The 60,500-nt window shown below is 41.7% G+C and overlaps 2 protein-coding genes and 1 long non-coding RNA gene across 4 annotated transcripts; 2 read left to right on the top strand and 1 right to left on the bottom strand.

The window, feature by feature from the left end:
* Positions 1-8,499: 8,499 nt before the first annotated feature.
* HIF1A (hypoxia inducible factor 1 subunit alpha) lies at positions 8,500-43,070 on the top strand. 2 transcript variants are annotated; one of them, XM_063333574.1, is made up of 15 exons: positions 8,501-8,811; positions 23,756-23,946; positions 24,918-25,063; positions 25,165-25,249; positions 28,063-28,175; positions 29,266-29,468; positions 30,911-31,017; positions 31,179-31,326; positions 32,267-32,487; positions 32,673-32,953; positions 33,484-33,606; positions 33,851-34,245; positions 35,096-35,204; positions 38,052-38,178; positions 38,344-43,070. In XM_063333574.1, exons 1-15 carry the CDS (start codon positions 8,777-8,779, stop codon positions 38,493-38,495), a joined length of 2,436 nt encoding a protein of 811 aa, XP_063189644.1. In that variant the 5' UTR covers positions 8,501-8,776; the 3' UTR covers positions 38,496-43,070. The 2 variants fall into 2 exon arrangements, 1 of the variants encoding a protein (XP_063189644.1); XR_010070859.1 differs by lacking the exon at positions 35,096-35,204 and having other exon boundaries at positions 8,500-8,811; positions 38,344-38,483.
* Positions 15,280-46,515, bottom strand: LOC134515040 (uncharacterized). Its single transcript, XR_010070860.1, has 3 exons — positions 45,833-46,515; positions 21,562-21,757; positions 15,280-18,396 (listed from the first exon to the last, which is right to left on the bottom strand). It is a non-coding gene; the product is annotated as an uncharacterized LOC134515040 (long non-coding RNA).
* Positions 46,516-46,830: 315 nt separating this feature from the next.
* On the top strand, positions 46,831-60,233 carry SNAPC1 (small nuclear RNA activating complex polypeptide 1). Its single transcript, XM_063333572.1, has 10 exons — positions 46,831-47,006; positions 47,634-47,793; positions 49,021-49,161; positions 49,609-49,713; positions 50,732-50,890; positions 52,406-52,480; positions 53,154-53,216; positions 54,179-54,320; positions 57,777-57,860; positions 59,729-60,233. Exons 1-10 carry the CDS (start codon positions 46,879-46,881, stop codon positions 59,761-59,763), a joined length of 1,092 nt encoding a protein of 363 aa, XP_063189642.1. The 5' UTR covers positions 46,831-46,878; the 3' UTR covers positions 59,764-60,233.
* The last annotated feature ends 267 nt before the right edge of the window (positions 60,234-60,500 follow it).

Genomic DNA, 60,500 nt, shown 5'->3' with positions numbered 1-60,500 from the left:
AAAGCTTGCAGTGAGCAAAAGCTGGCAGCATCAACAAATTTTCATTTGGTTCTGAAAATGGTGAGGTCTGTGGTCATTCTTATCTGGATCTAGTTCCTACAAGATCTTTGTTTCCCACGCTCATGAGTTGCCTCTTATTGATAAACAGTTTCATTACTTAACATGTGATCTCAGATAGCAAAGAGAGGTTTGATGCACCAACTTTGTCATTATGGTTCTGAATTTTGCTTACTCAGTTCTTTGGCAAACTCCTTCCATCCTGTGTTGACATCTTTTGACATATGAACCCAGGGTTTTCTTGGTCTCTGAAATGCACTGCTTATTAACTCCTACCATCACCTGCCAGGATTGCCAAATTCTTCATCAACAATATAGGAATGGTCCCAACCCATTCTACACCTTACCTAGTTTTTCTTTACTTTTCCCACCTGCCAAAGTGCCCTGATAACCTGCTTTCAATGCCCCACATTTCACCCTTCCTGCACTCCACAGTGTCTCCAGCTAACGTCCTCGGGAATTAAAAGTTCGAACCAAGAAACAGCTGAAAGTGATCAACGGGGACATTGGTCTCTGTTACTGCTGACCAAGGTGGGTAGCACTAAGAAGACACTGGGCAGAGTTCTCAGATGCTGCTTCGTGGTCAAATACTGGAGGTGTTCAGTCATTGTCTTTTCTTGGCTCTTACTTGGCCTTTGCCTTCCGTGACAGGACTTGTTGCAGTTCTGCTGGAAAGTACCTATTATCCTATTCTAGATGGAGCACTCAGTCTCCCTTCCAAAGGACGAGATCCACAAACTATGTATCTAAGTCCAACTGATTTTTATTTCAGTTGCCTGAATACCTTTGCATATCTGGACCCAAGTGTTTTTTCTGTGGTCATGCAGGAAGCCTACGGTAAGCAGATATGTGAAAACACAACCCAAGCTAAAGCTATGACTATTTGTGCCATTCTTCCCTTCACTGGGATTTTCTGGGGGCAGGAGAGGATCTCAATTCGCTGTGAGTAACAGCAGTATTTTGCCTCTGCATTTTGATATTTGGCTTTAAAATAAAAACCTGTATCACTGCTGCAAATGATGTCTGTTGATTAGCCTCTCATAAACTGGAGAGCTGATTTCAGCTGGCATTGCCATGGCTGAAAGCCAATACTGCAATTGATCATTTAATTAACTGGAAGAAAATTAAAGGAACTGTAATCTGTGTCTCAGCTCTGTTGTTATCAAGCTGGCAAAGTGCTTATTTCTGCCTAGAGCAATGATTGGTTCCTTGACCCTGCAATTTAGAAACACTGGTCTAGGCATCCCCCCTCACCTACCCACCTGGCTTTCTGCAAGACAGGAAGCAACATGACCTGATCCTTCCTTCATCCGCTTGTGGATCCCAGACTCCGGGGTACCTGACACCTCTCACAGCTGGCTGGATCAGCTAAACTCACATCTTCTCACCACAGCTGTGAAGTCTGTGGTTCTAGCTTAATAGGTGGAAAAACTGAGTCTGGAAGAGAAATGGATGTACTATAAAAGTCATTTTTTAGAGCCTGAAATTAGAACAGGGGAGCTCTTGAGTTTACTTGAATACCAACATCTCCTTAAAGGGACTGAGATATTGATTTTTATTTTGCTACTTCACATAAGAGAGAATAATGCCTTTGAGGGAGAAATGACTGGTCCTGAAAATAAGGTGAGCTCTTAAAGCTTTGACTTCACTGAGCAACATGAGCGGTCTGTGAACACAGAGAGGAAAAAAAAGATATAAGAAGACATTGTTTTAATGATTGTGTTGCCATATCAAGAGAAGACAGGCGGCTGTTTCTAACTTGTTTTTGCATGCCTAAGTAATATATTAATTACCTCATTCCCCCATAAATGCCTACAGTCCTCCAAAAGGCATGTTAAAACAGACACAGTCATTAAAGCTTGCACTGCATTTTCTAATGTGTTGTGGGAAAACAAACAAACAAACAAATAAAACCTCAAGACCTTTGTATTTTAGTTAGATCCAAGTTGGGGAAATGTTAAGTACGAACACTTAAGAAACAGTATCGTTGGAAAGAATGTGTGTTTTAATGCCACAACAAGAAAAAACCCCAGAATTTTAAACAGTTCTCCATTTTGGATCAGGTAAAATAATTTGGTCTCCTTTACATTCTAATTACAAGTGAAGCCCATTTAATTTCATCTTTTGATTTATTTAGGACTTTTTCTTTCTTCATGTGAGAAACTTGCGGTCCAGGCTGTGAAATAACAAAGGGCTTGGTAGAAGGGACGAAAAGGATCAAAAAAAGGAAAAAGGAACCTCTTTCAGAACATCCCTGCGGATCATACTTAGCTGTAGGAGTCAGAAATCTGTATGAAATTGAAACCACGTCTCCTTCTGAGAAACGCATTTTCCCTCTGCTTTAGGTTATAAGTTATGCAAAGACTGTCGCGCAGTTCACGCTGCATCTGCTGACTGCTCATCTGGTTTCCCTTACGTGTCCTCAAAGCATTTCACTTGTGTTTATAGTACCTTCAAAAGGGAAGCTGGGCAAAGAAGAAAGTAAAACTAGCCTGGTAGGTATGAGGTGTTACAGGCTGACTGGCATATGGGGAGTGTCTTGCTGGCTTCAGAGATGTAGGTTAAAAACATTTTATTGGTCACGAGTAAAACCAGCCAGTGGCCTGCTTACCAGCGTGACGACAGACTGTGCTGCACTGGTGACTGCAGCCTCACGAGAAAGTCGTGGTCAGAGTAGGTGAGCAGAGGGGAGGGGGGGAAAGGAAGTGTTTGTGTCTCCATCTTAGTCAGTAAGACAGATGGCCATGAAAACAGTGCTTGGTACTCAGGACCCAGCTGGGGAGCACCAAACCTGCTGTTTAAGCACCCTTGCACCCTCCAAATGCCGAGTAGGCAAACTTGTGGCCAAATCTCTGTTTTCCCTAATTTGGGGTGAGGATTTAAACCCAGCTTCCCCATGTCCCCAAGTGCCTCTCTGTAAACAGCAGTTTGGGGGCTAAAGTGAAATAGTTCCCAGAGGAGAGACGAAGCGAGGCTTTGCCCATGTGCCTACCAAACCCTGGTCTGAGCTGGACAGGACAGAAATCGAACAATCATCTCGACCTCCAAGAGAGTTCTTTACCCCCCAGACTTTGGCTCGTCTTTCCAAGTCCCATTGCTGTGCCTAGCTGCAGGGCAGAGTTACCAGCTGAGGATCCTGAGCATGGAGAAGTATCTTGAAGGCCAAAAACTAGACCTGGCCTTGGCAAGGCCGTGGGTCCAAGCAGCGCTCCTTTTTTCAATGTTCCCGTTGTGGTTATCTCAGTCGCTCCCTCCTCAGCTGGTTTCTGAGGCTCCTGCTCAGGGCCCAGATCTCCTGGCGCAATGCATGGGCAGCCGGACTCCACGCCCAGCACGCAGTGAACTCCTCTGCTCGGCGCTGTGGCAAAGGATTGCAGCACTGAAATCCAAAAGCCTTTCTCTAAGTGATTTGTGTAACAGCCCACAGGAAGCTTGGAACCAAACGTCGGCTCCCTTGTCTCCATTCAGGGCTTCAACCACAAACCCGTCTTTGCTGTAAGGGCAATTTTAAAATTCCATCCTGCTTTTTGTCCACATCACGAAAACCAACATACAATTGGCAATATCTGCTCAGGAGTGGCCTGGGGTTGGCAGGACGCAGCCTACTGGTGAAACTGTGTGGCATAGCCTGCTGAGCGCCTGCTTGCCTTATACTTTCATCTGGTAAATTCCTTTCATGGGCAGAAAATCCTTCCCCCAAATCTAATTACACTGAATTGGACATAGTGCTTTTATTATACTGCAGAATTTGTCACCCACATCGGTGTACGTCTCTGTGCAGAAATCACCGTCAAGAGAGCATTTCCAAATGTCTAAATGTGCACTGAGTCAAGCACACTTTAAGAGATGGTCATAGTTTAAAAAATGTGGATTGTGCAAATGCAAAAAAGAAAAATAAATGAGATCCTGACACAAGAAGAGAGGTGCTAATGTTAGAAAAGACCAGAGAAAAGAACAGTTGCCAAAGAGAGATTGTGTCTCCTATCACGTACTCTGTTTCAGACAATATTTCATATTTGAGAAACGACAGCATTAGGCTTTCACTACGAATGTTTTAGTTTGAATTCGATTCAAATTTCAATTCGCCTTTCTATTGTGAAATGAGTTGAATACCAGACATCTCAGGTTCTTGCATTATTAAGCATAGTTAGTCATAGTAACAAGCATTAGATGGTTGACAGTCTGTGGAGCAGAGCCACGGGTCTGCACAGCGTTAGTGACCTTGTGGCACTTCTCTTTCAAGTAAACGCTCCGACAGGGGTGCTGTGGGTAAGGCAAGTTTCGTGGTCAAATATTGATAGACTAGTATGTGCCCTTCATTATAGCACCATGCTTATTTATTAAATCAATGAATATTAATTCCCTAAACGTAAGGGGTTGTACTACGAAGGAAAAGCTCAGGAAAGCCAGTGCTGTGGGTGGGTTGTGCAGTGACATCCCATGTGATGTGAGCCGCCAACTCAGCTGAGATAAATGGAGGGAGTTCCTTACTTCCCTCTAACACTCTCCACCTGGTAAGTCCACACTCAGAAATGGTAAGTGTTCTTTGGAGGGAAGATGCTTGAGAAAATTAAGCCCACTGAGGTCAGCAGAAGTTTTGCCAGTTGTTATGGATGGGGATGTGTTTGGGTCCTGAGAGTTAATGCATACAGAGCCCACCATGGCGAGATTTGACCCATCAGCAGACAGATCTGAAGCCACGGGCAGGAGCATATCTCACATCTTCCTGTCGATTTGTTCTGCTGCTGAATTCCTGCCACTGTCCTCACCGAGCCGTTTGCTGACTCATCAGCTTGTGCATTTGCCCTAATTAGTCATATGCAAACACTATTTCAGGAAGTTCTCTTAACGTAAGTTGGAGTATGAACTTAGCACAGCAATAAAGGTCAAGAAAAGTGACTAAGGCATTATGTACTGTAATAAGCTTCTGTTACCAGCCACTTGCAAAGTGGTAAAGATAATGTACATACAGAATTTTCATGGAGTGATGCAAAACTAGATGATCTTTAAGGTCCCTTCCAACCCAAACCATTCTATGAAAAGTTTAGTAAGGGGGAGGATGTGTGTGGGGGAGAGCGTTTGCTTAACATCTCTCTAGAGCTGCTATAGTATGAAAGGCTTAATTGCAGAACAAGTTTCTACTAACAACCTCCTGAAACACAGTTGGGTTTTGAAGCAGTATTCTTTATTATGAGCTTAGGGTAAGCATGTTTGGCATGAAAGAAATGCGTCCAGTAAGGAGACCACAAAACTTACTCACAGCTCCTCAGCCAGTTCACGCTGGGAAGTCTGACATCTTTGAACAATTAACTTGAGCAATGTTAGTAATTTGTATACTGAGATTTTTCTGCAGTGTCTTTTACTCAGGGATTGCTAACACATCTCCAGCCTTTGTGCCTGAATGATTTAAAAGGGTCAGAACCTAGGGTGAGAATACTCAACAAGGAACTCTTTCGATGTATTGCACAGTATTGGAATTTGGATAATGGTAATAAAGGTGCACAAGTGGATCCTAAGATGTCGATGCTTTTGGGCACCAAAATTGCCATTCCAAGGAGTGACAGCTGTAGGATTGAAAATAAGAGCCTACTGGATAGGATAAGCCGGGTTCTGTAGCATTACTGCTAGGCAGTCCTCAGTTTGGATTGCATCAGTGCTACTTGGTCTTTGAAAGGAGTGTGAGCACCGAGATTGCAGTCGAAGTGCAAAAGAGGCTTTCACTTCTGAGTCTGGCCGGCTCACCAGGAACCACTTCATAATCAAATTAGGTAAGCTGCAATGGCTGCTCTGAGTTGCACCAGGCTCTAAGGCATGGGAAATACCTCTAGTAGCGCCACTTCACTTCCAAAACTCCCCCGATGCTGTTCCCCAGGGCAGGGACTCTGATGGGGAAGGTGGCACTGAGCTGGGTATGTAATTTCTGCACTTGCCAGGAGATCCCCCTGTTTCACCAGGGAAATTCCTTAGGGGCTGTTGTGGTGACTCTGAGACTGGACTAAAATAATACATGGTTGCCATGCATGAGTGCATTTGTCCCTATGTTTAAACTGCCTGTACCTCATTTTGAAAAATGAAATTTTCCATGAGCTCTTCTGTGGGGCTTCTGGGTACTTATGCAAGAGACCTAAGCTTGAGTCTTGCTTTGGTTCTCTTCTTGAGGCTCCAGAGAGCACAGAACCACAGAAATATCATTAGTCCACAGCCACACTGCCATGGGCTATCGTGTTGTCACATCTCATAAGCTAAGTAAAGCTGGGCTTTGTCAGCGTTTGGATGAGAAACCTTAAAGGAATAAAATGAGTCTATAGCACCTGTGCCTCTTCTGTGTATCAAGATTGCTGCCGGCAGAAGCAATTCATTTCATACAGAAACTCCTTGTGATTTCTAAATGTCACGGTCACTGCTTTTTCTTCAAAAGAAATTAAAAAAAAACCCAAACCACAAAACACCCATGGTTGTATGCAAAAACCTGGACGTTCGGAACCCGCCGCAGAAGTGTTAGGAAGGTGCAGTACTGAGCCACCATCACTTTGCCCTGCAGGTGTTTCTTACAACATCACATGTGCATACGGCAGCGCAAAGATGTTACTTATGCCTGTCAAAGCTGCTTTTTTTAAAGGTATCATTACCTCCAAGCTGCAAATAGAGTAGTCTGGCAAGATTCGGCTCCATATGATCGCTTAAAGTTCTTGCTGGAGGAAGCCTACAAGGACATGGCCCTGTTGGAATGGGTCCAGTGGAGGGCCACAAAGATGATCAGAGGGCTGGAGCACCTCTGCTATGAGGACAGGCTGGGAGAGTTGGGGCTGTTCAGCCTGGGAAGAGAAGGCTCTGGGGAAACCTTATAGCAGCCTTCCAGTACCTAAAGGGGGCCTACAGGAAGGATGGGGAGGGACTCTTTATCAGGGAGTGTAATGATAGGACACGGGGTAACAGCCTCAAACTGAAAGAGGGTAGATTTAGATTGGATATCAGGAAGAAATTCTTTACTGTGAGGGTGGTGAGGCACTGGAACAGGTTGCCCAGGGAAGTTGTCAGTGCACCAGCCCTGGATGTGTCCAAGGCCAGGTTGGATGGGGCTTTGAACAGCCTGGTCTAGTGGGAGGTGTCCCTGCCCAGGGCAGGGGGATCGAAACCAGATGATCTTTAAGGTCCCCTCCAACCCGAACCATTCTGTGATGTAAGGGAACCTCTGAGCTCTGTGGAGTCCCTCCACCTGGAGCTGTACCTTTCCTGCCTCCCCAGACGCATATCACTCAGGGTACATAGCTCAGACCACTGTGGCGGTTTTAATTTTAAATCTGTGGGGCTCTGCCTGCAATTTTTCCCTCTCTGGCCCCAAGGCTGTGGCCTGGCTCCCGATCTGAGGGGCCACTCCTGAGCATCTGCACGGCCGTGCCTAGGCCAGGCCTGCCGCTTAGGCCTGGGCCGGCACAGGCCCTGTCCCCTGCACAGCCGCTGGTGACGAGCCTCCAGGGCCGGCCAAGCTTTGCAGGAGGCGCCGGAGCCCTCAGGTGAGCGGTGCCCCACACCGCCCTCGCAGGGGCAGTACGGGTCTGCCGCCGGCCTCTCCGCCCCGGGCCGCGCCGTGAGGGGAGCGGGCTTGCCGACCCCTGCCCTGCCGGGCGGCCGCTCTCTGACGCCCCCTAGCGGCCGCGGCTGGCGCAGGGGCAGCGCGGGGCAACGCCGCCGCGGGGCCGCGCTGGTCCTAGCGCCGCCCGCCTGCCCCGGGGACCGGCAAGGGCCCGGGACGTTCCCCCCAGCTCCCCGGCGGAGGCTGCGGTGCCACGGGCGGAGAGCCCGCACCCGTGCTGGGCCGGCGGGGCTCGGGCCTGCCGGGGCGGGAGGAAAGGCAGCGGGAACGAGGGCCTCCGCGCAGCCCCCGTCCAGCCTCCCGGCGCTGCCTGTAGGTATTTTGGAAGTTGTAAAACTTGCTCGAAATGTGCTTAATTATCTGTGTGTTACCCTTCTGGCCCGCCCGCCGATGCAGTCGCCTATTCCCTTTAATTAATATGGGGTTTTGAACTCTTTAACTGGAAATGTCCGGGTTTTAGGACTAGGAAACCTTTCGGGGAAAGAAAGAGGAGCTATGAAAAGAGTTCCTCACAAAGAACGTAAAATAATTAAAACACGCGATAGCCCATACACGTGCAGCCGCGCCGTCGGGCTCTTGCCGGCGGCGGGCTCATTTTTTGGGGCGATTTCTTTCACGATCTGCACCGGCGGCGGCGCTGGGCGTGAAACCAGGGGACCCTGCCTTGGGGGCGAGTCGTGTTCCCCCATCCCCCGCCGTTCCCCGCGCCGCTACCCGCTGCCGGGATGCGGGGGCCGGGCCGGGTGTCGGCAGTGCGGTGCGGCCCGGCCCGGCCCGGCCCGGTCCCGCCCCGCACACAGCGCCGCACGTGAGGCGCCGGCCTCCGCCCAGCTGAGCGCTCAGCTGACCCCGCCGGCCGAGGGGCTGGGCCGCGCCACCGCTCCTCACTGGCGCAGCGCGGGGACCGGGCCCGTCCGCGCCCGCCCCCGCCTCCTCCTCCTCCGCGCCCAGCCTACCGTCGCCGCCGCTGCGCCCTTCGCCGCCCGCACCTCCCCGCAGCCTGCCCCGATGCTCTGAGCCCGCGCGGCCCCAGACCCGGCCCCTTTCCCGGCCGCGCCGCCATCTCCCCCCGCGCCGGCCGTTGGAGCCGCCCGCCTCGCAGCCAAGAGGAGCCAGCCCGCCGCCATGGAGAGCCCCGGCGGCGTCACCGACAAGAAGAGGTACCGCCGGCCGACACCGTGGCTTCTCGAAATCGCTCGCTCGCTCGCCCGCCCGCGGTACCGGGGCTCGGCCGGCAGCGCGATGCCCGCTTGCCGCCCCGCAGCGGGGGGCCGCTCCCCCCTTCCCCCCCCGAGGGGCTGCCGGCGCCGTCCCCCGGGCACCCCCCGCTTTGTTACCGCCGCCCCTTCCCCTCCCCGTCCTCCGTCCCCTCCTGCCCTCCCCACGCTCCCCCAACCCGCGGAGCGCTTCGCTCTTTCATTCCTCCTCCTCCCCGCCGTCCACGTCGCCATTTTGTCGGCGGGGGGAGCGGGCCGGGGCCCCGCCGCCGGGGGAGGTGGGGGGGAGTTCCGTGTGGTGCGACGCCTCTCCCGCGGCGGGAGCTGTCCCGCCGGCCCGGCCTGCCTTGGCGCTCGGGTCCGCGGGTGGGAGAACCTGGCGTGTTTTCTCCCCCGTGGGGCGTGCGTGGGCCCCGCGCTCTCAGCCCGTCGCGCCCGGGCGGCCTGCGCGCCGAAAGCGAGAGAAGCGGGCCCGGTGGAGGGGCCGCGGGGTGTCGGCGGCCGTCCTGAGGGGAGCCGGGAGGGGGAAGAGCCTGGCTTCGGCCGGGGTGCGGGCCGCGTTCCCCCTTGAAAATGAGAGGGTAGGAATTGACCGCGCTTTATTCCAGGCGGTCGCCGAGCCTGTGGTGTTCGGTTTTGTGCAGGAAAAGGGGCCGTTCTGGCATCTGGAAATGCTAAGCTTAAAAAACCCCCAAAACCGGGGGATGGGGGTGGTGGACGATGGCGGCTGGACAATGTGATTGAGGAGTATGAATAATTCACCAAGGATTGTTAGCTCAAATTAGGAGGGGGAAATAAAACCCTTAAAAGCCTTTGTTACACGGTGAAGTTAGGGAGTTTGAGTATTTGGGTGACCAGATTTGTGCGCCGGTGCTCCACCAGCGCGCTTTGTGAAGGGATTAATTGCCGTAATCGCCATCTGCGGAAGACGCCGTTTGTTTATATTAATATCGATACCTTTCTGGTTTTATTTAATTTTTTTTTTCCTGCTCTCCTATCAAAGGGTCATCTAAGTAGGTTAAACGCAATAAGTATTAAAGCGCGTAAGTCGCGTTGGAAGAGGAGGCTGGCTGGCTTTTAAAATGGATGGTGAGCTTTGTGCTGAGCTGGGAGCGCTTCACCCCTAGGACAGTATACTCTCGGTGACAATTTGGAGTTGTTACGGCGGTGCGGGGAGAGGGGGGGGGGAGAAGCAGCTTTCAGTCTAATAAAATCCGTACAGTGAGGCACCTGGGGAGGGATGGCACCGATTCGGTAACCTTTGTTTTTTCTCCTCCAAGCTAATAGCTATTGAGAAGTCTGGGAGACAACGTTGCAACAGAAACGATTATTCTGAGCTTTGGTCTGCCGCCCTAATTTTAGTGGCAGGTCTAGAAAGGAGGTTTGAGACTTGAGTTGTTCTCTGTTGCTGGTTTTTGTTTTGGTGTTTGTGGTTTTTTGTGGTGGTGGTTTTTTTTTTTTTTTTTTTGCCCTTGAGCATTTGTTATTTTTTTTACTTACCATTCTGGGTACTTGGGTACTTTTTTTGCAATTTCCTTATCCTGGATATAATCTGCTTTTTTCAGAATATAAGAATCAGTATGCAAAGCTTATCCTTCCTTCCTAAAGGCAGGGCTTAAGAAAGAGAAATTGTTGTTTTCTGTTTCCTGTAGACTGAGTTCAAAGTTGGGAATGTTTCTTATAAAGCAGTAAGGAATATTAAGATTACTTCTGTTGTAGGGTATGTTTTAATAGAAAACATAAAGCTGTATTTGTGCTACGCTCATCCTGTGGGCTCTGAATGTGCAGTTGAGCAAAGATGGCTAAGCAAAAAAGGAAGGATGTGAGCTTACCAGAGAACTTCTTGAGAAATGCTTGAGATTTTCAATAACCTGTATTGTTTTAGAAGGGATTAAGTTTGATGGTGTCCATATTTAGAATACCTTTAAGGGAGAAGACCTTCCAGTCCTGTTCTTCAATGATAAAACTTCAGTTGATTGTATATATAGCACTTCTCCATTTTGGCATGTGTTAAGATCCTTTTATTCCTTGTCCCTCCCTGTCCTGTATTGGATAGTGTTTAGCTCTTGATGGTTAAAGTGAAGCTTGTTGTTTGCTTAATTACATGCTGTGAGATGCAGAAATTATGGAATTTGACCAAGTGTGTGTCTCAGTCTTACATAAGTGAAATTCAGTCATGATAGTAACTGGAAGTTTGGATTCATTTACTGGTTTGTTGAATCCATTCTTTGACATAGTCCTAAACTTCTTGTATACATACAAGGTTCAAGATTCCATAAGAAACAAAGTATCAGCAACATGATTATGTATTGAGTTATTTGAGGTTTAGCTGTTCTTCAGCAGTTGCATCATTTTCATGTGCTCCTGGGTTTCCCCCATGTGCTACAAGGAGTGAGTTTATCTGAGGGCATAGAGTGGGTAAAACAGCATTGTTCGGAGCTTTGTTTGCTTATTGACTTTCGTTTGATTCAAATTTAAGGCTTTTGTTGAGAAGTATGCTGATTTTTCTTAATATTCTGTGAACAAACTCTAGTGTGTGGGTGGCCGGTGCTGTGAAAAGTTTTTCCCCAGGTCTATGGTGTGACGCTTCACTATTGGCAGAGTCATTCTTGCACCATTTTAAGTAAATGAGCCATTTAGGGTTACTGGTTACTTTGGTAGTGACTTTCAGCTGGTAGATAAACTAGAAAAATGAATCTCGTATTTTTTTAAGTCCTTATTTCTAGTATAAAATATATATATTTAATGGTATGGGTGCTAAATAAAAATGAGAAGCAGAGGGGTTTAAAAAAGTGATTTCTTGAATGCTCAGTCTGAGTCTCAGATGGTATAAAACAGTGGAATTCAACATCCTAACTTGAGTGTCTTGCAGAAAAACTTCATCTTTTCAGTTTCTTAGAGTTAGGACTTGAAACTTAACATCTAGTGTCTGAGGGGATGATTTGAATGACCAGGGTTTTGCTGCTGGATCTCTGCCACTGAGGTTCAGCTCCAAAATTTGTTTGAGGAGCCTGGGTCCTGCGCCGCTGGCTGTGTGGGGCAGTGGCTACTGCTTTTTTTTTCTTAAGCCTGGGTGAGGTCTTTGGGATTGTATGTGCCATTGCTTTTTGTTTGTTAATTTCTTTCAACACTGGTGGAACTGAGCCACCATTGCTAGAGTCAAAAGTGAATACAAAAACCTTTTGTATACACTCTAACTGTACTTTTCTACGTGTTGTAAGAAGAGAAATCTTTCAGTAAATCTCCTGTAGACTCTCCCCGCAGGTGCAGGGAGGGCAGAGTAGTTTCTGGCCTACAGAACGGTGTTTTTACTGCTTTCTGGATTGTTTGTCTTGCCATATGGCTTACCTGGTGGTAATACCTGTGTTGTCTGTTCTTTGCCGTTTCCTCAAATGTGAAACAGTTTTGAATTCCTTCAATAAAAGTGATCAGAAACTACTTCCAAGTGCCTGCCAGAGATGAAGGCAACAGCATAGTGCTACAACCCTTCCTCCTTGTTATCAAGGCACTGAAAATCAGGGAAGAATGGCAGTGGAGGATTTACCTACTGCAGATCTTTTCCATGATTTTGCACTGTTGGTGCGTTGGTTTCCTTTTATCAGTGAAGGTCTGAGTATTTGGCAGTATGTTGATGGAAGCAGCGGGAGGGTTTTCTGTTTTTTGTTTACAGTCATGCTTGCTTTGCCCTTTTAAAACATAGCGTCTTAAGTTCATAGTCAGGGTCTTTCAGAATGCCTGAAATACCACCAACTGGTCTACACTTAGCAGACAGGTCTAGTGTAGATGTTATCACATGGTCGAGGTTGTCAGTATTTCAAGTACTTCCAAGCCTTTTTAGTAACTCTGCCATCTGTATAAATGCTCTTCCTTTCTAGCATCTCTGAAGGCACATCCTGGACCATTTTTGGGAGGGGGAGGAACAAATGTAGCTGCATGCTGCTATCAGCAACTTAAATCTGGCAATTAAGTCAACTGTTGGTTTGAAGGTGGAGGTGGAAGTGGATAATCCATCTTATTCCCTTATTTAATTGCCATCCCCACTTTCTGGTTGGTTTCCCTCTTCTCAGAAATGCCCATCAAGGGTTTAGTTAGGTTAGGCAAAGATCATGCTAAAGTATGTCCTTTGTAAGCCTCTAGAAGCTGAGAAGCACAGTTGCATCCTCTGTTTCTAGTACCAGCAGAAGAGAGGCCAGAGAAGACCATCCTGCTATCATGTGTAAGACTTCAGTCAGCAATGTAACAGCATGCATTTACTTATAGTTGTTTGCTTCCTCCTCTGCACATTGTGAAAGCAATGTAGACCTTTGTTCCTCCCTATCCTTGAACTATAATGTGTGGCATTTATAAGGCTGTTTCCAGGACTCTGATTGCTGATGGTGAAGAGGAAAAAGAGAAGTCAATAAATATTAATAACACTAGCGAATGTCAGTAGTGTTGCCATGTAAGCCCAAACCCTTCTGAGGTTCTTAAGAGTGTGTATGTTCACTTTGGTGTGCTTCTGACCTTAAAGGCTTGAAGACTCTTGCTGAGTCTATGTAACACAATGGATTAAATTCTTGAGTGTGTTCATGTTGTTCAGTAGTAATACTGCACCAATTTATGTTAGAAGGCTGGATTTCAAGTCAGCTTGCATGAGATATTTGGTACTAAAGGGGACATTGAATGACAAAACCCGCTTATTTTTGAGTATTCTTTTTTTTTTTCATACTGCAGAAGAGTATTTGGCAGTATTATCTCAATTTATTCTTGAAGAGCTTGGTGTTATGATATGCCAACAAAATAATTCCTACATGATTGTAGAGTGCGCGTTGTTAAGTAAACCCGAGGGGAAGTTCAGTGATGGTACATGAGAGCATCTAGATTTTCCTGATGATACTGCTCTTTCAAGGAGATGCAAATACTGATCCGATTACAATATGTGTTCTTTAAAAAACAAACAGCTTCAAAACAAAAACAAATCTCACAAGAACCTTAGCAAGAAGGCATAGTAACCTGTTTCTAGCTCGCTGATGTCCAAAGGGAAGGAATGTTCCAGATTACAAGTCATCAGCTCAAATGCTCCTTTTATCTTCACATACACAGTTATATGGGCAGGTGTTTACATGCCTCAAAAAAACCACCTAGGTAATGCATGGAAAGAACTTGGACCTTAATCATCTTTTCATGTTATAACAGCCCTTTCTCTTTTGAATTCGAGAAAGTTTGAGCATTTTGAGCCTTTTTTGGCAAACCTCCTTTGTATTAGAGCAGGCAGAAGAGCATGCAGGAGAATCTGAGTTTTCTGCTGAGTACTGATCTGAAATGGGAGATGCTTGGGGGTTTTATGGCATTCGGAACTACAAAAATGTCCCAGGAGAGGAGGTGAGCCTTTTTACTTTAACTAATGACTGAAAATTCAGGAAAGATGCAGGTTTCCAAATGACTATTGGATATGAAGGCTATTAAGGTTTTCGTCTACTAAGATTTCTGCTATTTAATTTAGGGTAAAAGTCTCTATGAAAACTAAGTTCTGAAATTACTAGAAGCATGAACGTGAAATCAAGTGAATACATGCCAGCGTATATATTTTTTTAAATATAGTTTATGTAGGTGACAAACACTTTAGGGTTCTTTGATGTGGAGCCATAGCCTCAGTTGATGTAAATTAGCACAGGTTCATTGAAGCTACGCCTGTTCATACCAGCCTGGGGGTTTGGTCCGAGATCTCAGAGCAAGTGCATTGATAAAGAGGAGCTTCATCGTATGCATAATCTGTCATTTCTTTGTGTTGAAGCCTGATAATACTGGGGCTTGTACAAAAACGTGGCCTTTTAAAATGTTGAGATATTTCAGTACTAAGACATTTGAAATGGCTCTGCTGGCACTGAAGAAGTGGTTTGAGAAGATCCATTCGTAGTTCCTTAAAGATAGCCAATACATAATAAACTTTGTGTGTGTTAGGAGAGACACTGTGCAGCTTCTGTTTAATTTGGTGTGGTGTCAGTGAATGTTTGTTAAGCATTTTGAGGAAAAATGTTACAACAGATCTTGTAACTCATTACTTTTAAATAGAGCCTGAACTTCAAGTGAAGGATTGAGGAAACTGAATCAGCAGCGCTGAGCTGTGCTATTATATTTACAACAGTGGGAGGTTTTACCAAGTGACTTATTTAATAACCTTTTCAGATCAATTTGTAATAATCCTGGAAGTCTTTCCTGAAAAGATGACGCATTTTATTTATCAGAATGAGTTGTTTCACTGTCGATCCTCAACCAAACGAGATTGGTGTTACTTTATGAAAATTCTTGCATTTCAAGAAGCAGAGGAACATGAGGCCAGGACTCTTTTTTTTTTTTTTTTTTTTTTTTTTTGAGCTTTTTTTTTTTAATTTCATGCTGCTTGCAAGTGAGAATAGTAAATAGATTGTTATGTTAGGAAGAGAGTTACTAGAGGTTTAACTCCTTAAATTTGCCCCCTGCTCACACCTGTTGGAAGAGATGGGAATATGCTTCAAGGAACAGAAGACTTGAAGTAATCCACATCAAACATAAAAGCTGCAGCTAAGCTAGAGAAATGAGAAGCTCTACTCTTGACCGCTTCGTGAATCTATTTGTTCTTTATTCATACAGAAAAATAAAATTTTATATCTCCTACTTCTGTTTTGGTGGTTTTTTTTTTTAGTTCCTAAAATCTTTGATCATGAAATACCTTGTTAACTGAAAGCAGTTGGGGAACACGAAGTGAAGGGATGAGAGCTTAGATGGAAGCAGTGAGGGAAAATGTCCAGCCTCCAGTCTGGAAAACCTAAATACAATGACATAAATGGTATATTTTAAAACCATGATGTAAACTAAAATTAGTTACTTTATCAAGAGTCTGCATCTGTCTGAAGATAGACCAGTTTGTGCCTAAAAGGTTGTTAACTGAGAGCCTGACAGATGCCTTGGGGTTATCTTTTGCATCTTTTTTTTTGTGAGCCTGGTAGATGCAAAAGCAGAAGTGCTGAAGGAAGGGGAGCACTTAGTGGCTAGTTCTGTCAAGCCCATGTCCAGATAGCTCTTTTGAATAGCTGTGGCTTTTCTGTAATAATAAACACAATTTAATTACCATGTATCTTTCATCCTGAAGGGCAGAGCATAGCTAATTAAAAGAGAAAAAAAAAAAGAGTGCTGTATTCTAGGAAAAAGCCAAGTAACCTACTTGAAAAAAAGTAGACTTTTCTTACAAGCAACCACTGTATGCCATATGGTTATTTTAAAACAGTAAATTACTATGCAAAAGTAAAATATCAGTGGGTTACGTTGTGTAGTAGGATGCAGCAGAATCACTTGACCACGTTCTGAATTAGAAATACTAATTTGGGAAACTTTTACCTTCTTACTCACACTTTCTAAGCAGGGAGGTAGTTGGGGTTTCAGGTCAGTTCAAGGCCAAATCCAGGTGACAGATAATCTTGGCAGTCTGGTCCTGTGCTGGCTTCAGGAGTTTCAGGCTCTGCTGCTGGCTCTTAGGTGTCATAATTTACCTCTCTGTAAAATGGCTGTTTATACAGACTTCACAGTCTTGATAGTAAAGACTTTGTAAGTTAATGCGTAGCTCAGTGGAGTCTTCTCGCTGCCTCTCCCCACTATCATTTTGCAAACGGCAGTGGGTTTCAGTGTTCACTCAGAAAGTTTGTGCTGTTGTAGCTAATTCAGCCTGAACTGCCTGCTTGCTCTCTTAATTCATTAGGGTTTTTTTCAGTTAGGGTTTTTTTTTTTTTATTTGGTGGTAGTCAAGTTATGGTAAATGCCTGTAACTACCCTCATGTAAAGAAAATAAGCTGCTTTGTCAGAAGGTAACGCACAAAGGAATGAATTTTAAGAGTTTACATAGAGAAGTGTTGTCTCTGCTTGCATTTTAGGCTAGTTTCTGCAGTTAAATCTCTCTTAAATCTTTCTTACTGTATGGGAGGAATTTCTGATTTCTTTTCCTGAGTTGGATTACTGGGCTGTAAGGTTCATTAATTAATAATGAGCAAGACTTTCTTTTAGAAAATCACATGCTTGTGATTACACATGAGATTTGGATGTGGGGTTTTTTTGTTTGGTTGGTATTTTCCTTACAAGAACTCTCTGCGCAGACTATAAAATAATGAGAATTGGTAAATGAAATTGGCCATAATGGTGAAAGCAATAATACTTAAAAGTCATGTCAAAGCAAGAAGAGGCAAAGCTGTAACCCAGAGTTCTTCGTGAACTGGTAGCTGAGTGATTGTACTAATTCTGTAAGGCAGCTATAGAAGGAAGGAGCACATCTCCTAACCAAAAAAAAGTAAAATTTATGGAGAATTTGCAAATACATTACAGTTCCCAGAAAGCCTGCCTATCCAACTGAAAATTCAGACTTTGCAATAAGTGTTTGAGAGCACAGTCCAAAATGTCTTTTCCCTCACTGTTGGGAGGAGTGCTTGGATACCAGAATCAAGTAGCCCGGTAAGCCGACACGCGAGGTGAAGCTGGTTCTCTGTCCCCTTTCCTCCCCCGGCTCCATTGCCTGTGTTTTCTCATGTTTAAACAGGAAAAGTTGGGGCTACCATACAAGACCAACTGTAGTGGACCCAGCTGCCCCTACTATAACCTCTTCTGTCGTTTCCCTGATAAGCGATGTACAGTCTGGGCTGCTGCATCTTAGGTGGTGGCTGCTGTGTCTCAGCTGCAAGTCAGGCCGGACAAGTTACTGATGGGCTGGGAGGCGAGAGGGGAAGGGGGCTTTTGGGGCTGCCTGCGACTCTGAGCCATGTTTTGTGTGGGTCTGTCTCAGGACTTGATAGTGTTAACACTGCAGCTCTGTTGCCCCTAATTGAGGTTGTTTAACATCAATTTAAAAGTATTTATAAGGGGATAAGGGGGCTAACTGGCAAGTTCTCCATCTATGCCAGGTGGAAGCTGAGAGGCTTTTGGGTATTGAGTGTGGGTTATATTGGGAGTTTTGCATGGGTTGTTTTGGTTTTGCTTTTCTTCGGACGAATACCTGCATCATTAGCTGGCCATATATTTAAATAACTGGATTTGATGTTCTCTTACATTATAAGCCTATTTTTCGTATGAAGTCGTCTTTAGGGAATTTGATTTACACTGTTTTAGTTGCTCTGTGGCAAACACTGAGCTTGCTTGGGACTTCTTTCCATATAAGAATAATTTAGTAAATATTGTGGCTAGCAGCTCTGTGCAAAATAAAGATTTAACAACCAGCAGAGAAAATCGAATGACTGCATATTCAGCCCAGTCAAAAGAGGAGAGCTCTGTTGTAATACCCTCTTTGGCATCTGCAGCTTTTAAGTGAGCTTGTATCTAGTTGGTATTTTGTTGGCTGAGGCATACGATTGTGCTGTAGGCGAGAGTAGTTGGCGTGGATGCGCCTAGGGTTGAGGTCTTCAGATGGTCCCCATGAACACAGCCACTTGTGTAATGATACCTGCATTGGGGTGTTCTGCTGGGCCTCAGCTGCACACCAGGAATTGCATCTCTGTCCCATGCAGCTGTACTGGCAGAGGAACTTGGTTTAGGCTAGGCAGGAGAAAAGAAAACCAATTTTGTACCAGCTGCAGGAATGAATTTGACCTTAAAAGCTAAATACCAGGCCACTCATGGGTCTGCTTTTTAAATTCAATACCATCAGTGATGACACCTACTGTTAATGTATTATTGTATTGCAATAGCTACATCTTGTCTCTTTTTTTGCGTAATGAAGAAAAAACGAAGCAGTTTTATAGTGGATACCGTCTGTGCGACTCCATTCCTAAGCCAGATATTTCTAGTACTAGCTTTACAGTCTGAGGAGATGTTGCATCTAACATGTAAGTATTGTGTGTCTAGTCTTGTGCTGGCAAATGATGGGAATTAACATCAGAACTCAAAACTAGTTAAAGCTCAATAATGAGATGTTACTGGATTTGAAGCACATTATGCATTTGGATTATGTTGCTTGGTATGGTTCCATGGTATACTTCCGTGAAACTGCTTAAGAACAGATGCCACGATAAATACAAAGCCAATCAATCGTAGGAAGCAGTTTTAAAAAGAAAAATGTGAATTGCTATCAGAGGATGCTTATAATTTTTTTTTTTTTTTTACAATGTGCTCAAAACCTGAATCAAGAAAGATGAGTCTGGATCAATTAATACATACACAATTGCTATTTTGCTTGGGAATTGAAACCAGTTATAGAGAAAAATCTATCTGATTAGAGAAACAGTAAGTTAGAATGAGAGAAAGGATAGAAAATAGACCACAGCACTAAAGCAACATACGGGGGGGGGGGGGGGGGGGAACCCAGCTGATTAATTGTGTTAATGTAATATTGTGTACACAATGTAAAATTTTCCTTGACACTGATTTAAGAAACTAGAAGGAGACAAAGTTGACATGCTACATATTTTAAGATACGACCATTGACCATTTTTAATCTAGTTAGTAATTTTTTTAATTGAAATTTGTCAGTTACTGATGGCATTTTCCAGGATTCTTTTTGGATTTAGTTGCTGGTGGTAAATAAGTCAGGTTTAAATGTGGCTATTGATTAGTTTTACACTTGAGGAAATGAGAACCGTGGGCTGTGTTTAGTCAATTGGGGAATCATTTGTGGAAATATGTAGTGGTGGGCAGAGGGGTCTTTGGGGTGGTATGGGGAACAGTGTATCATTTGAGAGATGCTTTGGCCCAAATGGTTCATATGACCGTAATGACAGGACTTGCACATTGGAGTACAGAGGCTGTATTAACATCTGTAACTGGTGCACATGAGACTGCTGCTGGCGCGCTTTGTTCTGAAGGCTGTTGGGACAATTCTTGCTTGCTGCAAAAGCCTGCTGTAAAACTTTGTTTATAATCACCTTGCTATATTTTAAAGCCTTTTTGATTTGAGGCAGTGAGTGGGAGCCTGGGCAATATCCTTCAGCTGAGGGCTTGGTTCAGCTGCAGTGAATCCTGGTGGTGAAATATCTTTTTGCTCTGGGTTGCTAGCTCGGGTATCTTTTGGAACTCATGATTATTCAGCTATTGCATGTAAACATCTCTTACATATAAAAAGTGCCTCGTATTGGATGTAAAACTGTCAGTGAAACACCACTTTCTGTGAGCTATGGCGCATAATCTGTTTTGGATTGCTTCTGCTTCTGTATTCTGGTGGCAGAAATACAAAATGGAAATGAATGTCTGGCACTGAAATTGTGCAGGAAACATCAGACCTGAAAATGCATGCAATTTCCTGTCTAGCACCGGCATTTCTGATATTTTCATTGCATGTATAATCCACTCTTCATCTGAGATTTTCTTCTGAGTCTGTAGGTGTTTCTCTTTTGTGCATGACTGGTAGCAGAAGGTTGCAGCTCTTAAGTTTTGGTTTGTTTTAAATGGAGCTCGGATTCCTGTTGTTCCTACAGAATGGTATTTCTGTTGTGAAGAGCATGAGTTTTACACACAGGCACTTCTGAAAATCTCTCTTAAGTTATATGACTTGTTTAAATGGATTTTGTACCAATTGCCGTCTCACTGCTTAAAGTCCTCTTCCTTGAGCTCCCCTTTTTTCTCTAGTGAGAGAGAAATATATTTTCTTAATATATTTCACTTAAGAAATATATTTTCTTTACAGGAATTCAGTGTCCTTCATTTGACTGTACAGAAATTTGTGGGCAGGTACACACAGTGATTGTTGCTTTTTCATTTACTTTGTGCAACTAGAAGTAATAAAGCTTAGAGTAGTTGCAACAGTAAAGGATTTCTTTTTGGCTTTTTTTTTTATTATTATTTGGTGGCATCCCATGTTGAGGCAACTCTGACTTCACTTGGTAATTAAACCTCATTTGTGACCTTTTTCCCCATTAATTTGATCCATTAAAGAAACGCTCTTTGAAGCTGGTAGTTAATCTCCCTGTTTAAATTGCTGGGTTTTACTCAGATTGGTTACAGCTTAGTTTTAAACAGCAGCTAAAAATAGCAAACTGTTGTGCTGTACAGTTTAAATATCTATCTATATTAGTAGCCTTTCTAGAAAGGAAATACTTAGGGAGAGGAGACTCTGCTGCTTGGACAGCACCGGTTGGTACCAACATTGCACTTGAGTTTTGCCCATTGCAAAGACAAGCAGCGCTCCAGCAGCCAGCACTTGAGTCCCTTACTCTGGGATTAATTTTTAACACCGTGAGCTTGATTTGAGGAGCGTTTCAGTTGGTAATTAATAATTCAATGGCCGAGAAGTTTTGACTGTTTATGTTTAAGTCTGATGCTAAATGTGCTAAAGCCAGGCAAAGATCTAGAAACTAGTTGAAATACTTTCAAGAGCATTAGGCTTTTGGGAAGAAAATACAAGGGAAAGGTCTGAAATCACAACCTGTGAGGTTAGGATCTATTTTCATCGCTTGCGTTGTCCTTCTCTACATGCCCTTTGTGATTCACAGAGGCCTGACAAACTTGTAGACTTGAAGTGCACAGCGTTATTGCCAAAGCATGGGTTTTTTTAACTTAAAAGCGTCTGCAGTTGAAAAGGAAGCCGTGACAAGACTGCGGACATCTAGGCAGATGCAAACCAATTACTTCCAGTAGTTCTCCCTTGAGTTTCTATTGTAGCAGGAACTTTCCGCAGGTGAAGGAATCTTGAATGAGTAGCTAATAGAAAAAAAATAATCAGAGGTATAAAGGTGAATCTGTCTAAGGCAGCATAATTACTTGTGTTACCTTTGTCAGTGAAATCTGTGGTCCAAGAAAGAGGGCAAAAAGAATCCGGATTTTTTAGTATTGTTGAAGGTTAGACTTCTTGTAATGGCTGTTTCCAGATATACCTGTATGTCAGGAGCCTCAAGCTTCTCAACCAAGATATCCATGACTAGAGCAGGAACATCTGTTGTCACGGGGAAATTGAATGTGAAGAAATCTGCAAGACGGGAAACATTATCAGATATTTTAGGCTACCCTTCTGAGGAACACAAGCTTATATTCACAGAAACCGATAGAGCTATTGTATGTCCAGAATTTTTTACTACTATAAGACCAGTACTTTAGTTCTCCAAATAATCTCCATTACTATTACATTGATTTGGTACTGTTTCTCATTACATAGAAATAGCGTTTCTGTGACCTAGTAGCCTGATTTTGCCACCAAAGGAAAAAACATAATCCTATTTAAAAGCTTGTACAAGCTTTTAAAACTTATGATTCTGAAAATCAAACTCCTAGCGCTTCTTTCTGCCAGCAGTGGCAGGGGGTAGGAGGGTGGGGTTGGGGGCTGGATGGAGATGCCGTACAGCTTTATGAAGTCAGAAAAAATGAAGGTAATCACAGAATGGCTTACTCTGTCTTTATCAGAGCTTATTAAACTTCTTTGGTGTTTCAGGGCATTCATGCTTCCAATGTCATTCTTAATAGTATTGTCACTTGCAAGTTTCTGCACAAACTAAGCAGGTTTTTGGCTATTATGGGTAGCACATCAAATAAAGGACTGAAAATGTGTTCATTTGGGTATGTGTTTGAGTGCTTGCATTAAATTTGGTTCATTATTTCTGGGGAATATTGGCTTTTTGAATCACTTTCCTCTATCGTCTGTGGTACCTCTCACAAGATGTGTGCTAATTAAAAAGTGCTTTAGCACAGATCTGCAGATTTAGCAATCTGAATTTGGCAGTGGTAGTATGTGACTTTTAAGTCTGGTGAAATTTGAAAAAAGTAATTCCTAAATTGTTAGTAGTAAATAGTGCAGTGGTTTATTCTCTGTCTTTTTCAACTAGTGACGCTTAGTCTCTTTATGATAACATTAAAAGGCATGCAACTTCAAATTATAAAAGCAGTGTTTATAGGCATATGTTTATCTTAAAACTTCCATGAAAGTCAATGGAAAAAGGTGATCCTACAGATCAGTGCAGCTGCCTTTTGTAGCTCGAGTGTATGCAAAATGAAGATAGGGTGCCCTCAGAAGGCATAAATGTATAAAAAGAAAAATGGACATTAGTACTGTATACTTGTGTATCATCCATTTAAAAATAAAAGCACGTTTAACTGCAGTGGCATAACGTCCTCGGGGACCAGAGCAACATTGAGTTCTTGTTCAAATGTAAGAAAAAAATTGGAGGATCCATCTCAAAACACTTAATTCAAAACTTATGTGACAGATGCTTGAGACAAACATGAACCAGTGTGGGTACTGGGCAAAAGGAGAATTACCCACATTACTGACTGATGGAGAGTCTCGGTTATTTTGGGGCTTGCTCTTTGTAAGCTGTCCTTTACTTCATGCGTCCTGAGGGAGGTGAGCCGAACAGAGGCAAGGGAAGGAGAATAGGGCAACTTCTTTACAGTTTTCCAGTATCGGGGAGACTATGGAAGGGGCTATACTGCAGAAAGAGAGCTGGGAAAGAGACTTTTTGGATCACTTGAAAAGCAGGTCGCCTCATGCTAAATCAATATCCTTGCTTATCTGACCTGTTAGGTGGGCTTTGTAAGGATGGATGGTAGAAAGGGAAGAATTTGGAGAGTGTACGCAATAGTACTGGAGCATCAAGCTGGAAATAACTTACGCTTTAGTATTTTGAACGGTCTTAAGGGGTTAGGAAAGAAGAATAAAATGGGAATTGGAGGCTTAGAGAGGCAGCAGTCAAGGTGTGAGATAAGCATTTCGGGAGCAGTTCTGAGTGTAGATGTCTGTTGGAAGAACTAATCTTGTTGGAAGCCTCTGTGTGTTTGAATTTAGTTCTGGCAGAGCCCAACTGCAACAGAACTCTATACACAGAATTACATTTACGCTCTTAGACTGAGGTTTTAAATTATTCAACTTTGATAACTGTTTAATTGGCTTCTGGGTGGTTTAGTTTCAAATTTAACTTTTAACTTGCACAGAGAATTCTGTTTCCTATATTAACCCCAGACTTTGTTTATATAGGATTAGCTCGGAACGCAGAAAAGAGAAGTCAAGGGATGCAGCCCGGTGCCGAAGGAGCAAGGAATCAGAAGTATTCTATGAGCTTGCTCATCAGCTGCCGCTGCCCCATACCGTGAGCGCACACCTGGACAAGGCGTCCATTATGAGACTGACTATCAGCTACTTGCGCATGAGAAAGCTGCTAGATGCTGGTAAGGGAATAACATGGCAGAATCTGGAAAAGGGGCTGGAGGTATATCAAGGAAGAAGCTATTTCTAAAATGGATCAGCAGTTAAAAATAAATTAATTAATAGTTGCATCCTTTCCTATAGAAAGTTGGAAGACCTTACAGTAGAAATAGGCTATTGGTGATGGCACAGGAAAAATGGCCACCATTAAATAGACTTTTGCTTTTTTCCCTTTCTGTTCTGATGAGCCCAATTTGCTCATCACAGCCATAGTGCCATTTTCAGTCTGAGTTATTTGACCCTTGTCCCGAAGTTAATTTCTTGCATTTAACCCTCTTTTTTCCCCCCTAGAGTTGGTTGCTCCAACTGTGCTTTACCAATCTGTAGGTTGTTGGTGCAAGGCTGGCTTACCAAACTGTAGGTGTTTCTCCTTAATATAAACTGCAAGATTATTTTTTTTTTTTTGTAATTGTACTCCACTGACAGTGAAGTTTGCTGCATCTGTGTCTCTGCAGTTACACCTACCCATACAACTACAGGAGTATCTGAGTTGGCTCATGAACCAGTATCTGTACAGCAGGCCATAGGTGCTGTACTGATTATTTGTGCTCATGCATGCCTACTTATCCTGTATGGAGGAGTAACTTTCGTAGCCAGACTCTAAAATGTCCCCTAGGAAGCCCCTGAGAAAAGTTTGTAATGCCTTTTTGAGATAAATGCTAATATTTCTCCCGCGTAGACTTTTTCCTTAAGGTGGAAGGTTTATTGGTTTATGCATAAAAGCACAGACATTCAACCTCAAGCTGCCTTTCTGTGGTTTTTGATACCATTACTAGAGCTTGAAGAACTTAATCGATCGCTTACCTAATGAATATACTGGTTTTGAACAGTCTTGCAAGATTTACTCCTTGCAGACTGGTGCCAGAAGTCATTCCTGATGGTAAGTGAAGAATGACTGGTGTTTACTTAAATGAAAATGTGTGGCTGCTTGTAGGTGAGCTGGAGACCGAAGCCAAAATGGAGAAGGAACTGAACTGTTTCTACTTGAAAGCTCTTGATGGATTTGTCATGGTTCTGTCCGAAGATGGAGACATGATTTACATGTCTGAAAACGTGAACAAGTGTATGGGACTCACTCAGGTGAAATACTGACGTTTCCTAAGACTGTTTCAAATCTGTAAAAGTTGTTGCATTTTTGTATGTGTAAAGTTAGACATTTGTATACCTCTCATTTTTTGCAGTTTGAGTTGACGGGGCACAGTGTATTTGATTTCACTCATCCATGTGACCATGAAGAGCTGCGAGAAATGCTTACACACAGAAATGGTGAGGAGAAAGAAAAAAAATCAATTTCATTTACCTATGGATAATTCCTTTTGGCTTTAGTACAGTTGGATATCTGCCAGAAAAAGGTGTTGAGAGAACAAACTAGTATGTTTTGCTGTTTAAATCTCAAAATAAACCTTGTTCAGAGATACTAACAGAAATAACCATAATGTTTTGGAAGATCCTAACTGTAGGAGAGATGAGACTTAGTACTCTTTAATCTAAAACAAAATTGACTAAAATGGTGTTATTGAGGGTGGAAAGAATTATTGTGCCTACAGGAATAAAATTAGAGGTAGATTGATTGAGAATTATCTTAAGCAATTGCTATAGAAGGATACGGAGAAGTTATATTGGCTCATTTGTCTTGGTCTGAGCTTGTCCTCACAGGACAACTTAAGCAAATGCTTTCTTCCAGAAATCTGTGGTGGTATACTAAAGATACTATATTTAAGACACTGAAAAACTAATCGGGGAATACTTGGACAGCCCCAAAAAAGGGCTTTGGGATTGATGCTTCTCTGCGTCTTCTAATTGGTGCATGAAATTGGTATCTTTTCACAGATTTCTGACTCTTCTTTTCTCCGTCCGAGGGAGTAGAACACTGTGTTCACTTATTCTGTATGCTTTTGAATTTAACAAATGCCCATGAATTACTACTTTTATGTCTTCTAAAGGTTTGTTAATGACTATAAAGACTTGGCAGCCTGCATGCCTCCAAACAAATCTGCTTTACTCAGTTGTTAGAAGTCTAAAATCCGACCTCTATAATTTCTGTTTCATCAAATAAGGGTTATATGGACTCTGAATCTAGACAGTGATAAATTACCAAGCCTGACCTCTGCTTTCCTGTAGCACTGTAAATCGGAAGTCTTTTATGTTGTCATTCTATTTAATTCAGACGAAGAGACCTGATAAGGTATCATAGCATTAAGGGCCCCAACTTTGATTTTGTAAGCGTTTTTCTAAACTCGTCTGCCCTTAATATTGATGTGTCTAAGGCTAGGTTAGACTCCACCCCCCCATTTGGAAGACTGTAATGCATGCAGGAAGGGTGGAGAAACAACTTCACTAAGGCAGTGTAAAAACTGGTCCTGGTCTTGTTGCAAAAGCTTATTCTTAAAGAGTGTCATATTACTGAGTTTCATGCAAACCAACTGTCTAAATTGACCAGACTGGAATAAGATGTCTGGAAAGCATTATTACAAAATCTGTTTCGCAAATGAAGTTGGCAGACAAAAGTCTAAATTACAGTAATAATGGTGCATTTTTATATTTATTAGTATTCCCAGGTTGCTCTCTGCTGCTGCAGCTTTTACATCAGTGGAATTATTTTTGTTTTGAATTGAGTATTAAAGACTCCCCTTTGGGATTGTACAGGTGCAAATGAATACAAATGTGACTGGCAGAAGCTGAACTGTATTCTGATTTTATGAAGTTGCTATTGAAACTTTCAAAGCTGGCGATTTTAAAAATGATGTCCAATGCTCAGTCAGACCTGAGAAAGCTGTTCCATCTTTTACAGCTGCTTCTCAAAGCAGAGCCTTAAGCATTAGGAGTTGGTAACAATAATGTTTTGTGATCTTTAAGTTTCTAGATCGGTTTGACTGTTTTGAAAACATATTGAATTAAATAAGTGTTGGCTGCTTCTCTGAACTCTGGAGTTTTTTGTTTCTCCTCCTGCCCTTTACTTGAGGATATTTTGATGTGGCATTAAGTAGGCTTGTCCCTGTTAGTCTTTCCTCTGCTAGAAGCAATAGATAATGTAGTGTAGGGGCTTTAACATTTTTCTAATGAATCTTGTCAAACTAGCAGCTGCAGTGCAAGCCACCATGAAGCTACTATTGTCTGTGGAGGATGAGGGCAAGCTATTGTATTAACTTGTATCAGAAGTAAGCTCGCATGTTCTAAACTTCTACCCCATGCTATGATTTGGTCTTCACTCCTTAGCGCACCTCAGCAAACTCGCTCTTCCACTGCTCCATATCCGAGGTGCTTTATTTCCTGCTTCCACACACGACGAGCTGCTCGCAGCTCTCCTGATAGGATCGGTTTGCATTTTCTCTGCCCAGAATAGCCTAGCTACTTATTGACTCTGAAAGGTTCTCTCTTGTAAAGGCAAAAACTTAACTTAAAGCCTGCTGTTGGCAAGTAAGGCTACAAAACGTAGTGCTGCTAATACTAGTTTGTATTAGGATTTCTTGACTCTTTCTTTTTCTTCCCAGCAATGCTAATAATGTGTTTAAAAACTTGGTCCCTGTTTACTCAGAGTGTAAATCACTGCCGAAATATTCAGATGAATATAAACAGCAGAGTTGTTAATTCTGAATTTAAAAACTTAAAATACTGCAGTCCTGAAGAGCTACGGCCCCAAAATGTATTTGATTTGACCTCCGTGCAGTGAGTTACTGATGCATTTCAGTGGAAACTGACTCAACAGTACTTCTTATTCTGCACATGCTTTTCTTGTCCTCTCTCACAATTTTAAAATACATTAAACTTTCAAACAGTCTCTCTCTCTCCCCACCCCTTTTCCTGAAATCTGGGAATGTGGAGATGGCTACAAATACAATACTGATCTTAAAGCATTGAATCTTCAGTTTTTTGCTTACCTTACAGTAAAACTCATTATGAAAAATGTTATTATCAAAAGTGCTGTTAGGTTTATCGATCTGTTTAATTTATTTTTTGGGTCTTCCCCTAGTCTTAGAGTTCTATAACAAGTTTGGGTTTGGGGGTTTGTGGGGTTTTTTTAATGCCTTTGGAAGATGATCCAAGAGCTCAAGAACTGGTTTGCTATTTGCTTTTGCTAGGTCCTGTGAAAAAGGGCAAAGAGCAAAACACGGAGCGCAGCTTTTTTCTCAGAATGAAGTGTACACTGACTAGCAGGGGAAGAACAGTGAATATAAAGTCTGCTACGTGGAAGGTAACAAATGCAAAGGAATACTTACATAGTTTGGCAGCTTCCTCTTCAGATGTCATAACACTATTATTTCAACATTTTTACTTCACGTAATAAGCTTGAGTTTCGCTAAGTACTTAACTAATTTAATGATTGTGCATCAATATGCTGAATTTTAATGCTGAATACATCACAGAGGTAACTGAAACAATGTTTTAAAATTAGTTTTTCAAAAATCTTTTAATGAGCTCTCCGTTTTAAATTAGAGGTCATTTACTTACTAGAAATTATAATTACTAAATGTGTTTGCATAAAGCCTTGTCCTTTAAAAAAAAAAACAAACCAACTTGACACCACTTATGCTGATACCTGTTTTCTTTTGATTTGACACTGTAAATGTGACAGTTGAGGTCTCTGAAGGACTTCAATACCATTCATTCTGAAGCTGCTGGCTATCCCTTTTGTAACAGTTGGAACAAAAAGAGCACAGCCTGATAGCTTTCTGCAGTGAATGCATTTTCTCCTCTGGACAAAAAGTAACCTTCTACTGTATTGAGTGGTATTATGGCTCACAATTCTCTTTTACGACTTAAATTTAGTTATTCATGATGAAACAACTTCTTTCTTCTTTGCTGTTGTCTGAACAATTTCTACTTCAGAAAGGTTAAAAAAAAAAAAAAGGCCACAAAATGCAAAACTTCTGTCTCTTGAAGACTGTATTTAATCTCTAACATCAGTTCTGCAGACGATCTAAAATGGAGGTTGATACTGTTACCATAACTTTCAGATTTAAATAGTGAGATACCTTTTGCTTGAGGCAATTGCTTATCAAAGTAGAACAGTTCACAGAAATGTAGAAATGTCTAGCGTTGTTTCAGCCAGCACCCGAGAGGAAAGAGTTGGCAGCCTGCGTACTCATCGCAGCCTGCCTAGCGTGAGAACTGCTGCTCTCCTTCAGCCATCCATCTGAAAGCACTGCTGCCTTTCCGTTGTTGCTCTCCTGTCGAGGGGTGGGGAGGGGAAGGACTTCGCTCCGGGTGTGCTAATGGAAATACAGTTGTGTTGTCTGACAGACAAGAACCTGGTCTCTTTTTAAAATGCAACTTTCCCGTAGGTACTCCACTGCACTGGACACATTCGTGTATATGACACATGCGGTAATCAAACTCACTGTGGCTACAAAAAGCCTCCCATGACGTGTCTGGTGTTGATCTGTGAACCTATTCCTCATCCATCAAACATTGAGGTCCCCTTGGACAGTAAAACGTTCCTCAGTCGTCACAGTCTTGATATGAAATTTTCCTATTGTGATGAAAGGTAATATATATATACACTGCTTAAAAAAGAATTAATTTGAAGGATTTGCATGGTTGGTACATGTTGGCTAGTGTTGGCCTTATACATTTACGTAGTTGTACTTGTTAACTTGATTCATCTGTGCAATGGAATCGTCACTTGGGATGCTTTGACTTTTACTAACTGATCAGGATGTCTTATTGAAAATAAGACAGACTTTTAAATGTAACGAGGGTTATTACTTTGGAATAAATCCTTTGCCTGCAGTTAACTGCCTGTTCAAACTGGTCTTTAGTGTAGTGGCAGCGATTAAATTGAAATGAGACGATTCTTCCAGACACTGAGAAAACAGGAAGGATTTTAGGTTTGTCAAAGATGGTGGTGCAATTTGGTGACTGAAAAGAGTGTGTGTGTAATACTTGTCAGATGCATTTCATTGCTACCACTTCCTCCCTCTCCCTTCTTTGGGAGATCGGTGTCTGCTTTCTCTAGTCCAACCCCCCCCCCCCCCCCCCCCAAACATACAGCTGTACTTCTAATGCAATACACCTGCTGTTGAAAATGAGATTTTCGTGTTCTGCTACAAATCATGGATGTAGTCAAATACATAAGGCTGCTCTTACTGTCTGCTGGAAACGTAGCTTGACAAATCTGAAAAACAGAAGTGAAGGAAATAACTGGCCTGAGGCTTTTTTGTTTGGAGTTTTCTTGTTTGGTTGGGTTTTTTGTGGTTTTAATTGGGTATTATTTCTTACTGCCTGTTTCCTTTTCTTTATACCAAAAATGAACATCTGATTAGTTGCTGCAGGTATGTTAGAGATGTTAGTGCAAGTTACTTTTTGTCCTCTGCAGTAATTTTACCTTTCTAGGACTGATGGTGTCACAGAAAAGGTACTTATTTGGTCATTCTGCACGTAGAATGGGGCAAAATAAAAGCTTTCCCCTGGTTAGCACTGCCCTCTAGGGGCTGACGAAAGTACCGTTTTCTTTAAGAATGAAGACTAAATCCGATTCCTAATTTCTTTTAGCTGCAGGTTTAAAACCATTGAAACATGTCGTTGTTATTTTATTAAATTCTTATATTTGTGTAAGCTGGATATTCTAGTCCATAAGTAGCTGGTCTACCTTTTAAGCAAAAAACCCCAAACAAACAAACAAAAAAAATAACCCACAACCCTACATAGCAGGCTTTACTTAATCCTGTCCACCACAGGATGTGATTTATAAATATTCACTGAGAAGGAAAATCCTGCTGAAATGTCTCATAAAGCATAAAAAGCTATCATAAGCATAAAAAGTAGCAATTTCTTTCAAAATGAAAACTGCCAGTAACCCGAAATTGTAGCTAATGTGTATGGAAGTGACTCCTAGGATTTTTCTAGATGTGCAAGCATCCAAATGCTCTAGTAATTGTGCTAGTCCATGTCTGCTTTTATTTAGCAATTCTTCCCTGTGTTTTCAAGAATTACAGAGTTGATGGGGTATGAGCCAGAGGAACTCCTGGGTCGCTCAATCTATGAGTACTATCATGCGCTGGATTCTGATCATCTGACCAAAACACACCATGACAGTAAGTGAAAAGATGTATTTAATGCCCTCCAACTACAAGAGATGAGATGCGGAGTGGGGGCTTTCTTTCAATTGCAGATACGAATCTGCAGTGAATACTTATCTTAAATGGTTTTGTTTTTTTCTACCTGTAATTAAAGCTGGTGTCCTTTCTGCTTTTAGTGTTCACAAAAGGGCAGGTGACAACAGGACAGTACAGAATGCTTGCTAAACAAGGTGGCTATGTCTGGGTTGAAACTCAAGCAACTGTTATATACAACACTAAGAATTCTCAGCCACAGTGCATAGTGTGTGTAAACTATGTGTTGAGGTAAGCTGAGTGGACATCGCTATTCTTTGTCGTTATTTTTATTGAAGACAAAGACAGATTCTGATGGTGCTACATCTTTTTTTTTTTTTTTTTTATCTCGTTGAGCATGTGATCCCCTGTTGAATACATTATGTTACTATTTCCTACCAATTAAACTTTGCTTAGAATACTGCTAGTGCTAAGATTAGGAATTGTATTTGAAAACAAAACCATTTTTTGATCTAGGGATGTCAGTAGGAAGACCTCTGCAGTCAAACGAGTGTAGGGTCAGCCTCTTCTTAGTATTGCAATGGAAGAATTTGAGAATTTGTGTGCATTCTAGACAACTCTCTAATCTTTGTCCAGTCTGGAGCAGTTGATTTCACTAACAACTTTTAGTCATGGAATCAGAGCAGCATTAATGGTGTCTTTCTTAATACCATTTATCTTTTTCTTCCTTAGAATTCCTCTCTTAATTGATAGCTTCAACTAAAGGCAGATTTGTTGACTGTTTTTCTGCAATTGCATAATAGTCCTAAATGAGTTTTTCAAAACTCTAGTGAATGTACCAGTATCAATCTATTAACATATTACACAGTCATTTAAAACAAGAAAAGTGTCTTAGGAAATATCTTTTGTCTTTTTTCCTTACTTTCTCAATGCTTTCGGAAGAGCATGGTGTTTTTTGTTACTGTTTTGATAGCACCACAATTAGTGCTTGCTTTTTCTATTACATTTGAGGAAAGAATGAGTAAGAAAAAAAGAATTTTTAAAGCTCCTATCCTGGTAATTTTGTGGTGTGTGGTGTTTTGAGGGTTTTTTTTTTGGGGGGGGGAGAGGTTGTTTAGGGGGTCTTTCGCTTGGGATTTGGTTTTGTTTTTTTTCAACTTACAAAACTCTTAAGCCTGAATTTATTCCTTTTAGCTGTTCTTTGACAGTCATCTTCCTCTCTATCTGACAGTGGAATTGTTCAGAAGGACTTGATTTTTTCCCTTGGACAAACTGAGTGTATGCTGAAACCGGTGGAGTCTCCTGATATGAAAATGACCAAAATATTCAGCAAAGATGACCTGGATGATACCAACAGCCTATTTGAAAAACTTAAACAGGAACCAGATGCTTTAACTGTGCTGGCCCCAGCGGCTGGAGACACAATTATCTCTCTAGATTTCAGCAGTAATGGTGGGTGTGTGTTTCAATTGGAGAGCATGCTAATTAGTAAAGCTAGTATTTTACAGTAAATGTTGAAAAATAACCTCCCAGTACCACTTGCCTAGTGGTATTTCAGCTGCTGTTTAAATTTAATGAGGTCCATAGACACGCACGGTATTGTTACTTAGGTTGATGGTTTCTTTTAATTTTTATAGAGTCTGATGAACAACAATGTGATGAAGTTCCTTTGTATAACGATGTAATGCTCCCCTCATCCAGTGAGAAATTGCAGAATATAAATATGGCAATGTCCCCACTACCTGCCTCTGAAACTACAAAGCCACTTCGTAGCAATGCTGATCCTGCACTCAATAGAGAAGTTGTATCAAAGCTGGAGCCAAACACAGAGCCACTCGAACTTTCTTTTACCATGCCTCAGGTGCAAGAGCAACCAACCAGTCCTTCTGATGCAAGTACCAGCCAAAGTTCACCTGAGGTTAGTTACGTAATTTGCATATGCTGTCATTAAAATGTATGTGCTGTTGGGCCTTGTGGAGCAAATCTGGTTAAGGATGCAGCCAAGACAGAAATTGAAAATTATTTCTAAGTTGTGACTTAGTTAAGCTCACGCCGTGATCAGAGAAAAAAGATAAATTTTCATACTGAGCATTATCTTTTCATTAAAGTCTTGCAAATGCACGCAATACCACCTGCTGGAAACAAGAAGAGCTTGGGATTGGTCTCTCTAGAAGAGAATGGTTCGGAGACGACTCCTGTAAACAGCAAATTAGTTGCAATAAATTACTGTAGTGGCTACTTCCAGGTTCCATCTAATCATGTGCTTCCCAAGTGGAGTAAATTTGAATGTATACCTATAAATGTGTTTTCATTTTCCCGTTTCAATTACGTGCAACTATAGCTTGGAATTAGTTTTTTACATTAGAACGTTTTTCAGAGAATCTGTAGATACAATACAAAATGATGTAATGACAGAAACTTTAAATTGCACTCAAAATGTTTTCACAGCCCAGTAGTCCCAACAACTACTGCTTTGATGTGGATAATGATATGGCTAATGAATTCAAACTGGAATTAGTGGAGAAACTCTTTGCGATAGATACAGAAGCAAAAAATCCGTTCTCTACTCAGGTAACGTACATTAACTTAAAATGCTGTATTATCTTAATACTTATTCTCAATGTGCTTCTCTTTCTCTTAGAATCTCTTCAGGAACCTCCTTCCTCTTTTACGTTTTTTTTTTTTTTTTTTAATTAAAATAAATTGCAAAAAAATATTGTAAGGATTTGGTAAAAGGAAGAGCCTTAATGAAGACATGAAGTCACAGCTGGGATGTTCTTACATATTTATAGTTTTTACCTCTTGTCTTTTCCAGGAAACTGATTTAGATTTGGAGATGTTGGCTCCTTACATCCCAATGGATGATGACTTCCAGCTGCGATCCTTTGATCAGCTATCTCCGCTGGAAAGCAGTTCTTCCGGCTCTCAAAGTGCAGCCACCGTTACCATATTTCAGCAGACTCAAACACCATCAAGTACTGCTGATGAAATAAAACCAGTGACAGAACGTGTGGATGACGTGAAGACGTTAATTGTTCCTTCATCTCCTGTCCACATAATCAATGAAACGAGTAGTGCCCCAGCATCACCTTACAGCGGGAACAGGAGTCGAACTGCGTCTCCAGTCAGAGCAGGAAAAGGGACATTGGATCAGACGGAAAAATCTTGTCCGGGAGCACCCAGTTTGCTAACAGTCACTCTGAATAAAAGGTATTTTAAAAGCACAGCTTAAACCCTATTATCTGTTCAAGAAATTAGATATAATACATTTTTAAGTACTGCCAACTGTTATATGTTGTCTTTGGCATTCTACTTCAAAGTTGAAATTCATACATTTAAATTTGGACACTTCAAACAATTTTGGGGTTTTTTGTATAATAAGCTTCCGTAAAGTTAATTTTGCAGTAGCTTTTACATAAACATCTTATGTAATAGGCAGCAACTGTATGCAAACTGTGTTTATAATTTTGTTCTGCTCTTGTATCTGACACACAGCCTTTTTAAAAGAATGCAGTAGGCAGTTTGCAAGTACTTATACCCACACAATATTTCTGGTGCTTTTCTTGTCCACTTTGTTGTGAGGTAAGAGGCGACTACAGTCTGTGTGCTACATGTATTGCTTTTAAAGCGAGCCGTATTTCATAATGGTGGACTGTGGCATTCGTAGCAGATATTTATCATGACAGAAAATTCTACAAAGTCAAACGTCAGACCTTTGATAAATCGAAGCTTTATCTGTACATAAAAATATTAAGAACAGACTTTTCCTCACCCTTCCCTCCCTTCTTTCTGTTGGAAGTGAATTGCTGAACTTTATGCTTTGTTTTTTTCTGCAAAGACTTTAAAATTTTTGTTGTAACTCATTCTGAGCTTCACAGCAAGATTAAAAGCTAACATTTGCTATGCTAATAGATAATGATTGTTGAAATAAGTCAATTATAAAAGAAAAGTAGTATAGTTCATAAAATCCGTTCTGTGATATTGTATGTAAGTGTTCACAAAAGAAGAATGGCTTGAGGATAGTAGAAACGTCTTAACAGCCTGAATCAATTTTTCTTAGATCTACTGCAGTGGATGAAGAACTAAATCCAAAGATGCTAGCTTTGCATAATGCTCAGAGAAAACGAAAAATGGAACATGATGGTTCACTTTTTCAGGCAGTTGGAATTGTGAGTTCTGTTTTACCATTTTAAAATATTCACTTTTAACCTTACAATTTCTGAAATGAGGCATCGGTGCAGACTCCTGAATTTAGCTGTTGGTAAGCAGTGAAATCTTGGGATCAGAGATAACTAATTGTTCGATAATCAAATTCCCATATATATGCAAATACTCTGATTTTCATTCTCTTACTGTGAGCTGTTTCAAAAGTGCCCTTTATACCCAAGCACATTTCTTAATTAGGTAGAAGATACTCTTTTGTGAACATACATGTTCTTCAGTAGAATGTGCACAAATGTAAGACATCACATTTAAATTTATAATTGCCATATTTATTTCACTTTTGAATTCAAACACAATTTTCATGTTTGTCAATAGTGGAGATAGTATTCTTATGCTTCTTTCTATGCTTTCTTTTTTCTGTCGAGTCTGAGATTGCTTTATTTGATCAGATAACAAGACCATCTGAACCATAAGGGAATAGAATTCATATAACCTAGCAAATGTATGTTACTAGTACCGCTCTCATTTCGTGCACACCTCTCTAGTATTAGTGTGTGCGCTTGCAAGTAGCTCGCAATCATCTGTCCTAGATACTAAAAATAAACTTTCTAGGTATTCTTAGATTTGTGTCACTTAATTGGGGCTATCCAGCTTGTTATTTTCTGTAAAGGGTATTTTGGTTTCTATAATCTTTGTCTCTTACTGTCAGTTCTTAGTACTTTGAAATCTTGAGCTTTGCCATTACATACTGTTATCTCTCTTCTAGCCTTCATTGTAAATTCCCACTTCTCTTCAGTTTTTCTACAGTTAATTCTTAGTTCCTCTACTGCAACGTAGCCTTTCGGATTCTTTGTTTCTGTAGCGGTCCATCTCCTTGGTGTAGTCAACCATCAGGTCTTACAGTTCAGGACTACTGTTCTTCTTGAACTATGAGATATTCCTGTATTAGGGTTCTGGTTTGGGCATGAGACAAATCACTGTATACCATCTTTATCGTGGCTCTCCTCTGGAAGAGCTGAGCAAGCTCTTGTATGTTCTGTTTTTTCTATGAGACAAGCAGACTTTATGTAAAATAAATAAATAATTAATCATATGCCATTGCTTTCATTTGCCAAATGCTTTGCACTTCCATGCATGTTGTTCTGTTGCTTCCAGTAGCCCTGTAGGAATGCACAGCTCTGCAAGAAACTTTACTGCCTTTCATTGCGTCTTTCTCATGTGATGGTGCTACAGCTGGCATAGCGCTGCTGATAAAATATTCAAAATAGCATGGATGTCATTAAATACACAGACGCAAGCAGTTCTATATTAAGTGCTGTAATAGTGTTCGGGCTTCTATGCTTAGTGCTTTTTCAATGCTTAAAGGTTTAAACTTCATCCTTTGCTAAACGTTTTTCTTTTTTCTGTACCTGACAAGTGTTATAAAGGTTTTGATGGTTTCTGCACCGTCAGAAGCTGAATTTTCCAAGTAGCTGGGTCTTACTGACATCACTTCAAGCAAAGTGCTTTTGTTGTTTGGCTTCTTTCTTCGCAATGGGTTTCTGAGTGGATTAACTAGGCCTTGCACAGGTGCAGAAGAACAATTATGTTAAATCCAGGCTTATAATACATAGTATTCTGGGATTGTGCAAAAACTTGCCACAACTGTTCAGCTGTAAGAAAGTAGGACTTAACTTTGTGAAGAGTGAAAATAAGTGAAGACAAAAGTAAAATACTATTCTCGTTTTCTAGAAAACAGGAGAATTAGACAAGGGCAAGATGTGTTGTAGTAAGACTGTGAAATAATGATCCGAATCATTAAATTGAAACGGACAAGCTAGGCCTTTTTTAACATGAAGGGCTGTATCACATTCACAGTTAAAAAAAAAAAAACAACAAATAAAACAAAAACAAAACCCAAAAAAACCCAAAAACCCCACAACGAAACAAACCAGCAACAATGTAGGTGACTGACCTTACTATGAAATACAGCTTCTAAGTCCAAGTTGTTTAACTATAGTTTCTATTATACAGTTGTCTTTTTGACTCGCGTGGATGTTTTATAACCTGAAAACATATGTTCTTTACTATTTTAAGTGTTTGGGATAATGGCAGCACTCTGAAATACCTTTTTCGCTTTTTGCAGTAGTTGACTACTAACAAGACAAAACTTTGCAGATTCAACTACTTTTGCTAGCAAACTTGTACTAAGGTGGCATTTTTTTCCCCTTCCATCCCATCTGTTTGAGTGGCAGCTGCTTCTTACTTATCCTAATTACATGGAGCCCTTAAAAGCTTTCTAACCTCCATATCTTCTATGCTGCTGTCAAAACAATATGCTAAGGAGCCATATCTGCAATAGAATGGCTTAGGACTGCGTTCCCCACAAGACTTGGGTCAGATGGCTTGGTGGCAATAACTGGAGTGCAAGCAGAATTTACATCTTAAATTTAGATAGAATCAACCTCCCGAGGGTCCTGAATCGCCTGTCTATGCTATTAGTTCCAGTGCAGAAAACCATTAGAGACTTCAGTGAAAACCTGATGCTTACTCACCCAAGAGTGGTAATTAAATGGGTGTGTATGTGTACGTGTACATGCTAATCTTGAGCATGGTAACTGATGATAACCAGGATTTAGTAATTGTTTTCTGTAAGGCAAGTAAGGTCTTGAAATCTGATTCAGTTTTCTTTTAAGTTTCGAGGCTGGTGTACTTGGAAACATGTTTTCCACGGGTTCTGAATAAAGCCCAGTTTAATTGTAACAATGCCTACATTAGTAATTGGTGACAGGAACTGTTAGTTTTGAAGAGGGATGTGGAGGGCTAGAAAGATACAGTATTCAATAAAGAAGATTTATTTTATTTCTTTGTAGGGGTCTTTATTCCAGCAGACAGGTGACCGTGGAGGAAATGCATCACTTGCTTGGAAACGTGTAAAGGGGTGCAAAACAAATGGTCATAATGGAGTGGAGCAAAAGACAATCATTCTACTATCAACTGGTTAGTATTGGCTTTTTTTAAATACGTAGAGGGGGGTGGAGAGGAACCATGTGAAAGAACTGAATGACAAAAACATCCAAACTTACCTCCTTTATGAGCAATTTTGGAGGAAAGGTTTAGCATGGTGAATAAAGTGTACTTTTTTTCCTTCCCCTCCCTCTTTAGACATAGCAAGTAAACTTCTAGGGCAGTCGATGGATGAAAGTGGACTACCCCAACTCACGAGTTACGATTGCGAAGTAAATGCTCCCATACAAGGCAACAGAAACCTGCTACAGGGGGAAGAACTGCTCAGAGCTCTGGATCAAGTTAACTGAGCTTTCACAATACTTGTTCCTTTTTTTGGACACTGGTGAATCATCACCTAAAGCAGTCTATTTATATTTTCTATATCTGATTTTAGAAGCCTGGCTACAGTACTGCACTAATTCAGTTAGTTCAGTTTTGATCCCCTTTCTACTTATTTTGACAGTCTTTTTAATATGTTCTTTATGTAACAATAACTCAAACTATAGTGCGTTTTTATAATTCTTCGGTACATACACTTTTAAGTCCATTACATTTAAAACACACTTGCAATAGCAGCTTTGAAATATGCACCTGATTTTAAAAAAAATATTTATTTTTTGGCTGGGGAGTTGGTCACCAAAACTTATCATTAGTAAAACGTCAACACAGGAAAACCTGGCAATACTTCCACCCTGCTCTTCATAGGTAGTTGGAAGACTTATGCTCTCTTACTCTTTATGTTCAGATAAGTTGGGTTTTTTTATTTTAATAATTTTTATAAGAAACAACAATGCTTTGCAGCAGTGCATTGTAGCCACAATCGCACAATATATTTTCTTAAAAAATACCAGCAGTTCCTCATGCAATATATTCTGCATTTATAAAAACTAGTTTTTAAGACGAATCCTCCTTTGTTTGCCTATGAAATCATGTTTAAACATGAATTATGTCATTATTTTAGTCACGTTGTAATACAAATTGTTCTTAAATGCTGTCTCATGCTTTTGACTTAAATGAGTGTGATTAGTCAAAGGAAAGGCTTTATCTGGAAAGGGCTAGCAGCATTTTATTTGGATACGTTCTCAATTTAGAGAGAGTTTGATGTTCTTAAAGTAGTCACTTTGCCAGCTTAAAAAAAAAAAATTCCCTGCCTGTAGTTGTTGAAGTTAATGCTAATATTGTGTATGATCTTAAATCTAAATGTTCAGCTTACCCTGTGTGGTATAGGTGATATTTCAAGCAGATTGTAAAACATCTTGCATTGTTAGCAAAGTTTTATCTAGTACATCATTGAGTTGCTCAATATTTTGATGTTTTGGTTTTATGCACCTTGTTGCTATTAACATCCGTATGTTTTCATGTAGATTTCAATAACTTGAATATATTTAGAAGCCTTTTTATTTAGAAATATATAGTTGCCACAAACATCTTATTTTCCTATATGTACTGTACAAAACCTTCACTCGCTCATTCTTTTGCTCTTTGTGGTTGGATCTAACACTAACTGTATTGTTTTCTTACATCAATAAACTATATGTGGACCAGGCCCCCTTGGGGAGTGTGTTATCTGAGAGAAATGAGATAATTTATATTTTTGTTAGTGGTTATTGTTCATCCGTGTTCCCTTTTTAACTTAGAGTTGATTGGAAATCACTGCTTCCTTATTTTGATTGTAACATCTCCGCATTAATGATTTGAGCCTATTCAGTACTGAAGTCTCCTAGACAGTGTTGTACTACCGCTCGCCAAAGATGTTAAATTTTTAAATCTGTTATCACACCAGTTAGCAAACTTGAAAGTGAGGAGACAGCATATTTGTGTTACTTTAGAGTGGAAAGATTCTTCCTTGTTAACAGCTTAAAGGCTTGTCTCTGGAAGCTTTATCAAGGTAACACTGGGAAAGCAGGAGAAAGTAAAATTCACAAGAGTGATCAATTAAAAGATGGATTTTTATCACAAAACTGCATGATTAGAAAAATTAAGATAATACTTGTGATAAAGCTTGTTCTGCATTCTTGTGCTGTTGACTTAGTAACTTTGACTAGGTGACTTTTCTCATTTTGCTGTCATAAAACATGATGCTTCTGATACAACCTTGTAATGTGTAAATATGATCAAGATATTCTGTGCATTCTTCAAACTAGTTTTTTTTAAAACTTTATCTCTGAAAGAAATCAAACGTGGAGTGTCACAAGAATTATTTTGGAAACTTTGGTTTCATTGGACTCTTGGGTCTTTTGAAATCAGTATAATGGTATATAAGCTTAAGCTGTTTTCTAAAATTACTGTTACTGTTTCACTGAAACGAGCACTTTTCAAACTGACACAACTGTATCAAACTAGATGGAGACTATTAGCTACCAGTTAAAAAAAAGATAAGGCCCTGGTAGCAGATGACCGTTGCATACTTAGAATAGAAGTTCCACAAAGAGAGGAGAAAGCGTGTAGGTGCTGTAAGCTAAAACTGAAGCTTCATCCAGAGACCATTTTGAATATATACAGCTGCTACTGAATATTAAACATTTTTAATGCAGCAGTTAAGTATACAAAGCTTATAAAGTTCTCTGGATAAAAGTAGCAGAGCTACTTTCTACCTGCTCTGTGAGGTCTCTTGGATGGCATTCTTTCCGTGGCATCCCTTTCTCTGTCAGCAGTTAAAAGGTTAAACGGTGAAGTTGCTAAAGGCTTTCAAGTAAAGTTGGGTTCTGCTTTTCTTACTGCCCTGGCAAGCTTTCAGCTGGCCTGGTGAGTTATTGGGGTTTTTTTATCTCCCAAGAGAAACTTCATACCTTCCTGCCTGATGTTGTTCTGCTCTCTTGACCTTATTTTTGGAGGAGCCTGACCTGTTTGGAGCTGTCGTTTCCTCTTCGGTGTACTTTAAGAGGGCTGTACATTTTCATTGAGAAAAATCCATGTTAAAAAGAGGAGGAAAACTTAAGTGACCCATGTGATTTATGGCTATGAGCCTTCCCACCTCTCACACTTTTTATTATGCGTAATAACAAGGCATGGCATCTTGTTTATTGTCTTGGTAAAAGTGACTGAAACAAGCAACTCTAGGAAAAAAGATGGGTGAAACAACCCCGAACAAACCTTCTAGAGACACTGAAGTGTGGAAAAGTAACAGTAATTGATTGCTCTGGCCTTGTAAAAGCTTTGCTAAATGCAGATGACAGTTCATAAAATCTAGTACACATTTTAGCTGCTTTTTGTTCGGTTTTACTTTTTTTTTTTTTTTTTTTGCTTAGATTCCAGGAATACACAGCCTGATTCTAAACCTACTTTGTAGGACAAGCTTCTAGAATACATTACTTTCTAAATGTTTTCTTAGTGATTTTGAATACTTTTGTACTTGAGTTGCTATTTCTTAAAATGTTGAGGCACCGTGTTAGAGCATTTATTCTTTCCTAGTAGTAAAGAAAAAAACGGTAGGTAAATATAGTGTTTCCTGCTGCGTATGAAATAAGCTAGATTATGTGGAAATGGTAAACTGAGAATAACAAAGTTTGCTTCCAGAAGGTTATTGTGACCACAGCAGTAGTCAAGCCATGCCTTCTTTATGGCATAGAACAATTATTACTTTCACATATGGATTGTAATTGATGTTTTTATCAGCAACACTGATGATTTTTGTTAAAAAGTAAAGGCATTTTTAAACCAGTATTTGTGATGCCACCATTCATTCCTTTACCTGAAAGTAGTTAACTACAGCTGTAGCTCCCAAGTTGTCACTTCAGTCTGCTGTCCAGTAACTTGATCATGGGTGTAATACATTGAGTAAACTAAGGTAGCCTGCAGGCCAAAGTACACCTTTCTAATATACCTTCCTCCCCTGTAGTGAGATAGGCTTGGATGGTATGTTGATCTTTGAAAACCTTGGCCTGAAACAGAAACAACTTGCTATTAAGTTTCCTGTTGTGTCTGTGTACATGTATTAAACTCTCCCCAAGTAATTATGAATTAAAGAATCACAGATTACGGCCAGAAAGAACAATTAAAACTTTACACATAATACTGGCGGCAATTTCAAGACTTCAAAGCTTATTTTGGATTAATTGGTCAACTCCGCTTCCAATGAAATACAAGCGTAGGAATAAAAAAAAAATAATCTGATGATTACAGGTTAAACTACTGCATTTTTAAACAGCTAAACAATATGGCAGAAACAGGGGCTGTTAGCCAGTATCTCTTGTCAGGCTTTCTCCACTGTTACGCTGCCGAATGAACCATTTCCTTTGAAAGGTGCCTGTGGAAGCCGGAGTGGTGAGTACCTGACCACTGTGACCTGGGCTATAGCTGGACATGCTCCAGGTCGACCATCTGTTCCCATCCGTGCTGATGAGCTGCTACTGAACAGAACACACATCTCACTCAAATGTCACTGCACTTAACGCACGTTATTCAAACTGTAAGTGTCCAGCATGAAAATAAATATTTTGCAGGCCAGGAATGCTTTGTAGGAATACTTTTTATAGGAATTCATGTGAGTTGGGTATTCAGCTTTCGTTAAAAATACCGTTATCAATTAGGCACTTGGTTCCCTGGAAAGCTCCATTCTGGAGAACTTTTTTTTTTTTTTTGATTCAAATTCTAGAAATGAGTTGTCATTGTCCTGCTTCCCTGTTTACCTTGAGCAAGGCTTGCCAAGTTACCAAAAAGTTAAAGAGTTTGCTACTGGACTTATACAGTATGGTAGATTTTGTGAATAATAGCAGTATTCTCTCATGAAGAAGTGGTATATTTTAATGGAATTCTTTTTTGGAACCAAGTACAACGTATTGCAATTGATATTTCTCTTGAAACATTTTGACATACTTGTGACTGTATTTCTTTTTGATTGTGTAACAGTATAAAATTCAATAAAAGAGAGGGTTTGTTTCTAATTCGTGATGTCTGTGATCTTTCTGTTCATCTGTTATCCCTGTTCTAAAAGATGGAGATGGCAGATGGCAAAACCACTTTTTAAAGTGAACCAAATAACCACTATGCAGTATAACTGAAGCTCCTTGCACGTTTGAGGTCTGACTACCTTACTTTGACACTAAGCGTGCATGGGTTCTGTTTTCCAATAGGGTTTATAAATTCTCTCATGCCCTTACAGCTGAATCCCGTTCACCTTAGACACAGTGGTTATCCTACCTGAATAAATATCCTACCCTACCCTAGACTACATGCATGAACAAAAGAGGTTAAGCATACAATTTAACAAGGGACGGTGCAGGTTTTCCTGTGGGAAGCTTAAGAGAGAGGAGAGTGACAGCTATGGGGCAAGGGGGACGGAGAACGCTTATGAAACCTCTGAGTAATCAAGAATGCCCTTAGTAACAAAACAGAAACTAGTCTGAATCTAAGGTGACGTCTCCAGGTGAATTCTGTTCCTCTCAGTACATGCAAATGACTTCACAAGAACTTATGACTCTTGCTGTTTTGTTAAATCAATACCGCTTCCTATCGCACAGATTAAAAATACTTGCACCATTTTTGCTTGGTTGGGAAGTCGGAAAGCAGAAGGCACAGGCAAGCGCTGTCACAGTAGAGTATGATCCTGTTATTTGGTATTAGTGATAGGTTTGTACATACAGAAGTTTGAATACACTATTTAATAAAATATATCCATGATCTATTTTCATTAAAATCCATTAAAATGTGATTTATTTCCATGTTTTCAATTTCAAAACGTGTTCTATTACAAGGTAATTTTTTTTTTTTAAAAAGGAGTTGTCTTGTGCCATGTGCAACTGGAGAACCCCCTGTTATTTATAACTATGCAGGACAAATGGCTTTTTAACTTGCAACTTATAAACTAGGAATTAACAGGGCAAACAGGACTTCATCCTTTTGTTTAGGAGTTAAATAAAAATATGAAGAAGATATAGCAACCAGCACGCTCTTGCTTACATAATCTAATTTTTTTTTGTTTATTTATTTTAGTTTGGAAGGCAGTCTATTAAAAATTAAAACGTACTAATGAAAAATCTGAAGGAGCGCTAGATGAAAACACACAATAATTAGCCTAAAAATTGACACTGTATTTCATTGTATACACCACAGAAGGCGAATTCTACAAAGACACCCTGTTGCTTATTTTTATTATTATTTCTCTGCATTTTCATTCTTTACACTGTAGCCAAACTTTCTGCAAGGAAAGACTTAGCACATGTTAACATATGGGCACATCATCCTCATCCTCACTACATCTTACATCATCTTACACAATGGAAGTGTCATGACATGCAACTCCATCTGCCTAAAAAAAAAAAAGAAATTTCCATCTAGCATTTCTTGAAGCACCACCTCTGAGAAAGCACAACACCCAATGCATGCTTAAAATACAAAAATCAGAAAGCACACTCGAGCTTTACAAATTCAGCACCGCTCCAAAGACAAGCTCCTCTGCTCCTTTTAGATTATGGGATAACTCCTGTATCTAAGCAGGGCTTGGCTTGACCTGTAAGTAATGACAAACTCATTCCATGATGTGTCAATTATTAACTTGCTTGTGCTTTGAATCCTTAAGTCCAGTGTGATCGGGGGGAGTACATTATAACTGTTTTTCCCAACAGCATTGGCATTCTGTTTCAAAATCAGTACAATCTGTTGACAATCGGGTCACATACTGGATGAATGGGGTCACTGTCCTATGGCTCTAAACATGAATCCAAATGATAGATGAAAATGCCTCGTCTTTTCGGGGGGGGGGTGGGGGTGGGGGAAGCCAAACCAAAACCCGGCAGGTGCAGCTCACCCCCTGCAGCGGCTAAAACCTGCCCAGTTCATATGTAACAGCTCTGGAAATGCTTCTGTTCCCATAATCAATGACAGTGGAAATCAGTGGTGCTTAAACACAACAGCTGTTTAGCTGATGGCCATTCATTTCCTACTCATCTATACAGGCTGATAAAGGTTGGATTCCAGCAGCCTTTTGGGAAATATAATAAATATGGAAAGATGCTTTTGTGCCTGAAGCATTGTGGAAGCTACTGTCATTGTAGGAGCCGATAGCTTGAGGTGCCTAGCTTTAAGGAGCAACCTTTGGATCAATTAGTTGGTGGTAACGGTGAACTGGAGAACATCACGGTACCAGAGCCAGCAGAATTTACAATTTTGCAGTGCTTGATTATTCGAGAAAGCGAAACGGTCACAGGGCGAAACACCTGCAGGTTTAAACATCCCAAAGGCAGCACGCCACGCACCATCCCATGCCCGCTCCCTACTTTTGCCTCTTTTCACCCCTTCAGTCCCCCCCCGGCGCGGTTCACAGGCTGGGTTCACACAAGCCGAGTTCGCAGCCCCTCTCTCCCCCCACGGATGCAGAGCCTTCCGGCGCGCTCCTGCCGAGCCCGGGGACCCGCTCCCCAGCGCAGGTGCCGCCGCCGCCGCCCAGCCCCGCTCCCGCAAGACCGCAGCCCGTCTCCGGACAAGCCCCGGCCGCGGAGGCGACCCCGCCCGCGGGCGCCCATCGCGGCAACGACGCCCTGAAACCAGAGCCCCGTCCCTACACCCTCTTGGGAACTGCCGGAGGGGCTGCGGGGCTTCCCGGGGAAGACAGCGCCAAAACCGACTCCCCCAGAAAACACCTTGCCACCGCCCCGAGCCGCTGCTCGCCGCTCGCCCGCCTCCCCCGCTACCGCAGGGCCGTACTCACTCGGGGCGCGGGGTGTCTCGGACGCCAGCGCTCCGCTCCGCTCCTCTCCCCAGCCGCCTCGGTCACCGCTCGCCCCTACGTGCGCGGGGGAGGAGAGCCCCCGCCGCCCGGCTCCGCGCCGCCGGCGAGGCCGCGCCCACCCTCCCTACGTGCGGCTCGGCAGCCGCGGCCCCCTCCCCGCCCGCCCGGCTCGCCCCGTCCGCCGCCTACGTGTGGCCGTGCATGCGGGGAGCCGGCAGCGCGCCGCGCCGGAGCTCAAAAAGAGGGGGTGGCCGCCCTACGAGCCCCCGCCCGCCGGATGAGCCCCTGCCCGGCGCGCTCGCTCAGGCGGAAGCGGGGCTTCCCGCAGTCGCCGAGCCCTGCTCCCCGCCGCCTGCGAGCAGCGCTGGGCGGGGGAACGCCCGCCGAAGCGGCCCCCTTCGCCGGGCACAGCTGGCCGGGAGCGTGGCGGCGCGTCACGTCCACACGGGCCGCGAAGCGCGGGCGCACCGCGGCGCTGCCGAGCCCCCCCTCTCCCCTCAGCGAACCCCGCCGCTCCCGCGCTCCGGGCCGGCGACATCGCTGGGCCGGGGGAGCTTCTGCGGGGCCGGGGCACTCCGAAACCCCACGCCCCACCGGCATCGCCGCCTCCCTGGGGCTGTCGTACGCCGGCGGCTGCCTAGCCGAGCCTGCCGCCGCTCCTTCCCCACCAAACCCCTGCCTCCCTCGCTGCCGCCGCTCCTTCCCCACCAAACCCCTTCCTCCCTCGCTGCCACCGCTCCTTCCCCACCAAACCCCTTCCTCCCTCGGGCTGCTTCCCAACTGCGCCCTGAGGCCAGCGGAAAACCCATCTCGCCCGGCAAGGCGAGGGGATAGCCGCCCCCGGGGCGGATGGAGGGATAATCCTCTCACCGGCGGGACCGACCTCTCACAGAGAAGCCCAAACTGCGTCTCCCCGGTAACGGGCGAGTGCGCATGCGCGGAAGGCTGCGCAGGCGCCCCGGGGGCGCTGTGGAGGGGCTGCGCATGCGCGCGGTGCGGCGGAGCGGGCCGCCGGCGGCGGCGGGATGAGCTCGGTGCCGGGGCTGCAGGCGGACTGCGAGGAGCTGCTCGGCGCCTTCCAGGAGGCTGACACTGTCCGCTTCGAGCGGTTCGCCGAGCTGTGGCGGGAGCGCCGGTTCCACACCATCTTCTAGTGAGTGAGGGGGCCCGGCCGGCCCACCCGCCTCCGGGCCGGCTCCTCGACGGCCTGCCCGCGGCGAGCCGCCCTCAGCGGCACCGGCTGGAAAGGTCCGGCCGCCCTTTGGCTGGGCCCCGCCTGAGGGAGCCCGTCTTCCCCTTCTTGAAGCCCACGGCTCCCCGCTGCTGACCTCCCCCTGTGCTGGTGCAGGGGGTCTTAAAGGGTGGTGTCGGTGAGCCGCGTTTCCATCCGGGCATGGCTTTTCGGGAAGGTTTGCCTGCCTGGCGTGTAGGTAAATGGCAACGAAGCATCGGTCCCTGTGTAATACTGAAAAGTAGTTATTAATTTTATTTTGTATATTAGTAACGCCTGTGATTGTAACACTAACACCTCAGTGAGCTTGATGCAATCCTCATGAGATTAAAAAATACGATTGTAGGGCATTGCATTTTTCACTTTAGGTCTAACTTAATACAGAGAATTTCATGCAGTACTGGGTGAGAGTTTAAGGTCTGTCTGTCTTTGAAGACTTCCCAGAACTTGAACCCTATGATAATATGTTTTAAAATACCTAAAGCTTGTTTCTGCATTATGGATTTTCTAAATTACTTGCTTTAACGTACTTCCTTTTGTTTACTTTAGTGGTAGAATAAGAGCTTTGGAGAGGAATAAGCTCACAAAGAAGACTTTAGAACTGGCACAGCAGTACTTCTTGCCCCCGTACGCATTCCAGATTCGAGTTGGTGCTCTGTACCTTTTGTACGGGCTCTATAGTACACAGCTTTGCCAGCCAAAACAAAAGGTAATTGTTCTTGAGGTTTTATTCTCGGGAGATACTCGATGTTAGATACATGGCATACCTCGGTCCGCTTTGTCATCGTAAATGGGTAGGGCATTTCCTCTCGCTTTCTTAGAATAAAAATATTTAGAACCAGATGGTCCCTTTGGAAAAGGTAGCCTTTCAAACACCTTTGGGTTTGAGAACTTACATGGTAGTGACTAAAATGTTGCTTATGCTTCCTAAATTGTAGCTGTGGTGTCAGAAATCTTGTTTGCCGGATAGGAAGTTCTCTGTTCAAAAATGAAGACTAACTTTCAAAATGGCAACAGAGAACATGCTCATCAGCTATGGGGTGAATTCCATTACAGCCCCAATTATTCCTTAGGGTTTCAGCAGCATGAAGACTGGTTGAATTATTTGCAGTTTCTGTTAGTCAGAAGTAGAAGTAAGTGGCATTTGTAAATAGGTTGAAAGGATGGATGTCTGAATGACGTGTCGCCTTGCTGCATTTAGGTCAGGAGACTAGTGTATAAAGGAGTTGGAAACTCAGTGCAAGTAGAAGCGGTTTACTTGGGAACTGTGTGATGTGTGTTGTGTTCATATGCACAACAGACTTCAAATTCTTTAAATAAGAAACTGGAGTTTAAGTATTCTGCAACAATGACATTACATCTCATATCTTAACTTCAAAGGAGTCGATACCTTTTATGGAGATTAATTTAGGGAATTTTAAAACCCCTGCTATATAGCAACTATTAGAGAGTCCAGGAATTATCAAAGCAGTTAACTGAGGTAGACATGGAGTACATGGGAGAGGAAGGAAAGCACAGAGACAGGGATACTTTTATGAACATTTCGCTGGTAGCAAATCATGGTATTAGTATTATTTCCTTATCATCTAGTCAGTGGGAGTCTCCTGGGTGTGTATTGTTTCAGGCATCCCGGAATGTGAAGGCTTAACTTTTTCAGATGTCGAAGAGGGCTTGTGTTTCATGTCACTGTCAAAGAAAGTAACTGCAGTGAGAATATTTAACACAACAATAAAATAAGCCTATCTGCATAAAATGTTGATATTAACAAATGTTATAGTAGGGTCCTTTCTGTAGTTCTGTGGTTATGTGACGTGTTATACCCTAGATGTCCAGGTATTGCGTGTAGTATGACATGATCACAGTAGTCAGCTGAATTCATTTTTTATTTGTTGAAATGTTCAGGTTGGTATGACAATACACAACTGTTTTGCTGCAGATCAGAATCGCACTCAAGGATTGGCCTGAAATCCAGAAATTTCAACAGGATTTGGTAGACTCCCAGCATTACGATGCAGCATACATCTTTAGGACACTGCGACTTGCCAGAGCATTCCATTTCACAGCAATGCCAAAGCTAGTGAGTTATTACATTAAAATTAATTTTTTTTAATAAAATTTCTTCCGTTTTCAGTGGCTGGCAGTTCAACAGCACTCGTGTTTCGTTTAGCTTTGAGGCTAACGTGTCTTGCTTCAGCTAGGTGGGTGATGTAATGCTTAGAGGATGTTTGAATGTAGCATGCTTATCACCTGAAAATGGTTTTTCAGTATCTAATGTTCTTATTAGATTTGAGATGTCTTACCATTTGTGCAAATGAGTCTGGGTGCTGGATTAAATTCTTGACTAGGGAATAATTTTTGAAAAGCCCTGACTGAGCACTTGACAGTGAAGCTGCATGCTGTTGTTGATGAGATGGTTTTAGGCCTTTCAGCATCTCTTGATTGTTGGATATGCAGTAAGAATTCTCAAGAGAAGATGCCATTTTAAGTTTGCTTTTAGGTTACAAAACACTGTCTCTTGCTTTAGCTAAACTACAGAACTAAGAAGAAGATTCAGGAAAATGAATTGAAAGAAGAATTTAAGGACCCAAGTAACAGAGTAAACAGCCTCATCACTAATGATGTACTGGAGGTACAGTAACTTTTAAACTACAGATTAATCACTGGGGCTTGTTTTGTTTTTCTTCTTCTGTTGTCCAAGAGCTATAACTTCCCTAATTAGCACAGTCTTGTCCTTTTTAAGTCTTCTTATGGAATCCAGACTAGGATAATAGTCTGTGCCAGCAATTTTACTGAACGTGCAGAAACACGACATTCATTTTGGAAGAATTGTGGTACCTTTTTCAATATTGAAATATGCTCTAATGTTTTGTGGTTTTGCCTCAGTAAGATGTAAAAGGGGAAGGGTATAAATGGTTAATTGGCACTTAAGCAGAGAAAAATGGATGATGGCAGGTGGGGGGAAGCATGTTTGTTTTGATGTGTCTGCAGGTTGCAGCTGGAGGCTTGATACTTGTGGTAATATGACTTTACTTACCTGCAAGTTTATAGCCTTCTCTAACCTTTATTTATCCTTTTAAAACTTGGTTTTGTTCAATATATAGTACATTTTATAAAAAATTGAGTAATCCAAGCCAGATACAGGTCTTATACTGCTCATTAGGACTCAGTAATAGATCTTTGTTTACAGGTTTTTCCAGTTGCTGCTAGCAAATATTTATCTTCAGTAAGGTTGACTACTGTGGTATAAAAATCAGTAATCTGTGAAATGACAGGGTGAGAAGACCTTCCTCAAAAGGAGGAATTAAAATGCTTCCTCCAAAGAGATGAAAATAGACCATCATATCAGAATGAAACCTCAGCAGTGATCCTGAGTATCACCGAGACTTCCTTCTTCGTTTAAATAATGAAAGATACTCCTTCTTCTTTTGTTTATTTGGTGGACTAATTGGAGAGTACTATGTAACAGTATTGCTAGGATCCCTAAAACTGAACTGATACAGAATCTGTTTCTAACATTCCTTCTGGTTCAGTAGTTTCCTTAGGATGGTTTGTATAACCCTGGTTTTGTTCATTGAGGACTAACATTGCTTTACTGCTGGAATCTTTTTTTTTTTTTTCCTGAAAAAGAGTCTGTTTTGTTATTTTAGGAACTGATGAATATTCATGACCACTATCAGAAAATGAAGTGTGTCATTTCAGCTGACAAATCCCAGCCAGACAAGGCCCTGAGCTTGATAAAAGATGAATTTGTAATTACTCTTAAAGACATAACTTTGGAACATCAGGAATGGCAGCAGAATAGAATGGTAGGTAATATCAGCTATTATGCTGTGGCAATTTAACAGATTGTGTCAACATGTAAGAACTGTTTTAGTGTAGTTGCCTCTGTGCATGCTTCGTACATGTCAGACTTAAGTAGAAGGAACTGTAACACTGAAGACATGGAATGAGTAAAATGCTAGGCTGAGTTATGATATGGGGAGAAGGACATGGACTTGTATGTGGTGTTGCCTCTGTGATAACATAAGGGATTGCTGAGGGTTAAGCCCTGGAAGGTGTCCGTTTCAATATGGGTGTGTCCAGATGGTCGCATCCGGTGAGTGGATGAGCCATTAGCTAATGGCTCAGTGTCCAGATGGAGGTCGGTGACTAGTGGTGTCCCTCAGGGGTCCATATTGGGACCAGTACTGTTCAGTATCTTCATCAATGTTGTAGACAGTTGGACAGAGTACACCCTCAACAAGTCTGCAGATAACACCAAGCTGAGTGGTGTGGTTGACATGCCTAAGGGATGGCATGCCATCCAGAGGGACCTGAACAGGTTTGAAAAGTGGGTCCATATGAACTTCATGAGTTCAACAAAGCCAAGTGCAGGGTTTTGCAGGTGGATTGGGGCAACCCCTGGTATCAATACAGGCTGGGGGATGAAGGGATTGAGAGCAGCCCTGCCAAGAAGGACTTGGGGGTACTAGTGGATGAAAAGCCGGACATGAGCTGACAATGTGCACTCACAGCCCAGAAAGCCAACAGTATCCTGGGCTACGTCAAAAGCAGCGTGGCTAGCACGTCAAGGGAGGTGATTCTGCCCCTCTGCTCTGCTCTTGTGAGACCCCACCTGGAGTACTGCCTCCAGCTCTGGAGCCCTCATCACAGGAAGGACATGGGCCTGTTGGAACAGGTCCAGAGGAGGGCCACAGAAATGATCCGAGGGCTGGAGCACCTCTCCTGTGGGGACAGGCTGAGAGAGTTGGGGTTGTTCAGCCTGGAGAAGAGATGGCTTCAGGGAGACCTTATTGTGGTCTTTCAGTACTTAAAGGGCGCTTATAAGAAAGATGGGGACAGACTTTTTAGTAGGGCCTGTAGCGATAGGACACAGGGTAATGGTTTTAAACGAAAAGAAGGTAGATTCAGACTAGATATAAGGAAGAAATTTTTTACACTGTGGGTGGTGAAACAGTGTCACGGGTTGCCCGGAGAAGTGGTAGATGCCCCATTCCTGGAAACATTCAAGGTCAGGTTGGACGGGGCCCTGAGCAACCTGATCTAGTTGAAGATGTCCCTGCTCATTACAGGTGGATTGGACTAGATGGCCTTTAAAGGTCCCTTCCAACCCAAGCTATTTTATGGTTCTATGTATTAGAATGACCACAGGAAATACCTCTGTAACACCTATCCTTGGATTGAGGAAAGGCCCTAGTGTAAGATTGATAAAGAAAATGGGCACATGTTTGAATACTTGTTTTGTTTTTCACAATTCTTGGATTTTAGCTGCCTTGTATATGACAGACATTCAAAAAAATATTTTGTGGGTCTTTTTTCAGAAATTATTCCTAAATGCTAAAGAAACTGATGAAATATCAAACAAAAAGGAAGAGGGGGCTTTGCTAGAATCAGAGGTAAGAACAATGAACTAGTTTGCTACACTATGCAGGTGAAATCTGTTAGTTTTTTGACTTCAGATCACAGGCTAAACAGTGTATGTCAAGGCTTGATAATAGCATCAAAGTAAGTTCTGGGAATAGCTGGTTGGGTTGGGTTGATGGAGGGTATTTTTTTGATTTTTAAATAGCATTGTTTTGTGTTGAGCTGTGAGCATTCACTACTGTAATAGCTCTTGGATGCTCACAATAAAACGCTATGGTCTCTTTCACATAAGGAGGGGAAATAGCTGTATTTTCTTGGCCAGACTCCTTTATGGCTCCTCCTGGAGTTTCAACTAAATGCAGTATCGATTTTTTTTTTTTTTTTTTTTTTTTTATGCTACAAAATTCTCTCGTTTTACTTACTTGCTTATTTCAATTTTGAATTTGAGAAAGATGTGAAGGTTCAAATTTGATTTGTCTTCTCCTAGGCTTTGTGAAGGCAACCAAAATTATGCTCTGTCTTTTTAATGAAATTTGTACTTTTTTTTATAAGTATCAGTTTGGCAGCATTCTAACATAGCTCTGATTCTAATTATAGAATTACTGCTGTAATGAGATGTTGCTGAAGTAGTTGTCTGATTTCACATTTCAATATTTCTATAATAGAATAAGAAATTTTTTTTACTGGTCTTTTGGTTCTTTGCAGGGTTCTGAAAGAGCAAGTGCGTTGGCTAGAATCAAATACAGGTCTTACTCTGCGGTTGTTGAGGTAGGTATAAAATTTGATGATAAGTACGTACTTAAAACTGTTGTTCAAAAATAAATACCAGTTTAATGTAAATGATGTCTCTGAAAGGAATGAGTTAAAATTGTCCTCTGCAATTCAGCCTTCGAATATTCAGGTTTCTTTAACACTGGGGAAACCAAAGTTCTTATTTTTCACGTTAGATTTATGGAGACAATGCAGATATGGTCTGTGCTTGGGGGAGTTCAATGTACAACGTATCTTTTAATGTCTATGCTCTGTTTTTTAGGTAGATGGAATTTTAAACACATGGAATAAAAATACTTGTGAGTTTAATTGCTCAAATTTCTTGAAGCTTACATATTGGAATCTCTGAAGATGCTTGCAAAAGTAGAGCTTGGGGGTTGGGAGTCAGTTCGGAGTTCTTAGAAACATTATTTCGATAACTTCTACTTTAAAAATATTGTTGATTTTTCTTTTTTATAGCAGGCCTATGATAAACATTATGTCTTTCCTTGTTTATTAAAATCTCTTATTGGAAAAACACATTATTAAATAACACAGAGCTCTGTAAGGTACAACAGTCCAGACTTATGAATACGCAGGGATAATGTTTTCTAGGCATCTAAGCAAAATATGAAAGAAGCTTTGTGATGCAGCAGTTTTTCAAAGTGTTCCTTTTGCTTGCACACAGTGGTGCAGTTCGATGCCAACAGAGAGTGGTTTGAAAATAAACAAATGTTTCATTACCTGGATTTTAAGTGACACATCCATTAAATCATAGAAGGGCATTTTCCTGTTAAACTGAAAAAGAGTAGCTAGTGGTAATCTTTCTTCTCTCCCTCACTGCTGTCCCCACCCTGACATATGAGGAAGTTGATGCCTCTGGTCCTTGCTGACTTGTGAAGTACTCAGTGACATACAGTAATATGTGGCTGTAGCATTTTAGCTTTTTTACATCATTCATGTGTATGTTTTGGTTCTAGGCTTCCAAATCCAGAAGACATCGTCAAGTAAAATTAGAATCCACTGAATCAGGATCGAATTATGGGAAATCTCCAAGCCGAAGTAAAAAAAACAGTAGGAGACTACAGCCAGCAGGGAGAGGAGATGCTGTGGAAATCAAAGGTATTTCTCCGTTGTATTCATGGATCTGGAGAGACTGCAAAAGTTTATCCATTGCTTTGCTAGAGGAGGCAGCTGGGTTAAATTTCAGTGTTGATTAGGGGAGGTAGAAGATTAAAGAAATGTTTTGTGACACCAGTATTGTAATTGAATCTTTCTGTTTTCCACAGTCTGGTCAGGTAAAAAGACAACATGAGAGCATGCAGTTTATAGTTAATATGAAGTTTTATACACAGTCCTGCTAATTTTTGTCAGGAAGATCATGTCCTTGGAAAAGCTTGTTCTGTGTGGCACTGTCTTAATTTTTCCTATTGCCATATAACCTACAGGCCGGTTAGTCTCACCTCTGTCCCTGGGAAGGTAATGGAGCGACTCATTCTGGATGTCGTCTCCAAACACGTAGAGGAACAGGAAGTTATTGGAAGTGGTCAGCATGGATTTACCAAGGGCAAATCATGCCTGACCAATCTGATAGCTTTCTATGATGTTATAACGGGTTGGCTGGATGAGGGGAGAGCCGTAGATGTCATCTACCTTGACCTTAGCAAGGCTTTTGACACTGTCTCCCATAACATCCTCATTAGGAAGCTGAGGAAGTATGGGCTAGATGAGGTGACAGTGAGGTGGATCGAGAGCTGGCTGAGTGACAGAACTCAGAGGGTTGTGATCAGCGGCACAGAGTCCAGTTGGAGGCCTGTAACCAGTGGTGTCCCTCAGGGGTCAATACTTGGTCCAATTTTGTTCAATATATTCATTAATGACCTAGATGAGGGGACAGAGTGTATCCTCAGCAAGTTTGCTGATGATACCAAGCTGGGAGGGGTGGCCGACACTCCAGAGGGCCGCACTGCCATCCAGCGTGACCTGGACAGGCTGGAGAGCTGGGCAGAGAAGAACCAAATGAGGTTCAACAAAAGCAAGTGTAGGGTCCTGCACCTGGGAAGGAAGAATGCCAAACACCAGTATATGTTAGGGGCGGACATGCTGGGAAGCAGCTCTGAGGAGAAGGACCTGGGGGTCCTAGTAGGCAGCAAATTATCCATGAGCCAGCAGTGTGCCCTTGTCGCCAAGAAGGCCAATGGCATCCTGGGCTGCATAGGAAAGACTGTGGCCAGTAGGTCAAGGGAGGTCATTCTCCCCCTCTACTCTGCACTGGTGAGGCCACAACTGGAGTACTGTGTCCAGTTTTGGGCTCCCCAGTTCAAGAGGGACAGGGAACTACTGGAGCGAGTCCAGCGTAGGGCAACCAAGATGATTATGGGACTGGAGCACCTCCCTTATGAGGAAAGGCTGAGAGAGCTGGGACTCTTTAGCCTGGAGAAGAGAAGGTTGAGGGGGGACCTGATTAATGTTTACAAGTATCTAAAGGGTGGGTTTAAGGAGGACGGAGCCAGGCTCTTTTCAATGGTTCCCAGCGACAGGACAAGGGGCAATGGGCACAAGCTAGAACATAGGAAGTTCCGTTCAAATACACGGAAAAACTTCTTTACGGTGAGGGTGACAGAGCACTGGAACAGGCTGCCCAGGGAGGTTGTGGAGTCCCCTTCGCTGGAGACTTTCAAGACCCGCCTGGATGCAGCCCTGAGGGATGTGCTTTAGGTAATCCTGCTCTAGCAGGGGAGTTGGACTAGATGATCTCTAGAGGTCACTTCCAACTCTGAAGATTCTGTGATTCCATATAACAGACATACTGGAGATTAAGATATGTGTCTAACTGTTTCTTCTTTTGACAGATAGCTTCTATTTTTGAAGCTATCTTTTTCGTGAAAATCAGCCTATCTTTATAGTTTTGATAGTTAATACTATCTTCATGAAATCCAAAGTAAACCTTGCCTGTCTCTGTTCTGTTCCTGGGCTCTTAAAGGAATAACCTCTAATATTTCTGAAGAGAAAAGGATACCAATATCTTAAAGACAATGCTTTGTAAGGCTAGTACCTCCACTATCACATCAGTCATTCTCCTTCCACCTGATACTTGTTATTTATTTTGTTCTTTTACTACTGAAATTTTTAGTACTTCCATGTGAATTAAAATATTTTGTCAACAACTGATGCAGTTTCAAAACTCTTTCAAATTGTTTTCTTAATCCCACTATTGCAATTATATTCTAACAGGGTAAGATTCGTGTAGTCTATAGTTAGACTTAACTTTTACCTTCTTGACAAGACTCTTTTTTTGTACTCCTGTGACTTGTTTTTTGTGGTTCTCTCCTGTAATTATATTCTATTTTTCCTGGTAATTAACATTTTAGCTAGGAATAAAAACAATTTTAAAGAGCAAACTTTTTTTAAAAGCAGGTACAGAGTTTTTAAGTCCAGTCTCTGGGACCTTTTTTCTTAATTTGAAAATGCACCCTGGAAGGAAATAGTTTTAACTGCTTGTATTTCTTACAGTTCTGGGTTATTTATAGTGATATAAGAAGCATTGGGGTGTCCCAGTGTGCCCTCAGTGAGGGCCCTTGTTTAATGTAGTCAGAAAAAGACTTCAAACTTTTAACAAGAATTATTATGGAATATTAAATGCATATGCCTATAACCTCCCTTTGAATCCTGTGGGAAGGATAGAATTTTGTGAGTGACAAGAACGGCTGGGTGAACGTGGGTGAAAATGCTTGTAAGAAAGAATGACTAAGTGAGGATATGGTGAACATCTTTAAAAGAAAACTGGACTGGGACCTCCTTTCTGCCTCAGAGGAGGAGTTTTTGAAAAAAAAGTTGATTTACCTGATCTAAAGCTCCTAAGTTAATATCTTTTCCATTTGTGAAGCTTTTTGAAAGCATGATGCTGAGACCAACAACCTAAAGGATTAGCCATTTATATAGATTTTTGTTGTATGGTGTCACTTCTGTTAATATATTCTGAAAGAGATCAAGTGTCAGAACTTGAGGTCTGACTTGTTTTTACATGACATTAGCATAAGACCTGGTGTGAAGGTACTTTGCTAGATCAAAAGAGGAGGTGAGGAAGGAAAGGCAGATCAGCTCTCTAATTCGGGTCTCTTGGAGAGATCCTATCTGATGTTGCTGATCTTTGGCATATCTGAACTGACTAGTGATTTATTTAGTTAGTTATTTTACTATCATAGAATTTATGTCATCTGTATTGGTGCAATTTTTTGCACATACTTTCCAGGTATTTGCACATCCCTACTTAGGCATCTTTTTTTTTTTTTTTTTTTCCTTCCAAGGTTCTCTTTAGATCTCTTTACGTCCCTTTACGTCCCACTTCTGAAAACATAGGATATAAGTTTTCAGAAGGAAATCATCTTTCTGATATCCAGCTTTTAAACTGATAGAAGTTGCTCTGCCACTGAAGTTCATTTAAAGGATAAGTTAAATTGAACAGAAAAATAGTTTTGAATAAACTTTTATTTTAAATTCAGTGATTTAATTTCCAAGTTACAAAGCATTAGTTAAGCTTACAAAAGCTGACAGTTTTTCCTAAAACTGTATCTGCAGGTGAAATGCAAGTGGCAAAGGAAACTGTTACTCGGCATATTGGAATGCCTATAATTACAGAAGAAGAGAACCCAGATGAAGAAGGTACAGTGATTGAAATTCTGACAGACTCGTGACTTGGTTTTTAATAGCTGTCTACTATACTGTTTTTTTCTGAAACTAAAGCTGATGTTTTGGACCACGTGTTGCTGCCTTGCAAAAGCTAGTTGAGTTTTTAGCCTGTAAATTGTTGCATGAAAATTGAAGCTTTGCTCTGAGACTTTGTTACGAGCACACATGTGGTGGCAAAATCCTATGGGTCATGTTTTTTTCTATATAGATTTCATTATAGTTTGTTCAGAGTTAAAATTGGTCCAGTTAAAAGGAGACTTACTCTTCTGTAATACAAATCTGGCTTGAAGAGTTACAATGCGTAGGGAAAAGTGATTTTTCAGTCATTCTCCCACTTACAGAAGATACCTGTTCTAGTAGTTCTGGGAACTTATGTAATTTGCATTTGAGGTTAGAATAGCCCTTGCTGCCTTCATCTTTGTGGAAGTGAGGGGACATAGAAGTTTCCCCTCTGGCCTTATTTTCACCTGGGCAATGCTTCAAGGATTAAGTTCCATTATACGTATACAGTAACAGCATCCCCTGCTATATTAGAAGTTGTCTGACGTCGTTGGGGTGGGATTCTGGGAATTGTAGAAGAGTGGATGACTTTGCTGTCACTCATGTTATTGGAGATAATGTAATTTTTATTTGGAAGCAATGGTAAAGCACGTTTCTTAAAGCTGATGGTGGAGTTGCTCTACAGAAGCATCAAATGCAAATAGTACAAATTGAGATGTTAGATGATCTTGAACTGCTCTGCAACTCAGAAGCTTCAGGGTCTGTTCTCAGTATCGCTTGAGGAGAACATAAGCACCATGGAACAGACACTGTACAAAGAAAATTGCATCCTCTTTATCTTGAGATACCTTAATGGGCTATTCTCTAGGAAGAGTCCAGTGAACTGCTTTGCTGCCGTGCCTCCAACATGGGTAGTGTTCCTGGGAGAGGAGTTGGCCAGCTAAAGGCATGATTTCAACTGGCAGTTCTAGCTAGTGTGAGACCGATGGGTCTTGCTTGCATAGTGGAAGGCAGACTTGATAGAACCAGAGGTACTGGTTCTTAACCTGAAAGGGTAGGATTTAATTAGGTTGCTTAAAGGGAGAGCAAAGGGTTAAGTACAACTTCTGGAAAGCTTTAATGACATAGATGAATGGGAGGGGTATATCTTTTGGAGTTAATTTACTATTCAAAACTGTATGTAATGGGAGGATATTTCATACAAGGGAGCATAGTAACTATTAAAATACATTTTTAGTGAGGTAGCACGTATTTGCTCTTTTTAAAAGCCAAAGAGCATCTTGTACTGAAATGAGATTACGTTCTCAGATAACCTTTGTTGTAGACAGTGTGAATTCAATGGTGCATTTAATATTGTACTTTATTACTTATTTTTCCTTCAAGTTGTTGTGGACAAAAAGTTTCTTTCTAAATCAGGAACGTTCTCCATTTCTCAGAATTTGTCGTCAAATTCTGAAGCATTAAAAATACCCATAAGCAATCTCTTCGGGTATTCTGTGCTTAATTTTTTGAGTATTCCATTTGTCAAATTCATAATGAAATCTTAAAGGTGTTCATGAGGAGTTGTAAGCTGTCAAGATTGAATAAGTTTTGAAGTACAGTATTTTGTTCATCAATAGAATTTTAATTGATATTTTGAATGCTAGTGTGCTATAGAATCTGGAAAGACTTTTTTTCCTATTTAAAACCTCGGGGAGAGAGGGATTGGGGATTGGGAGGGGATCTCAAGAGCTCATTTAATTCATTTCTTTTCCTGGGCAGAATTAATTCTACCTTAATCATTCCCATAAGGGAAGCTAGGTTGAAAAGCTTGCCAGAAAAATCTCTTTATTTCCTTTCAGAAGTATCTCTCCCCAAGAGGAAAAGAAGATGTTAGAGGCTTCAGTTGGAGAGGCACTAATACGAATGTTAATGACAAAATGTAAATGTCAGAGGTAACACAAAGTGCTTGTTTTGGATGCCTTTGAACGTACAACAAGAAGTGTCTGGGACCAGAATTACGGGTGATGCTGGAATGCTGTTAGTGACTGGTATGCCTTAGCTGTCTCATGATAAAGCACTTGATGCCTTTATTCATCTAATGAAAGCTTCTTGTGGGAGACAAAGTTGCTGTGCCCTGTTTGAGATAGAAAGAGAAGACGGTTGCTTGTTCTGTGTAGTTTGTACAATGGGAGTTATCACTTGGAACTCATGTTGATCTGCAATGATGTTTTTAGCTGAGGCTGTTGAAAGAACAGCTCACAAAATACTTGCTTGTATGCGGCATGTTTGGAATTAATTATCTTTGAACATAAAATTAAGGCTCCTGACTGTTTAAAATTAGTACAATAAATTATTTTTCACAGATTACTTGCTCCATTTTCTAGTGTGCAATTTCAGCAATGTTTATCGTGGTTTGATCCCACAGGTGTGGGAAATGAACTTGGTGGTAACCCTTTTATTGTACTGTTTCCAGCAGATCTGGTATCAGTGGATATTCAAATGAAGAAATGTCAAGTACATTTATTAATTCACTAGATGACCCTAAGCTGTTCAAGGACAGGACTGGAATTCAAAATGATCGTTACAAATTGGAGAGGTGATGTGGAAGAAGTGTGTGTGGAAATAAACATG

Source organism: Chroicocephalus ridibundus, chromosome 4 (genome assembly GCF_963924245.1).
Source record: "Chroicocephalus ridibundus chromosome 4, bChrRid1.1, whole genome shotgun sequence".
Lineage (NCBI taxonomy): Eukaryota > Metazoa > Chordata > Aves > Charadriiformes > Laridae > Chroicocephalus > Chroicocephalus ridibundus.
The sequence above is the reverse complement of the archived record's forward strand: the minus strand, read 5'-3'. Positions and strand labels throughout refer to the sequence as shown.

Excerpts from the sequence above, each read along its gene's own strand:
- SNAPC1 (XM_063333572.1), top strand. The coding sequence starts at position 46,879 with ATGAGCTCGGTGCCGGGGCTGCAGGCGGACTGCGAGGAGCTGCTCGGC. Across the intron at positions 47,794-49,020 it reads TTTGCCAGCCAAAACAAAAG|ATCAGAATCGCACTCAAGGA; the intron begins GTAATTGTTCTT and ends GTTTTGCTGCAG. Across the intron at positions 52,481-53,153 it reads GGGCTTTGCTAGAATCAGAG|GGTTCTGAAAGAGCAAGTGC; the intron begins GTAAGAACAATG and ends GGTTCTTTGCAG.
- HIF1A (XM_063333574.1), top strand. The coding sequence starts at position 8,777 with ATGGAGAGCCCCGGCGGCGTCACCGACAAGAAGAG. Across the intron at positions 32,954-33,483 it reads CCAGCCAAAGTTCACCTGAG|CCCAGTAGTCCCAACAACTA; the intron begins GTTAGTTACGTA and ends ATGTTTTCACAG. Across the intron at positions 33,607-33,850 it reads AAAATCCGTTCTCTACTCAG|GAAACTGATTTAGATTTGGA; the intron begins GTAACGTACATT and ends TGTCTTTTCCAG.